Genomic DNA, 72,089 nt, shown 5'->3' with positions numbered 1-72,089 from the left:
CTCTAATGGGTGGAATGTAACAGGATTGGCTCAAATTAAAATGTATAAGAAAGTATCTATCCAACAGTGATGATGATAAGAACTGTATCTTGTTACATTTGCATAAGGATTTTCAACTTACAAACCATGTGGTTTGCATCTTTGTAAGTAGAAGAGGCATTATTAATCTTGTTTTTAATAGAGTATTGTGCAAATGAAAGAAAGGAATGTCCGTGTTCACAAAGTTAATAAATGCAACATTTTAAGATACCTATAGAGCATTTTTGTGTGTTACTTGTAAATATAATCTTGACATCATAGCAAAGGGATTCTGCTACTTGAAAGATAAATTTAGAAAATCTATTTTAATATTTCATATTTTAATGACTTATAAATATATACTTCAAATTGTACATTAATATGGAGCAATACAATAAAATGAATTTCATTTGTATTGTATTAAAACATTCTAAATTAATGTTTATTTGTTTTCACAGGAATTATTTGTTTTCACCTCCTTCATATCTGTAACAGTTTATTGATTTTGAGTGATGTGCATAGAATCATAACATTTTAGTGCTGAATAAGAGCTTCAAGCCCAAATCCTCATTTAATAAATGAGGAAACTTAAGCAGAAAGAAATTATGTGAACTGCATAAGTGCTCTTACCTTGTAACAGAGGCAGGATTGTTTTGGAATCTGTTCCAGTATTACAATGTTTCCCAAACTGTGTTTCTGAACATAATCGCAGGTATCTCAAGATATAGGTATATAGATACAGATATGATTCATTTTGAACATTTAACTTGATGGTAAATTACAAAAATTCGTGTTGGTAGAAGCTGGATCTCCTGAATCATCACTGCTATAACCCAATGCCACCATAAGATACAGTGCCTATATTTATATATGTGCTTATCATCAGTCATATCACACAAGGTCAAAAGGGTATCACTTTCTTCTGTATGAACCAAAGCTTCAAAAGGATTCTATTAAAGAAAAGTAGTGGCAAAATTGAGTCAACACATTGCAAGTCAGGTATGCCACTAACAGTATGCCAAACCCAAGAGAAACTGTTCCATAAGTATTTCTAAGAGTATATCTTTCAATGTGCTTATCTGAAAGAGTACAGTAATAGTAAGTATTCTGTAGTAAGTATACGCAAAGAAATCAATTTATGTTCTATTTTCTTTTTTTTTTTTAATTTAAGTTTTACTTTATTTATTTTGAGAGGGAGAGAGAGAGTGCATGTGAGAGAGCGGGACAGGGGCAGAGAGAGGGAGAGAGACAATCCCAAGCAGGCTCTGAGCTGTCAGTGCACAGCCCAACCCAGGGCTCGAACTCACAAATTGTGAGATCATGATCTGAGCCAAAGTCAGACATCCAGCCGACTGAGCCATTCAGGTGCCCCTCAATTACCGTTCTAGATTCCAATTTAGTTGTATTAGATTAGATTTTAAATGAACATCTGAGTAATACAGAAAGGTAACTTTACTTTCAAAATTACAAAAAGACAAGTATTGAATTATTAATTATATCTCATAATAATTATGAGATTATTATATTTCATTATATATATCATTAATTATGAATTTAATTCTTAATCTAAACTAGCTTAATCTAAACCAGCAAGCAAGTTCTGAAAGAATTAATACCATTCATTATATGAACAGGCAGTCTCCATTAGTAATACTGGAGTTAAAAAAAGAAAGTTATCAGGTAATGTAAAACAAAAGTTCGTGCTTTCTACTCTAACTCAAAATTAGGAAAACCACATAATATTAATTATTTTATTTTTATTTTATTGGTTTTCCTCTTTTGTTTATATTTAACTTGTAAACCTCTTTGGGTTTTATATTTCCATTAAGAGCTATAAAAATAAGGAATTTAAATCTAGCTGTATATACTTACATGCTTTTAAGTAACTTCATAATAAAATAATTAAGTCAACTCTGCACATCTAGGAGATTTTTTTTCCTTTAAAAGAGAGCTAGATTTTTGAAGTTTAAGAAAATCTGAATCATAACAAGGTGGCATTTAGTGGCAGGAACACACACTGGACACAAAGAGTAGAGTGCGGCACAGAAGCAGAGAAAACAACCAAAGTAGGACTGCATTGCAATAGGATTTAAAATTGCATTTTAAAAATACTGGGTTGCCTATCTCAATAGCCTGAGAAAACTGAAAGAGGCATATTAGGAAAAACCAAAGTCACGAATGCTTTTTAGCTGATCACATCTTTTGTTTTGAGTCCCTCATTGGATTTATAGTATTCTCATTAATATTATCAATATGTGATTATAAGTATGCACTTCAGCATGGAATGGAAGAAAATTAATTAGATAAGCATAGTCTCTACCCTCCAGGATCCTCCTGTGTAATACACTCGCAAATGGGAGGGCATACAACCGCATGAACACTGTAATCACAGACCAAATATGTGTCCACAATAAGACAAACTCATAGGGACTTGGAATTTAAGTTTTAGTTGTATTAAAATATTTACTCTTCATGGAGAGAGCCAAGCAGGCTCCACACTGTCAGTATAGAACCGGATGTGGGGCTCGATCCCATGAACCATAAGATCATGACCTGAGCCAAAATCGAGAGTCAGACACTTAACCAACTGAGCCACAAGGTGCCCCTTGTGTTTCCTTTTTGTAGCCAAATTTTGGGACAGTCAGCTTGACATGAAATGTTTAAATTTGAAAGCAATGTATTTTAAGAGTTAAGTAAAAATAACTTAATGAGTATATTAAAAATATATTAGCTTTATATAAACAGGCATATATGTATGTACACATTGATGGTTAAAATTTAAAACATTAGTGAATATAATGTACATTGTCATCTGTAAATGTTAAAGTGATTTCTCATGGCTAATACTTATGAAATTTGCATATAACTCTAAATGGTTACAAATACAAAAAATGATCTATTATAGGTAAACGGCTTTCATCAGATTAAATGTCCAAGTTCTAAATTTTTCCAAAAGATCATAGGTCATCATTTAAACAGATGGTGGTATGATCATTGCAAAAGCATTCAACCATGCTGTCATTTAATGTGTTTGACAGCCTTGAAATTAGAGAAGCTGTCTATGACTGTCGGGTTTGGTAGCAGGGGACAGTCATGGTCATTATAATTTAGGGATCTCTTCAAAACTCTTTGCCTAGAGGCCATGCAGATTATAATTCTGAAAATCAGTCAATACATTCTTGGGAAAATTTTCTTATTCTGTACAAAGATTTACACAACTGATTATTTTAGTGGGTATAGTGATTTCTCAGAAGAATATTATCATAACCATTATTATAGCTTTTCAGTATTTCACATTATTAAGTTTCTCTATTTTATTTTACATTTTGGCTTTGCCAAATTAAGAGTAATGTACACACACACACACACACACACACACAAACACACCAAGAGTAAGTTTATATCTGTACAAATTGATAGGTCAGTCATTCATCAGTCTATTGGAAGGAATCCAGAAAGGCTATGTGAATCACGGTATTTTATAACTCAGCTTATTCAGATTTAATTCAAGAATTAGTTTTTGTCCTATCATTTCACACTAAACATGCATGTATTCTACTAGAGTAAGAATGTTAAGTTCTTAAGTAGACCACTTAAAGTCTACATTCCATTTTCTTTATTTTCTCTCCACTTTTACTAATATATTTTAAATGAAATTAGATGAATGCATTTCACTATACCACATCAGAACCAAATGAGGCCATGGGGAGGCTGTTATATGCAACTGAGTTCACCTAACTTTAATGTCTTTATGAGCAACTAGTAACTGGATACCCCTCAGCACCTTGTGAAATTAACAGACTGCCATTTACATGCAGGTCTAGGATAACATATCAGTAGTATACTTGTGTAATTACTGAAGTTTTCAGTTCCCTCATGAACAAAGAAGAAGTAATGAATCATTTTAAATAATGTAACAGTAATGTTATAATATCCCAGTGCTTCACAAAGAGCCACTTTCTCCAAGTAGGAAATATGGACTTAGCACGTATGAAGAACATGAGAAATCACAGATGTTTGTCACACTTCGTAGATATGTTGGATGACATTTTACAATGCTGAGAAGTGTCCTAAACTATTTAAAGAAAAAAGTTAAACACAAGAATGCAGGCACAGTTTTAAAGTAATACAACCATGACTGTTTCAATACCTTGCTGGGACCTCCAGTAGACCTAAAGAGGAAAGAATGAAAAATAATAGTTAAATATTCATTATATGGTCTTCTGCTTAGCTAATCAATTCAACAAATGACTGAGTAAAGCTACATAAATACTGTTCATGGTTATATTGACATTTGTTTTCATATATATCAAACACTGAGACTCACATACATACATCATCTTGATCTTTCAACAAGCTGTTAACATGCCTTTATAATCTGAAATCTGGACTAACGGCATAGTTGTGTTGCTAAAGTATGACACATGTTTTGGATTGTGTTACATACCTTTGCTGAGTTGTTTGTTCTTGTATTTTTGTAAAAACTTATTATTTTTTTTGTTTAAGTAGGCCCCATGCCCAGTGTGGGGCTTGAACTCTCGACCCCGAGATGGAGTCGCACGCTCCACCAACTGAGCCAGACAGGCACCCCTGTAAAGATTTATTCTTGTTCACAGAAGTCCAGTTGAGAAGTAGGAGAAAAAAACTAAGACCGTGAGAAAAATTTTTAAAAATTTATCAGAAAAAAAGTTTTTAAATCATTGTTATTTATACTTATAGGCATGAATAGAAGGAAATAAGCATAGTTTAAGAAATAGACCATGGTCATACACCCTGGCATGAACTAAAACAAACAAATTTGAAATATAAAATGGAAGACAATAAATGGATCATATTAATCTGAGAGGGTCTCTTAATAATGTACACTCTTGGGGGCTCTAGTTAAATTAATTCTTAAATTTAAGTTATTTCCTATTGTTATGCACCAACTTATTGCCTAAAACTATAAAGATGGGCCTATCTCTTAAGCAACATGATGAAAAATTCACCAGCCCTTTTTATATCCCTAAACTCTTCTACTGAAAATCTTTAACTTACATTCATCTTTCCTTTTCTTCTTTCCAAACTGTAAAATACTTTACTTTCTTCTGAAACTTCTCTAAATTTAATCATAAAGTGCTAAAAGCAATGCATGCCTTCTGATAACTATCTCACCTGTTCTGAGTTTAGCAGTAAAATTTTGTCTATTTCAATGAGATATATTTCAACTTATTCAAATCAATTCCTTGTTCATTTTTTTTAAAATGGAGCTACCCTCCTTGTTCATGTTCACCTTATTAGAAAGTAGCTGTCATTTCATGTGTTAGAAAATGCATATTAATATCCTGGTGAAATTAATTGAGGAGGAAAATGGCAGTGGCCAAAGAAGTTTGAAAAAAAATAGCCTCAAAAGAATTTAAAAATAAGAGAGAAAAAAATTATTACTGCTATAAGAGTCTCAGGGTTTGTTTATACATAAATGCTGAATCAGGAAATTGCCACATGGGTGAACTGCTATTAGTAGAAATCATTGCCAAAGGGAACAGAGATTTATTTAATCATTCTACTTTTAAGTGATCATCATTTTATGATGGGTTCCCAGTGGATCCATAAATAAGTTTATCTGTACTGTGTTTACCACACACAGTGAGCATTGCCGTGGACTTCTGCTTTGATCTTATGTCGCTAATTCTAAAATGCAGGATACTCAGAGGCTTTTGCCATTTTTTTCCCCTCAAAATTCAATTCACTATTTAATTACAGGAACTTCTGACTTATCTAATAACTTAGTTCTATGATTTTTACATCCTAATTGAATTAAAAGATATGGAAAACTCATGGTAAACCTTTGAATCTGTAATAATTACCAATAACAATAATATCAAACTTAGTAGTAGTACAATTTTAAAACTGTTTTCTGTCATTATCTCTGAAAAAGTTAGTTTCTTAAATGTATATAATATGAAGCTTTACTGACTTAATAATACTTAGAAATTCTTAGAAAATCCCACTTTATATTTCTTCAAGTCAATTTCTACCTAAAAACTGTAGAACTGTTCCAAACATAACACTTAGTTAACAGATATCTCCCACTTGGTGTCAGTGATCCATTCCAAAAAACCAGACATTTGATGCCAAAATGTCAACCACCAACCTACATCCCATTATTTAAAACAGCATGCCATCAGGTGCCTGGGTGGCTCAGTTGGTTAAGCGTCCGACTTCAGATCATGATCTTACAGTTTGTGAGTTCAAGCCCCGCGTCGGGCTCTGTGCTGACAGCCCAAAGCCTGGAGCCTCTTCAGATTCTGTGTCTTTCTCTCTCTCTCTACCCCTCCCCCACTCACACTCTGTCTCTCTCAAATAAATAAACATTAAAAAGATTTTTTTAAATAAAATAAAATGGCATGCCATGTCATCACAAAACCCTTGACCAAATTTTATTTATGAATATCAAACTCATGTTAGGATGCAAAGAAAACATTTTAAACATATTTTTTTCTATAATGTTTGGGTCTTAAAAACCAAAAGGCATTCTAGTGGGCAAACACTGACTAGGAAGACATTTCTACAAGGTTTGCTTGTTAGGCTGTAAAACATTGAAAGGTAATGACCTCATGTATTAGTGTAATTGTGGTATAGATATGTTAAAAAAAACGTTATTATGTAAGATTAAACTACTTTTGTTTTAAACTAGCTAGTTTTACCCTCTAAGAACTGTGGCATAAATCATGTCAGTGAGATTCTAAATCTTTATGCTCCAATTACAGTGATTAAAAAAGGAGAACAGACGAGAATAAAATTTTGATTTCCTTGCTCATTCTTCATAAAAATATAGAATTAATTCTTTTTTCTGTTGAGAAAGAAAAAAATTATGTGCCCTTCAAGATTCTTCTGGCTGGTCAAAGAATTAAATTGACATGAGACAAATTAACAGGACAAAATCAAATTTAATTACATACATATAGGGAATCTAAGTATACATGACAGATTCCAAATACAGGAAAAATTAGGTATATATGTCATTCTGGACTAAGGAAAAGTGCATAGGGGTCTGTCTAGGGCTTCAAAAAGCAGGGAGGCAATTCACAAAAAGAATGCAAGGAATAAATATTTGGTAAATGAATGTTTACTGGGCCATCCAGAAATATGGGACATAGAGAGGACTTTGATAAAACAGGGCTTGCAAGGTTCCTCTCTGTCTCCCATACGTCATTTATATTGTAGGATAGTTCTCTATGGTGATAGCTCTCTTTCTGGAACAGGTGCTTTATCTAAATTCTTTTAGACAGTTGGAGAGATGGGAGGCTTTGGTCAAATTTCTTCATGAGTGTTTTGCTTCTAAGAATAATCAATCTAAACTAATCCACAGGCCAAAGAGATATATTTTGGGGTGCAAATTTTGTTCTCCTGCATATCTTATATAATAAGACTCTGGAATAGATGAAGCATTATTTGGCTTGTCACATCAATGGGTTTTCAGTGTGCAAAAACAACCAAAATAACAATAGGGAATGAAAATCCAAAATAATATGTATACCCAAGTTTAATAGGACTATTAAAAAAAAAGATCTAACAAACTACCAAAATACTAGTTCAGCCCCAAGGTTTTTATGTTTGTTTGTTTATGTATTTTTAATCCTTAGCTAGTAGCTTTACTGACCTGAACTTGAGGCAACTTTGTTTATCATTCTAAGCAGGTGAAAATGGCCTTTATATGGCAAGAAATAATAATTGCATAGTTTTTTCTCTTTGTTAATTAATAGGTACATATTTTATAACAATTTTAAGTACTTATCACATTAGAAAGGAAATGCTTTTACATTATTGATAGTATTATAATCCATATAGTAGTTAATGCAAGCACTATACTCTCTTCAGTCACTAATTTTCAACTAATTGTCAGTATCATTGAAAAAAGGCATCAAAAGATAATTTTCAGAAAAATAAAAAATATGACTTATTCAGATATAAAAATAAACACATGTTAAAGAATTTACTTTATGCATATGTTATGAGGAAACCAAGGACATGTTATTACTGATTGAAAGGAAAAGTCAAAATAGTGCAAATTTTTATGGAGTAAGAGAATGTTGAGACAAATTGCAAACCGTGTTTACCACATTGGAAAGAAGTTAATTAAAATCATTAACTGACAGAACAGAATTTACATATCATTGGTTATCTGCAACTTACAGAGTTGCAAAGTAGCCCAAAGATAATAAACAGGGCTAGAATAAATCTGGAAGAGCATGTTATAAAGGATGAATAGTGCTTTGCTGAAACAATTTTTTGTCTATAATCTCCCTTCCCTTGATCAAAAATAATCTGAAAGAAATCTTTAAGTCTCATAAATCTAATGAGGCCTGATTATTTACATAGGGGCAGTGAGAGTATTAATTTGCTATATGTGCCTTCTTCAGGGTTTTTCTCTTCCTTTTTCTTTCCTTTTTCTTTTTCCCCGTAAAAGTTTTCATAAGAAATCTCAGATTGGACCTTTTAAAGCCCCTTGAGGCGGAAAGCGAAGCCAAAAACTATTTGAGTGCATCTCTCTTTTCTCAAGTTCTCAAAAGTATCCAGTTTCCTGGGCCTGCCAGGAAGTAATCGTCTTAATCATCTGTAAAAGTGGAAAACAACCTGTAAGCCTGATGCCTATTTTCCCAAAAGGGGTCTGTAAACACTGGTTCCATAAAGTCAATCTTAGTTCTTCAGTAGTGTCTACTTATACCTAAATAAATGAGCACCAATCTTAAATATGACAATCCAGGCAAGGCCTTGGTTGCATAAGCAATGTTTCCAATAATGTCCCCCTAAAAAGGACAGATTGTCATTGGACCTATTCCAAAAGCTATAGTGCTATGGAAATAAGAATATTATATAAGAGGTCCCAAATTTTGGAGGGCTCAGGTAGGAGGAGTAAGATCATTCACAAACATTTCATTTCACCTTACAAAAGTAGAGTCTACTAAGTTATTATGATATATAGGGCAGTTTAAGAGGAAAGAGAAAGGGCTTTCTTATATACCCAGAAAATAGAACATTAAAACATCGACAATATTCCAAATAAAAGAATCAGAACCATCTCTCATTAGTGAATTCAGTCTTCTATCATTCTTTTTCATTGGACTTTTTGTTTAGAATCTCATGAACCAAAGTGCTTCATGACTAAAATTCTAGAAATCCTGACTCAGTTCCACTGGCTTTGTATCAAAATTTGTTTAAGTGATGCCATCAGAAACCTGTATCCAAAATTACCTGACAATGTCCTTTTTAAAGAAGGGCTTTCAGTCCTTTGTGGAAGACAAAGCCTCTTGACCTGTTGCTTGGAGAGCTTTCAGGGAAACATCATAGTAAAACAATACAACAACAACAACAACAACAGCAACAACAACAAAAACCTGTGCATTAATGACAAAAGACTTAAAACAGCTGTGGCTAACTTATAACTGATCATTTTCAAAAGTGAAAGATCTAATGAGAGTTCATAATGAGGATGATGCAACTGACAAGGAAATTTGGTTGTTTTTGTGGCAGGCAAAACAAAATAATAAAGTCGATCTTCAAAAGGAGTATTGGACCAAATAATAATTAATATAATCCTATTTTCAAAGAAGGCAGTAAATCCTCTACCAATTTATAAACATGGATGTAAGTAATCTTTACAGGAAAATATCTTGATATAAAAATAATAATCTTGACATATTATATCACAATTATCCTGAGCATATAGTAAGAATAGACCAAGGGCATCAAGCAGAGAGAGGCTGGAGTAGGTCTTACATAGCTGTATATTAGCAAAACTCCATGAGTAAATATTATGAATTCCCACTTGAAAGCTACTAACCTAGAAGATGCTGTATTCAAATTAGAGAAGTGCTGATGCAATGACATTAATATTTTAAAATGTAACTGAATTTGTGACTGATAACAGATTTCAGTCACATTTCAAAGTGTGACTCCTTTCAAAGTGACAAGAAAACATTTGAAAATTAAAGATGAAAATGAACATGATTATAAGGCAACTTAATTCTTTCCTAAGTGTGATGACTTTGTTTTCTTAAATAATTAAGGATATTAGAAAATCAATAAAAACCATGAAAGGTTATTCCAGTGAGGCAAAAAACTTTATTATCTGGGCATATTAGACAGAAAAAAATAAGAATAATCCTTCATATCACAAGTGATAGCAATAAAAAGTAACCAAGTAAACAAGTCCTCCCAAACTGGGCACAATTTGCTAAGAGTTTAAAATATATCAGAAAATATATTTTCAAATTCAAGTATTAATGCAAGATAAATAAAATTCATTTCCAAATTTTGTCTATTATTATGCTCTTTCATATTCTGGAACAAACTGACACTTAACTTTCAGATCAATCCTAGGGGCTCCACAAGGTCAGAATTAATTTTCTAATGTTACTAAGATGTTATTAATATGCAATGTATTCATTGTTGTTATCTTCAAATTAATTGATAAGTAAGTATGCATTTTAAAGTTTTTGTTTTAACTTCCAATACACTAAATATTAGTGATTATAATCCACAAAAGCTCTTTGGAACCTCAGTAAGCCTAGGGAGTGCAATGGGATTCAGAGACCAAAGAAACCACTCCATTAGGAGAAAACTCTTTTCCTTGAAAAATAGAAGTATGTACATAGACGTATTTCTCTGCAACTATTCTTACATAGAGTCTAGAAATTCCAGATTCCAAAAGAGCCATTACAACTTTTAACCAAGGAACTTCTATTTTAGAGAAAACTGAGGGATGGACCTCTGTAAATGTTACACTCCTGCATCCTCATAGTCCAATATAGCCTGCAATCATCCCCACACTTTAGACTCGACTATTCAGAGTGGCAAAAATTAGCATATTCATTAGCAGACCCAAAGATATAGTTTTCTGATAGCATATTAAAAAAAGCATATAAACTTAAAATTAAGCTTAGCAATCAATGTTTCAGTGTTCTATCTTAATTAGAAATGATCTACTTATCTAATGAACACACATGAAATACCTTGGCTTAACATCAGTCCAAAGTTTTAAATTACCTTAAGATCTTAGAAATGTCTTCAAGTTGATATACTAAGAAGCATAATGAGTTGAAAAAAAATTGTTCAGGATAAAGAACTTGATTAAACACAGATTTATAATTTCATAGCCTTAAATAGTATGTGGAAGAAATGCTAATTTTTTTATCAGTAAGCCTGTATAAGTTTAGGAAGGACATACCCAGGTGAATAAATATCTGCCCTTATTTTTAACACTGATAGAATAGACAAAGCTGTTTTTATTAAACTGAAATTATTAATAAAATTGTTAAGAATTTTTATTTTTTATAAATTATAAATTTGTAATTTATTTTTAGGAATTTTATTATAGGAATATTCTATTTTTAAAAGTGCATTTATTTCTATAAACTGACCAGAGTAGAGATTCTTTAAGAGATTTTATAATCTGAAGCGCCTGGGTGGCTCAGTCGGTTGAGCGTCAGACTCTTGATATTGGCTCAGGTCATGATCTCAAGGTCGTGAGATGGAGCCCTGCATCAGGTTCTGCACTGAATATGGAACCTGCTTAAGATTCTCTCTCCCACTCTCTAAATGCTCCTCCCAAGCTCACATGTGCATGCACATGCATGTGTGCTCTCTCTAATAAATAAATATATTTAAAAGAGATTTTATAATCTGATTTATTGACACCACTAGATTCAGGAAAATAGTACAGCCTCATACAATGAAACATAAAGGCTTTTCTGAATTACAGAGCTATAGCCAGAAATATAAACACAGAATTTATCATTTCAATTTTCAAATGTTAGCCATGTGTGAAGAGTAACCATAGAATTACAAAACTCAGTGGTTCATATCAAAGAACTATCCTTTTCCAATTGGTACAAATTCTTTTTATTTTTCCCATTGGTTACAGATTCTTGATTTAAGCTCAAAATAGACAAATACACAAACAGAAAATACTAACAGGTCAGATTCTTTGTCATCTATTTTAAATTTTAAAGAGTTAGAAAATAGCCCAAAGACAATGATCGGGGCTAGAATCTGACAAATCAAGAAGGATAAACTATAGATGATACATAGTTTTCCATTCAAAGAAATTTTTTCAACAAAAGTAATCCTATATTTATACCTATATCGTTATTACCAAAATGGTACAATCAATATGACTTGCAGAAGCATGTAAGGTGACCATGTAAAATATAGGACTGCATTGTTCTCATTGCTTTAGATTCCCTCAAATATTGAGAAGGTACCTCAGGAAGTCGAGATTCACAGTTACACATACCACCTTAAGGACAGGCATTCATTATTAATAGACAAAAGTAAAAAAAAATGTTTTTTTGTGCATATTTTGCAACCACCTACAGGAGAGGGCAGAAAAGATTCTTGTATACAAAATATTTATCACATTATCCCTCCTCCAAGATAATGAAAACCTGGACAGATTTTTAAGCTGTGAAGCTCTAGTTCAGTGCCTACATGGTATAGATTTCCTTTCATTGTGCCTCATTCTTTTGTTGAATATAAAAGGACCAGAAATTATCTCCTAACTTCCAGAATTCCCCACTTGATCCAAACTGGCAGACCTTGCCCCTATAATGAGTGTACTCTCACCAAAATTGGCCTATTCTAGCCCATAACTTAAAGGGTCCTCTCTTCTACTGATCTACTTCTGCCTTGTTAAGGTCACTGTTGCATAGAATGAGTTCCTACAATGTACCTCCTAGTTAACATATCTGTACTTCTCTAGGTTTTGTGGAGATCACAAACACAATGAGTGGGTTTTCCAGAGTGGTCAGCAGAACAGGGAGCCATATGGGGACAATCATACTAAAATCATACTATGGAGGTGCTAACTAAAAACCTAGGAAAACAGCATCATGATGAGTGGATTACTTTGGTGAAGTAGATCTCTACCTACTTCCAAAGCTGAGTTCTAACCCTCAATGGCTGAGGTTGTGCTATTAAGTTCTGGGGTTAGCAGCACTGTTGTTGACTCTTTTTAAAAAGTCTCCCTGACAATTTAAGCTCCCAATTTCCATTTTTTTTTTTGGCGAGAATAATGAAGGAACACATATATTTTATTATTGATGCAGAAGAAAATAAAAAAAAAAAAACAAAGATAAGCACCAGGTTGAGCTCTGTCTGTCTCTTGTTTTCATGACAACTTATCAGGGAAGCAGCCAGTTACCCAGGTCTCACTCAGCTCCTCATTCCGACCACAGGTTTTATTATATGTGCAGAACCACCAGATGCACATACCCTGCAAATTAGGGATACAGCACCATCTGCCCATGTACAGGCTTCTGTTTTCTGTAAAGGAAGCAGTGACTTTGCTATCTTTTGCCCCTTTTTTTCATTCATATGCATGACCCAGTAACAAACTTACTACCCAGGCTAATTCCAGGACCACAGGTAAAGTTGGTAAACAAAGGCATTTGAAAACAATGGACCCAGACATTGCTTTTTCATCTTAGGAAGGTTTTCGTCTTTTCTCCATTATATTTGTTAAAATGGCTCACAAAATCACGATGACCATTTATTTCTTTAGTTAAATTATTTTTTTATTTCTTAGAAAATTAATATATGCTGGTTGTAATACAGAAAATTAGATAAAAGGAGCAAGTAAAAAGACTAACAGGTATTTCTATTACTAAAAAGAAAATAAAATAGGTGATATCACTTATTGGTGTACCCTTTAAAAATATGACATATTATATACATATATATATATATATATATATATATATATATGGCCTATATTGTGTGGAGGCAATTCTCTAGGTATCTAATACATGATAGTTCACATAACTATTGAAGTCATATCACTATTATCTCTGTTTACAGGAGACAGTTGAGGCACAGGTTCACACTGCCAGTTAGTGACAGAGCTGTGATTTGACCAAAATTTAAGGACTTCACTAGGCCATGTCTGTGCTCTCAAATTCGTCTACAAGAATAATTTTAATAGTGTTCCCTGGTATGGATATTTGAATCACTGCCCCATTATAAGACACATTAAACACTAACTTATAAAATAAGGTAAAATCAGCAGTTAACAAAATGACGTAAATTTATGTGACTTGCAAAGATTTAAAAATTGTGATAGAGATTTTATTTAACCCATTAAAGGAGGAAACTGCTGAGGTAATACGACCACTTCAAAAGAGAATCTATAGGTAAGTGACTGAGAGAGAGAGAGAGATTTATAGAGCAATGATAATGATGAAATGAATGTGCAAATGGGGACAAGACTAGACTTTTTCATGATGGAGGTGGGGGAGAGTCAATGAACCTCCAGAGGGTAGACTTTACATGTCTATAGACAAAAAATATTTTGCAACACTATGAGTCATTTGCAATTACAAAGTTGAAAATACCTCTCCTGGAATAAGATAATGCAGAAGGTGTACTATAGACAATATATAATTCTCTATTGAGGCAGTAACTTTTCCTTACAGACAGACCCTTAAATTGTTTCCAGTTATTTTTATAAATAATTCTTCAGTAAATACTTTTACATACACTTTGCACACATATTTATTAATTCCTTAGAATAAATTATTATATGTGAAATCCCTTTTCTTAAGTTATGGATGCATATGGTCAAAAGGCCTCCAACAAATGAAGCTATGAGTGCCTGTTTCCCCACATGTAGAAAGACACTGGATATTAAATTCTTTCACTTTTTGATCTTCAACTTTCCGTTCCATTTCAATAGTGACTAAAGGTGCATTTTATATATCAAAGCAGAATAAAAATTGTGGCATTTTGCAAACTGAAAACTTGAAAACATTGCCTTGAGTAAAGTGATCTCTGTTGAAGGCACTGAACAAATTTATCATAGAACCATGTCTTAAGGAGACAATAAAAAGACATTTAGTCCATTACATTATCTCTTTAACAAGAAAAATTGCATATAAATTTTCCATATATAGATATAGAGAAATGATAGATATGTACAAATACACATGGAAATTCAAGAAGTAATCAAGAAGAAAGGAAAGGAGAGTTATATGAATGAATCTACATGAACACTGATTGTATAAATAAGAATGTCTTATGAAGTTTAAAATATACATAAAGGATTAAAATACACAGCAAAAATAGCATATAATTTGAGGAGCAAAAATTAAAATGTTCTAACGTGTTTGCATAACCAAAAATCTCTGAAAGAATATTCCAAGTCTTCTTGAAATACTATCTGTAATGGGTAAAATTGTGTCCTTAAAAAAGATATGTTTAAACCCTACCACCTGGTACCTTTGAATGTGACCTTATTTGGAAATAGGGTGTTTGCAAATGTAATCAAGTTGAGATGAGGTCATACTATATTAGGGCAGTACCTAATCCAGTGACTTGTATCTTTATTAAAAGAGGGGAATTTGGACATAGAGACACACAGGAAGAATGACATGTGATGATGGAGGCAGAGTTTGGAGTAATGCACCTGAGCTAAGGAGTGCCAAGTACTGCTGGTAACCGTCAGGGGGTAAGAGAAAGGCATGGGACAGATTTCCCCATCAGAGCACCCAGAAGGAGCCAAGCTTGCGAATACTTTGGTATTGGACTTCTAACCTACAGAACAGTTGGACAATAAATTTCTATTGTCAATCTGTTGCACTTTATTATGGCAGCCCCAGTAATAATACGCTATCTGGCCAAAACCATCTGATATTCAACCTAAATACCTCATTCTTAATTCTCAGTAAAATTGCAATAACCAATTTTTGTACACTTTACAACTGAGTGCATTTATACTTTTCTGTAAGGAAATATCCATTTTAACTCTTTCATAGATTTTCTTACAGAATTTCGTTTTATTTTAGCTCTGCTCTTTCCATCTTTCTCATTCATATATAGACAGTGTCCAGATTTCAAAGTGTGTGTGTGTGTGTGTGTGTGTGTGTTATGTATTTTTAAGTCTATTCTAACCAGTAGTACTAAAGCCAACCACAGCCTAAATTCCCCTAACTTGTTTTCTTTAATATTGTTACCCCACTACTTTCTTTCAAATGTCCTTAATATGTTTTCTAAGAAGTTGACTTTGTAGTATACAGAGGAAAGTAACAGTCATAATCAAATCAGGAAAAATCTATATAGCTCAGGTTTCATTTATGTCAATATTACCTCCACTCTTGATCCCAAATAATTTCTCACCAGTCAAACTGCTCAGAGTTAGGGCAAAAGCATTAGGTTCACAGCACTGGTGATACACAGTCTTCCACAATAAATCATACACGTGAACAAATGTCCTAATCTGATCTGGCTGAATATATTGCTGACCTTCAGATCTATTATAGGAGAACCATTTGTTTAAGTAGGATTCTGTTAGACAAGATTAGGGAATTAGCTGGAAATCAAGAACCTGACATCTTAATAAGATTACTATTTTAGTCAACTTGGGTGCTAAAACAAAATGTTCTGGACTGGGTGGCTTATAAACAACAGAACTTTATTTCTTAAAGTTGCAGAGATTGCTAATTACAAGATCCAAGTGCCAGCATATCTGTCTGGTGAAGGTCAGCTTCTTGGGTCAGAGACAGCTGGTTTCTCATTTGTTTCTCATGTCCTACCCATGGCAGAAGGAGTGATGAAGCTGTCTTGAATCTCTTTTATAAGGGTGCTAATCCCATTCATAACGGCTTCACCCTCTATTTCCCAAAGGCCCCACCTCCTAATTCATCACCTTGGGTGTCAGAACATCAGCATGAATTTTGGGGGGACACATTCAGTCAATAGCAATTACCAACAAATATATAGGAACTCAAGCCCAGCCAATCAACACATTATTGGTAGATTAAGATAATCTACCAATGGCTGAGCAGCAGGAAGACCCTCAGCTTGTCTAGTCCCTGAAACACAGCTAGATCAGCACCAAACCATTTTGCACACCTAGGAAATTGATCTGAGGATTAACACAACAATATGCATAACTAGAGCCATAGAACTCGGCATGTACGTGGTGTGGAGAGGTGACCTGGGGGAATAAAAGCCACAGAGGGTAGGGAGCTGTTTTTTTCTGAGAGAAGACAGAGAAAGGGGGAGAGTGCGGTGTGTCAGAAGAGTGCAGAAAAACAATCCCCAGAAAGCAGTTGGAGAGAAAGAGAGAGAAAGAGTGAAAACACTTGCAGGGGACTGACTGCACAAGAAATCTGTCCGCCAAAACCACTAATGGGAAGAAAGGAGAGGGTTTCAATACCACCAGGATTCTACAGAGTAGAGCAAAACGTCTGAAGTTCCGGAGCTCAGGATGCCCAGGAGCAGACAGTGGGGTTGAGGGGTCCATGTGCCACACAGGAAGAAGCAGTTCCCCTGCTTGGAGAGCATTTGGTAGAGGCCATATGGCCTCCCCCTAGGCAAAGGTCCTAGCAGACCCTGGAGAGCAGCCACGTTTTCTGGTATGGGACAAAAACACTAGGGTATGGTGAAACCTGATGCCGGTTCTGTGTTGTGATTTGCCAGAATCTCAGAATCTCTGCTGCTGCACAATGGCACGGATGTTTTCTAGGCAAGCCTGCACCTGGCTGTTGCTCAGCGTGACCCTCCCCCAGAAAGTTGGCTCAGGTCCAAGCCATGGGGGTCTCTGAAGTGTAGGGTTTTGAAACATATCCCCATTTGAGATAAAACTCTGGAGGGAGGTGTGTCCTGGCAAGAGGATGGCTTGGACACTGACAGGGTGAAGGTGGGACTGGACAAAGGCCTAAGACAAAGGAGGGGTGCTTGATCGTGGGTCGGTAAGAGTGCAAAGTTCCTGTGCCAGAGACTAAGGAGCTGGGTGAAGCCATTGACACCTCTCCCATGCATGCATGTCATGCTGATCCACTCTAGTAAGCTAAGCAGTGCACACCTAGTGGAGAACGGAGCCATTACACCAAGCCCCTCCCAACAGCGCCCTCCAAGCACATCCCCTAGAAGACTAGCACAAGTCCCTCCACCTGCTTAGCCTCTGGACTGTAGAGTGCTTCATAGTTTGAGTTCTAGGGGGAAACTGGATGTACCTCATTACAGGTTTTCATTCTGTTGCTGGTCCATTTATTAGTTCATTTTTTTCTTCTGTTTTTGTTTAAATTGTTTTTCCTTTCTTTTCTTTTTCTTGGATACAGAAAGAGAAAAACTAATTTTTCTTTTCTTTTTTTAATTTTTTAATTTTTTACTTTATTTTTTATATTTTTAAATATTTTATTCTATTTAATTTTATTCTGTTTCTTATATATATTTTTAAATTTTTAAATATTTTCTTATCTTTTCTTGATTTTTTTCCATTTTTTCTCTATTCCATCAAGCTTACTTCAACAAGCAGACCAAAACATACCTAGGATCTCACTTCTTTCGTTTTATTTTTTAATGTTTATTTATTTTTGAGAGACAGAGAGACAAAGTGTGAGCAGGAGAGGGAGACACAGAATCCGAAGCAGGCTCCAGGCTCTGAGCTGTCAGCACAGAGCCTGACGTGGGGCTTGAACTCACAAACCGCGAGATCATGACCTGAGTCAAAGTCAAACACTTAACCGACTAAGCCACCCAGATGCCCCGGATCTCACTTCTATTATTTGATTTGTTTTGTTTTGTTTTTAATTTCTTAATTTTTATTTTTTAATGTTATTAATTTTTTTCATATTCCAAAATAACAAAGGAATTCACCCCAAAATAAAAAATGGAAGAAATAACAGCCAGGGGCTTAATCAACACAGATATAAGAAAGATGTCTGAAGTAGAATTTAGAACTATGATAATATGAATACTAGCTAGGGTCAAAAAAAGTATGGAATCCCTTTCTACAGAGATAAAAACACATCACTGATAAGATTTTGCTACAATATTTGTAGAAAAACAAGAAAGAATGTAGAATATGTGTAACAGTAGATTTTATTTGCTCTTTTATTTATGTGACATAATTTGTGCCACATCATGTTGAAGGTTTTCTATAAAAAACATTTTAATCTCTTTGTGGCAGAAATAAAGAATATCACAAAACTTATCATGACACTGTCTGAAAAAGTAAATTGACACTTAGCTTTGGCATGCTTAGTCAGTTTATACTTCAATGCTTAGAAAGAATGGTGTTAATCTCTTTTTTTCTTGCCACTGCATGCTATATCAGGAATAGCCAAATTGCTTGTATAAAGTTCAAACTAAATATAAAATCATTTTGTTCAGAACATGCCTTTACTCAGCAGATAGGTGGCATTTTCTAAATGAGCGCTCTAAACAGTACTCGGGAAATTTTCTCCAAAAGGTCATTTTCTACCACTTGAAAGGTCATTTTATCTTGAGAATTTTTCTGTCATAACCATGAAGGCATTATTTACCTGCCATAGGGCTTTTTGACCTCTACATATAAGAAATAGATTCTTTCTTTCTATCTCTGTTTAGGTCATACCCACATCTGCTCATTGCTTGGGAGTGACTACTAATATAGACTAATTTTACATTAAAGGCATTATAAGGAAAATAGTTAAAAAAATTAGAGTATTAAATTGTTGTAAGAACACTTTTGATGCCCTAGAGGGAGCCTACTTTCTGCCCAACAATCCTCCCTTATAAACAAGAATGATAAAGCAATGGTTAAGAGTATAAAGAACATAAGAAACCAAAATTACAGTGAGAATCTAAAGCAGTGCTTCTCAATCTTTGACTGCACACTGGAACCACCTGGAGCGCTTTTTTGAGAAAGAGAGAGAGAGAGAACGAGAGTGTCCCTGAGCAGGGGAGGGGCAGGGGCAGAGGAAGAGAGAGAAACTTAAGAAGGCTCTGCACTCAGCAAGGAGTGCTATGGTCCTTTCTTTCAAAATAATACATAAAAATCAGGGGGGAGGGATTATTAACACTCCCTCTTAAGTGTTGTTCTTATCCATTGATGCATTTGAAAGAATTTGACATATACCCAAGCCACCCATTAAGAATCTGTAGTTTAGGGGAAAAATAAAATTGTAAGAAATATTGTAGCATTGTACTGGACCAATTAGAGCTACAACTCTCAGTTATTTAATGGGGAAGCTTAATAGAAATAATTAGTAAATTGATAAAATAACTGTAGTATATAACAAAACTCTGTATGACATAATATATGAGAAAAAGTATTTAAGGAGGAACAAACATGGACATGAGCTGCAGAAGATTTAGTGGAACCCACTGGATGGCAGAGCAGTTATATCACACAAAAACTCAAATTAGATTAGGGTTTAGCATAAAACCTGAACTCTTAAAACTCCTAGCAGTGAACATACATACGCAAAAAGCTCTTTGACACTGGTTTTGACAAAGATATTTTGAGTGACACCAAAACATAGGGGCAATAAAAGTAAAAACAAAGAAACTAAAAACCTTCTGCAAAACAAATGAAAAAATCAACAAAATGAGAAAGCAACCTACAAAATGGGAGATATTTGCAAGTCATATATACCTGATAAGCGATTAATACCTAAAAAATATAAGGAACTCCTATAACTCAATAGCAAAAATAATAATGATAAATAAATAAATAAATAAATAACCCATTTTGAAGAATGGGCAAAGGACTAGAGAGATATTTCTCCAAAGAAGACAAATAAATGCTGTACATGTATATGTACACTAATCCTCAGAGAAATGCAAATCAAATACACTGATATATCACATCACACCTGTTGAGATGGCTAGTATTTAAAAAAAAAAAATTACAAGTGTTGCTGAATATGGGGAGAAAAGGGAATACGGATACACTGTTAGTGGGAATGCAAATTGGTACAGTTTATGGAAAACATATGGAGGTTCTTAAAAAAATTAAAACTGGAACTACCATATGATCCAGCAATCCTGCTGCTGAGTATTTATCAGAAGGAAATGAAATCACTATTTTGAACAGCTATGTGCACTCCCATGTTCATTGAAGCACTATTCACAATAGCCAACAAACCACCTAAATGCCCATCAACAGATGAATGGATAAAGAAAATGTGGTATATACATAAAATGAAATAATATTTAGCCTTAAAAAAGAAGGAAAGTCTGATTTGTGATACCATGGATAGGCCTGGAGACATTATTGTATGTATCATTTCACTTACATGTGGAATTTGAAAAAGTAAACTTAAGAAGCAGAGAGTAGAAAGATGGTTACCAGGGGCTGGGAGAAGGGAGAATAAGGAGATGCTGGTCAAAGAATACAAAGTATCAGTTATGCAAGATATATCAGTTCTGGAGATCTAATCTACAGCATGCCTATAGGTAACAATACTGTATTGTATAGTTAAACTTTGCATAGAAGATAGATTTTATGCTAAGTCCTTCTCTAATACACAAATAGTAGCAATACAGGGATCGGGAGGAAACTTTGGGCAGTGATGGTTATATCGCTATCCAAAATTGTTCCAGGTGAAGAGGCATGTGCGTCTCTTATTGCTAAGAAAATTCACTCATTCACATTCTAATATAGTCAGCAAATATAATTTCTATTATTTTTCTTTTCAATTTGCATTTATATCTGATATGAATCAGAAGTAATCTTAGAAGGTAATCCCCGCAATCAAGCCCCTAATCATACAGTGTAGTTCTAAATAAACTAACGAATGAATGTTGGATAGTATGGATACATAGAACTACCAGGGGCGCCCAGGTGGCTCCCTCGGTTAAGCGTGTGACTCTTGATTTCGGCTCAGGTGGTGATCTCAGGGTTCCTCAAATGGAGCACAGTCCATGTCAGGCTCTGCGCTGACAGTGGGAAGGCTGTTTGGGATTCTCATTCTCTGCCCCTACCCCCTCCTTCAAAATGAACATTAAAAAAAAAATAGAACTACCATATGATCCAGCAATTCTACTTCTGGGTATTTATCCAGAAAAATAAAACCAAAGTTTGATAAGATATATGCACCCCTAAGTTTACTGCACATTATTTACAATAGCCAAAATATGGAAATAACTGAAACATCTACTGATGAATGAACGGTGTACACACACACACACACACACACAATGGAATACTGAATCATAAAAAGAATGAAGTCTTGCCATTGTGCTAGGTGCAGTAAGTCAGACAGTGAACAACAATATTGTATGACTTCACTTATACATGAAATCTCAAATATAAAACAAATGAACAAACTAAACTAAACCTTAAAGGTACAGGTAACAGATTGGTGGGTGCCTTAGGGGAATGGGGTTTTAGGAGTGGGCAAAATGGGTAAATGGGGTCAAGAGGTATGAATTTCCAGTTATAAAATAATCATGTAAATATAATAATATAGGGCATATGGACTATATTCAATAATACTGTATATATTTGAATGCTGCTATGAGACTAAATCTTATATGTTCTCACTACAACAGTAAAAAGTCTTGTATCTTTGTGTGGTGACAGATGGTAACTAGATTTATTGTGACATTCATTTTGCAGTATATACAAGTGTTGAATCATTGTATTGCATACCTGACATTAATATAATGTATGTCAATTATACCTCAATTTAAAAAAGAGACAGGTATGTCTCCTCCATGATTCACATCTTTCTTTTATGATGGGCTTCAACCAACACATGGCATTGGCCAGTCTCAAACAAGAAAATTAGAATGATACCATAAGACACAAAACCAAGGAATAATTGAAGACCTTCTCCATGAATGTAAGGAGAACTACCAATTTTTAACAGCTGCTTTGCAATAGTAATATAAGAGGAAGAAACAAACTTCTACTTGCTTGTATCATTTGGTTTTGTGTCTTTATAAGAACTCTGTAGCTTTACCCTAAACCATCATTAGTGGATTTTATATGTCTAGAATATTGTATAATATAAAAAGAGAAATAGCATACCACTTCCATTATTCCTCAATTTCTTGTAATTTGATGTAGCTCGTCTTAAAAGTTCGAAATGTATAAAGGAATGTGTAGGAAAATACTCTGTTTGTAATAAGTGCATCATTTCCATATATAAAAATTCTGTAAGTGATTGAAATTATTAATTAGTTGCTAAGGTGAAAAAAGAGTATTAAACTCTGTTAGAGAGATGAAAGATTACAGTTCTTATTTGTCAGTTATGTGATGTTTCTCTGCCTTCATAATTGTTCCAGTGAATTGATAGGTATAATTCAGTGAATTAAACTGAATGTAACTACTCTTTTTGAAGATGAATGCGAACAGAATTTTGAAATCTCTGACTTCAATAAGTACCATGTCCCTTCATTGGACAATACAGTTTATTCCACTTTTTATAAAAGGCAAAACAATAAATGTGTGGTAGCATAGCTATTTTGTGTGGATCAAAATGCTATATATCTTGCCCTTCTAATATCATTTCTATTCCTATCTTCTAGAAACTTCCACTTTTCCATTCTTCGTGACTCTGTTGTCTGACAGTCAAAAGGTCCCATCATCCACTCTGTAAGGATAAAGAACTTCCTAAGGCTGAGCCTAAACACAGTGATTTTTTTGCAGGTATGGGCAAATAACATAATTAATACAATTGATGTTTATTTGAAGAAATTGATATGGATACTAAAAGAGGGTCATTTTCTTATTCTTTGAGAGAAACAGCTATAAGGATGTATTGTTCTTACTGTATCATTTATATTCTGATAGAAAGCAGATTATTTCCTAAGCACTTCAAGCAGCAAGGGCCCTGATGTGGGTTATCAGAGGCTTACACAGCCCTAGGAAGGGCTGGAAAATAAAGATCAGAAAGGCCATTGGTAGATTTCATGAAAATTAGAAATACAAAATTTACAAAAATGCTTTCCAGTCATTTCAGATGGTGGCAGCATCAATATGGGCGATTCTAACAGGATACCTGGAAGTTGATGGTAAAACTCATGTCTGTAGTCCCACTGCCCACACACCCGTCTACAGCTGGAGAATAACGGCTTCTCCTTCTCTTAGAATTTTCATGTCTCCTCAAAATGTGCCACTCATTGTTAAAAGTCAAACAGGAAACTCTGCCAACAAGGAGCTCAGGAAAATGTAGTTAGGGTATCTTTGTTATGATGTGGGGGAGATGTAGATGGCAACAGGGATGATACTGCTCAGCAGGAAATATGAAACTGTGACTTGCCCTGTACCCATCTTGCTTCTACATAGAGGAGTGTCTCCAAGCATAGGCCATTAGATTTATGCAGGGCTGAGATGGAATTCTAATAATATTTTTAACCTCATGATTCAGCCTTCCCTAAGACTTCCCAGTTACAGAAGCCAGTTGGTTCTTTTGTTGCTTTACGTGTGTGTGTGTGTGTGTGTGTGTGTGTGTATTGAGTTTCTATCTATGAAAATCAAGAGGGTCCTGACTACTGCAGTAGAAACAGAACAGGGTAGGGGAGTGGACTATGAGCTTAATCATTAGGTCAATCCTCTGATTATGGGAAGATAATGCCTCACAAACGGATGGTATCTTAGTTCAGGCTGTCAAAACAAAATACCAATCACTGGATGGCTTAAACAACAGAAATTTAGTTTCTCATAGTTCTAGAGGCTGGAGGTCTAAGATTAGGGTGCCAGTGTATTTGGGTTCTGGTGTGGATTCCTCTCCTGACTTGTAGACAAGTGCCATCTCACTGTTTGCTCACGTGGCTACTCCTCAGTGTACACTCACAGAGGGAGAGAGATACAACAAGGGCATAAATCCCATATTGAAAGACCTGCTTTCATGACCTAATCTAACCCTAATTACCTCCCAAAAACCTGTCTCCAAATACTATCACACATTGGAAGATAGGGCTTCAACATATGTATTTTGAGGGACACAATTCAATCCAAATCATTCCACCCCTTGGCCCCCCAAAATTCCTGTTTTTCTCAAATGCAAAATACATTCATTCTATCCCAATAGCCTTTCAAGTCTTAACTCATTTCAGTATCAATTCATATACAGTCTCATTTAAATATAATCTAAATCAGTTATAAGTGACATTCAAACTACAATTCATCCCAAAGTAAATTTCTCCAGCTATGAACTTGTGAAACCAGACAAATTAAACAATTTTTTTTAATGAATCCAGACACAGACCAACACCCTTCATTAAAATTAACTCAAAATGGATCACAGGCCTAAACAGAAAACATGACACTATAAAACTCCTAGATATTACCTAAGAAAAATTTAAGTGACCTTGAGTACAACAATGACTTTTTAGATACAACAACAAAGTCACAGTTCATGAAAGAAAAAACCTTACTCTGCAAGTGATGTTATCAAAAGAATGAGATGTGTCTCATATTTGCAAAAGAAATGTCTGATTAAAGACTGTTATCCAAAATATGCAAAGACCTCAAAGCTCAACAATAAGAAAATTAAAAACCTGATTTAAAAGTGGGCAAGAGACCTGATCAGACATCTCACAAAAGAAGATATACAGATGACATGTAAGCATCTGAAAAGATTCTCCACATCATATGTTAGTAGGGAATTGATAATTAAAACAATAATAAGTTACTATTAAACACCTATTAGAATGGCCAAAATCTGTAAATTTCACTAAAAACTGACAGACATGTGGAGCAACAGGAATTCTCATTCATTGCTGATGATGGTACAGACACTTTGGATGAAAGTTTGGTGGTTTCTTACAAAATTAAATTACCCTCTTACCATACATCCAGTGTCACATTTCTGGTATTTACCCAAATGAGTTGAAAACTTGAAAACTTGTGTCCACACAAAACATGGACACAAGCTGTTTTATAGTAGCTTTTTCCTAAGTGCCAAAACTTGGAACAATAAAGATGCCCTTCAGTAGATGAATGGATAAACAAACTGGTACATCCAGACAGTACAATATTATTCAGTGATAAAAGCAAATGAACTATCAAACCATGAAACGATATAGAAGAAGCTTACATGCATATTACTAAGTGAAAGAAACCAATCTGAAAAGACTACATACTGCATGATTCTGACTATAGGACATCCTGATAAGGAGAATCCATGGTGAAAGTAAAAAGATAAGTGGTTGCCAGGGATTAGGAGAGAGACAGCAATGAATAGGCCGAGCACAGAGGATACTTAGGGCAGTGAAAATACTTCATATGATACTATACTGGTGGATATATGTCACTGTACATTTCTCAAAACCCAAAAAACTTACAACATCAAAAAGGAACCCAATATAAACTACAGACTTTGGGTGACAATAATGGATCAATGTAGGTTCATCAATTATAACAAATGTTCCCTGTAGTGAAGGATGCTGATAGTGGGGGAGGTTGTGCATCTGTGGGCATAGGGAATTTATAGGAATTCCTCTATATTTTGTGCTCAATTTTGCTCTGAACCTAAAAATGCTCTGAAAAGTGAAACCTTTCTTTCATTTTTATAAAAAAACTTTTCTAAAAGTTAAGGTAGCCAATGACCTAACAATTACATTCCTAGAAATTTACCCAAGAGAGTGAAACTGTATGTCCACCGTGAAGACTTGCATGCAAGTATTCATATAGTATCTTTAAACGATGCTAAAAATTGGAAACAACCCAAATGTCCACTTACAGATTAATGGATAAACTATATCTGGTTATCCTTACAATGTAACACTATTCAACAATAAAAATGAATGACATACTGATAAAGTAAAAGAAGTTAGATGAAACATAACATATTGTATGATTCCATTCATATAAAGTGTCCAGAAAAGGCACATCTAGAGAAACATAAAACAAAACAAAACAAACAAAACAAAAAAAAAATAGTGGCTGCTTACAGCTGGTGGTGGGAAAGGAAATTAAATGCAAACAGATAAGAATATTTTGGGGGTACTGAACATATTTTAAAACTTAATTTTGATGGTTACCCAACTCTATAAATGTATTTAAACTTTTTCATTTACACACATAAAATGTGTGAATTTTATGTTATGTAAATTATAACTCAATAAAACAAAAAAAAATGACAACTTTTTAAAGCAATTTACAATCTGACTAAAATTTTTTTTTTTAACGTTTTTTTTTTTTTATTTATTTTTGAGACAGAGACAGAGCATGAATGGGGGAGGGGCAGAGAGAGAGGGAGACACAGAATCGGAAACAGGCTCCAGGCTCTGAGCCATCAGCCCAGAGCCCGACGCGGGGCTCGAACTCACGGACCGTGAGATCGTGACCTGAGCCGAAGTCGGACGCTTAACCGACTGAGCCACCCAGGCGCCCCTGACTAAAATTTTTAATGAAATTCAAAAGACTTAGAATAGGCAAAACAGGGGTGCCTGGGTGGCTCAGTTGGTTAAGCTTATGACTCTTGGTTTTGGCTCAGGTCATGATCTCGCGGTTTTGTGAATTCAAGCCTCACATTAGGCTCTGCGCTGGCAGCCCAGAGCCTGCTTGGGATTCTCTCTCTCTTCTCTCTCTGCCCCTCCCTCACTTGTGCTGTTCCTCTCTCAAAATAAACAAGCAAAGAATGTGCAAAACAACTTAGCCAAACAAGAACAAAGCCCGAGGGCTGGCTAGTACTACCTGATTTTAAGACAAAATAAAACTACAGTAATCAATATAGCATAGTATTTGCATCAAGATAGATAAATAAATCAATGGAACTGAATATAGAGTCCAGAACTATATTCACAGGTGTAAGAGAAATGATTTTTGACAAAATCCAATGGCAATTCAGTAGAGAAAGGATAGTCTTTCAACAAATTATACTGAAATGATTGAACATCCATATGCAAAAAGTAGATTTTGATCAATACCTTGCACCGGATATATAAATTAACTCAAAATTGATCCTAGACCTAAGTATAAAACCTAAAACTATAAAACCATAGAAGAAAATATTTGCGACTTTGGGATAGGGAAAGATTTCTTAAGTATGATATAAAAAACAAAATCTATAGGGCGCCTGGGTGGCCCAGTTGGTTGAGTGTCCAACTCTTGATTTTGGCTCAGATCATGATCCCAAGGTTGTGGGATGGAGTTCCATGTTGGGCCCATGATGAGTGTGGAGCCTGCTTAAGATTCTCTCTCTCTCTCTCTCTCTCTCTCTGTCTGTCTCTCTCTCTCTCTTTCTCTCAAAACAAACAAAAAAATCGATAAAAGAAAAATAATAAACTGGACTTCTATTAAAATTGAAAGTTTCTGTTCTTTCAAAGATACTGGTAGAAGAATGACAAGGTAAGCTACAAACTGGTAAAAACTATTTGCAAAGCACAGATCTGATAAAGGACTTGTATCCAGAATATTTAGAGAGCACTTAAAACCAAGCAAAAACCATAGAAAACAAATGAAAAAAACTAAACTAAAAAAAATGGATAAAACTTTAAACAGACATCTCATCAAAAATATATATTGGATTTCAAATAAGTATTTAAAAAGATGCTCATCATCATTAGTAATTAAAGAAAAATATTAAAACTATAATAAGATACCACTACAAACTTGTAACAATGTTAAATTTAAAACACCGACTATATCAGGTGTTGGTGAAATGTGAGAAGAAGTAAAACTCTCGTGCACAATTGTTAGACATACAAAATGATATAACCACCCTGGCAGGTTAAATGGCTAAGCAGGCACTTATCATATTTATCCTAACATTTTACTCCCAAGTATGCTCCCAAAAAGGAAGGTATGTCTATACAAAGACTTATGCACAAATATTTATATCAATTTATTTGAAACAGTCAAAAGCTAAAAACAACAAAAGTCCATCAACAGGTAAGCAAATAAATATGGCATTTCCATACAATGGAATCCAATTTAGCAATCATAAGAAGTGAACTACTGGTAATAATTAACATGGATGGCTCTCAAAATAATTAAGCTAAAGAAGTCAGATAAAAAAGAATACACATTGTATTATTCCATTTATATAAAACTCTGAAATGTAAACATTATTCATGACAGAAAGCTGATCACTGGTTTCCCAGGGAGGGAAAAGAGTTAGGTTGGGAGGAAGGGATTATAAAACAACATTAAGAAACTTCAGAAAGTGCTATATAAGTTTATTATCTTGATGATGATGATATAGTTTCATTGATCTAAGCATGTCCAAACATTGAATTGTAAGCTTCAACTATGTGCATTTATTGGATGTCAATTATATCTCAGTAAAGTGATGAGGGAATGAGAGTAAAAGACAAATTTAGAGAGGAGGTCAGGAGCCAAATCAGGCAGGCCTGGCAAGGCTTGTGAGGATTTTAAAATTTTAAGAAGGGGAAAACATTGAAATGTTTTTAGGCCTAATAGTAAACTTTTCAAATAGCATATACGGTATTTGTTGATGAATTAAGAGGGAACAGAATTTTACCCAGGGCAGATAATTTGCGTTTGCAAGTAGAATAGTCATGCTGATGGATGAAAAGCACAGTCCACTAAGAGCTGCTACCACTAAAACATGATGTTTCACCAAACATCTCTCAGACGCACAGACTGACATTAGGAGACTAATAATGACTAATGCAGGAAGAATATTGACTATCTGCATGATGGTTTCACCAATAGTATATGTGTATGAGGGTCTGGCGGAATAAAGAATAGGTAAAGAGCGATTAGGGATGGAGTGTGCAAAGCAGCAGCTGCCTAAGTCCAAAATTTTGTTAATACCCATCTTAGAAGTAACTCACAATTCCAAAATAATATTTTTTAATTAGTTTGGTCCTATCATATTTCAGTAAATTTTCCTTGGATAATTTTTTTTTATCTAAAGAAAGACACAGTATTACATCACTCTTACGCAAATTAACACTATTTCTTATTGTCCTTTATTCTTTACTGTGAGATATTGCCATGGGAGTGCATGAAAAAGTGTTTCTTTTCCATCAAGAATATATGAAAAATTAAAATTAGCAGTATGCCAGAAGGAAGAAGATGCTGGAGTATAGTGATTATGAACTATCACAAACATAGCTGAGCTAAAGTAGAATGTCAGTAATTAATGAAAACATAAGCAGATTATTAAGGTTCTTGTACAGTTTTCAAGTACTAATGTAAATCAACTACATAAAGCCAAGGCCTTGACTCATCCTCCAATACAACAGTTTTCCATGTTCTCCTTCCTGCCAATTTACTCAGAAGAAAAGTGTTTTTCCCAAGAACAGGAGGTAAAAAGGATATGTCTCTTAATGAAAGCCATTTGTAACAAGAAACAATCTTTACTTAAGAAGGAAGTTAAAGGTTCAATAAAGTAATTAGGAAACTAAAAATGCTCCTTAAATTACACCTTTTGAAGCCTTCACTTGATGTTCTTTGCATCCAAAGTTGGTTGTTTATATCCTAGGCATGTGGAATTGATTTCTGTCTTCCAGATATACATGCAAGGTCCTACTTGTTCATCAGACCTAGGAATTTGCAAGATCTGCCTGACAAAATAAAAGTTAAATGTTAATTCTATTGCTACCCCATCCACTGCTACAAAAATTTGCCTTTCCCAATAATGAAGCTAGAAATGTTGATGTTAGAAGCTAGAAATGATTTGCATGTAAAAAGAGTCACATTTGCTAATTAGCAAACAGGACCCCACCAGGTACAGATAAGATCTGGGTCTCAACTTAAAACAGAAAAAAAATCTCCATTAGATTTTTAATGAAATCTAAGAACTGCTCTTTGGAGTGGGGGAGAGAGGTGAAGGGGAGTTAATTACATCAACTGTGTTTAAAATAAATAACAGCTTTAAAATTTTGAGTTGAAATGACTTTGGTTTATTTTTAATCACTTTTTCCCCACCTTATTATAAATCCTTTCAAACTTAATGCTTTGTTACTGGAGTAAATTGTTGATGAGAAAAAGCTCAGTTTATTGCTTACTAAAGCAATTTTTAGGGAGGATGTTACCTTAACCGAATTGAATAGCATCTCAGTGGGGAAAAGTCAAGGTAAGGATGTTTACTGAAGATGTGCATTCTGATTTACTGTAGTAGGAATAGGACTGATCATAATTCTATTTTTTGCACTTTTTAAATACTGTAGCAACATCAACTTTTAATGTACACTTCAGTGTTTTAAATTTCCCCTTCTTGGGGACAAGAATTTATTGCCATGAAATTTTGAAAACCCTACTATACTTAGCACAATGGCCTTCCTCAGAGTATGTGGTCAACAAAAACATGTTTTAAATCAGGTATGGATTAAAAGTAAGAGATTTTTGAATTCTCTGATCATTAACTTGAATATCACTATCTAAAAAACTATTAGCCCGAATAATGCCTAAAATAATTTTGATGCTTGTTGAACTTCTCTTCTTAAGACTTTACCAGTTAGTGAAACATTTATCTTCACTTGATAATGATGCTTATAACCTCCACCAAATCCTAGGCAGGACAAATTAATAATGGCCTATATAACAAAAAATAAAAGACTTCCACCAGAAGCCTTTGGGAACCAATATAATGAGATGTTCCCTGTATTATTAGATGAAACTGTCCAAATGCATGAGAGCATGAAAAATTAAATAAATAAATAAAATCCTATTTTCTACTACAAGGAGATAAATACGATGAGGTTAACTTTATGTGTCAACTTGGTTAGGCTATGGTGCCCAGTTTTGTTAAACACAACTGTAAATGTTGCTATGAAGGCATTTTGTTTTTCAAAACAGTAATTTAAATTTAAATTTAATTTAACATATTTAAATACATTAAATTTAAATACATTTAAAAAATGTAATTAAGAACATTACCCTCCATGATGTAGGTGTATCTCATGCAATCAGTTGAAAGCCATAAGAGTAAAAACTGAGGTTTCCTACAGAAAAAGGAATTCTGTCTCAAGACTGTAATACAGAAATCCTGTTTGAACTTCCAGACTGCTGGTATGACCTATGGATTTCAGACTCAAGACTGACTTTGCATTTTGCCTAAGTTTCTAGCTGGCTGTCTGTCCTGGATTTTGGACTGCTAGAGAACACAATACCAGGGAACGACGTAATTAGGAAGATATCGACGTACGTCCTTACTTAAGGAAGTGAAGGAAGGAAGGCGGAAGGAAGGACGGAAGGAGGAAGGAAAGAAGGAAGGGAGGAAGGAAGGAAGGAACGAAGGAGGGGGAGGAGGAGGAGGATTCTTCTTCTTTTTCTTTTCTTTCTTTCTTTCTTTCTTTCTTTTCTTTCTTTTCTTCTTTCTTTTTTTTTCTTTCTTTCTCTCTCTCTCTCTCTCTATATTATATCTTCTCTCTCTCTCACCATATATCTATATCTATATCTATATCAATATCTGTATCTATATCTATAGTCCATATACAACATGGACTCCTGAGCACCCTGCAATGCATCTCTCTCTCTCTCTCTCTCTCGGGTGAGAGAGAGAGAGAGAGATGCATTGCAGGGTGCTCAGGAGTCCATGTTACCTATAGCCACTATGCTAGAGACTGTCCCTCAGCCTACATTTAGAGTGGCATGAGGATTCCCTATGACTAGTTGAAAGAGGAAGGAAAAGGTCTAGTTTGGTTTATAGATAGGTTGGTCCAAAATATGGGTCAACCCAAAGATGCATTACAGCTATCCACTTAAGAAAGTCAATTGAAAGGGAGTGGTGAGGAGATATCTATCAAATGAACAGAGCTTTGGGCACTGCCCCTGGTTATCTACTTTGTATGGAAAGAAAACTGTCCCAAGATAAGAATAAATATAGATTCATTAGCATTTGCAAACAGCTTTGTTAATGGGTCGGATATCTAGAGGAAAAAAATTATGGAAAGGAAATCTGTGAACATGCATATATGGGTGAGAACTGAGTATGAAGATCTTTGTATCATGTATTAATACCCACCAGAGACATTAATACAGAGGAGAGACATTAAACAAACAAGTAGACAACAGCCTGAACTCGTCTTTGCGATCAACCATCCCTATAACTGTCCTAATGTACTCATGTAACTATGATGGCAGTGATAAAGGCTATGTTAGGGGTCAATAACATGGGGTCCCATCCATAAGGCCAAGATAACTCCTATAACTGCTCGGCATCTAATGTGCTAACTGTAAGGACAAAAGTTGAAACTCAAATATAGCATTATCGCTTGAGGCAAGTACCAGACTATTGGTGGTAGGTGGATTTATACAGGACTCCTTCAATCCTGGAAAGAACAAGGATCCATTTTTTTCCATGTATTGTATGCCTTTCCTGCCTCCAGGGCCTCAGATAGCCCCAATATCCAAAAGTTTATAGTATTAGGCCCCCCTACTCAGCATTTCACAAAATATCACCTCAGACCAAAAGACCCGTCACAGCAAAAATTGCCAAACTGAGTTAATCATTGAACCTAGTTAAATAGTCAAAGAAGACTTGCTTCAAGGCTGCAATAGAATAGAGAAGCCAAAGCTCAGTCTGAACTCAATTCTGTTGAAACAAAAGACAGGAGGTTTTCTAAGTGCTGGGATAAGCTAGTGGAAAAGTACCAGAGGATGGTATCTGGGAGGGTGATCAATGGGATGTGTGGAACACAGTGAGTTATTGAGTTTGCAAATGTTTTTCTCTGTGATTAGCCATCTGTGTTTGCTAATTGGTGTTCACGGAACTTAGTCTCCTACTCTCCCACAGAATCTGGGAGATACAGGTCCTACCTTTCCTGATGACTACATTTCAAAGAGTGACTCCAGGAGAAAGATTTTCCTGGATTGTAAAACTGATAAGAGGCTTTTTAAAACATTTACATGTCAAAGGCATATAGGAAGAATATATAACTTTTCTAATGGGAATGCTATCAAGAAAAGGGAGGTCAAGGCCTAGAGGCTTTCTAAGGTTTAATCAAGATGAAAGGAATATTAAGCCTTTCTTGGTCAAACTGAATGGCAAAAGAGATACAATAGTGGGCACACGATGAGGGGATCCACTGGTTCTCTCAAATACACTGACAGCATTTTAGATCAATTGGATGACCTTCTGACAACACCCTTAAAATACGAACCTGGAGATAAGATACTGCAAGCATAGGGAACCATCTTCTAAGTTTCAGTATGTACCCCAAATCAATAAACATTATATGGTGCTGCATCCCCAATAGGTGGAGTATGTAGGTCCAGGAACTATGGGATAGAAGAAGGAACCCAGCTTATCATCATTCTCTGTGACTCACTTGGGAAATTGTCCCTGCAAATTTTATTATGTGAGCCCAGAGATCATGATTATCAGAAATAAAACTCATCTACAATAGGGCACAGCAATATTCCTATTCAATGTTAAGCTATAGCTGCTGCTGTATCACTTCAAACTTCTCACGCCAGGAGACCAGCAGGCTCGTACTGGCTGCCAGAACCAATTATGTGCATCCCTTCTCAACATGTAACTCAGCATTAGTAGCTTGAAATTAGCCAAAAGGGGAGTAGTTACACCATAGAAACTGCAAATGCTACAAATCAAGGCTCCCCACCCCTACCCCTAGAATTGGCTGTTAAACATTTACCAGCAGACCACTGACAGCAGTCAAGGAAAGGAGTCTCCATCCTAGCAGGAGTAATTGATCTTAATAATCAGAAAGAGGAAGGTATTTCACTCACAATAGCAGGGGTAACTCTTTGAACTCAAAGGACCTTGAGCCAGACTGAGGGCCACTGCTATCTCCTGATCACTTCCATGTGTCAGATAACTAGTTATTACTCCCACACATTGCTAAGGAAACTCTCTGGACCCATTTACCACAAAGACTCTCAACCTTTTGGCCTTAGACAGTGGAAAGAGTTTTTTCTCTCCCTGTTTTCCAAAAAACACCCATTCTCTCCATAGCAGGAAGGACAGTGGGAAGGGCCATTTCCTTCAGGGGAAACCCCCACCCTCACTCACAGGATGTGCTCTGACTTTTTTTCCCCCTCCTTTGGCACAGACAAAGCAAGCCTCATAGTTTTCAATATGTTTCCTGAAATCTTGTGTTGTTCTGTCTAAAATAAAACCATGTGGGAAAAAGCAATTCAATAGCTAAATATTTAGGAGTATATTTTCCTCTAATTCTTTAAGGACACAGTTTGGCTAGATATAAACCCAATTTGCATTATACTTTATATCTCAATCCACAGTATCTACATTTGAAATTATTGTTCCTATATTAGGTGGGTGATTATCTTACTTTTTTGTAGATATTTTCATATTTTTTCTAAAACTAAAGTGTCTGTGTTAAAAAAATGATTGATCTTCCTACTCAATTTGACCACGATTACTAGTTATTTGCTTAACAACAACAACAACAACAGTTCCTCTTTATGACATTCTACTACAAACACAAATTTTTACCTCTCTAAAAATGCATATTTTTTAACGTGTAGATACCTTAGGGCATATTACAACATTTACTTTTAACATACTATTCCTTTTATTTCCCCCAAAAGCTATTATTATATTGAGAATTTCAAATAATGATATTCCAGAATGAGATATATGAGATATATAACAATTTGCTTATCAAAATGTATTCCTACATATATTTTATGTATCCAATTGCAAGTTATATATAGGAAAGTAGAAAAACAGCAAATCTTTGGGCATGTCCATTAGGTGTTTTTGGAAATAGATTCCTGGAAATGTAATTACTATTTGACTCAAAAAGTAAAAAATTGTGGAAATTTGATGCATTTGCCAAGTTGATCTTCAGGAAAATATTTAGATTTTATATTCTTCATAACTGTATATGGAGCATGTTTTCCCTTTCCCATGAAAAATCCTATCTTAAAAAACCCCCAACCCTATAGTGGTGGTCATTTTGGCTGCTTTTTGTTTTTTATGATTGAAGAAGTACTTAGCAACAATTAAGAAGACTTGCATCTTCTACATCCCAGAAATTATCCACTGGAGAAGAGAGGAGAGCTCTTGGCACCCATTATGGGTTAAATTGTGTCCCTGCAAAATTCGTATGCTCTAGCCCTAATTCCCATTGTAACTGTATTTGGAGGTGGGTCCTTTAGAAAATAAATAAAGTTAAATTAGGTTGTAAGGACGGAGCTCTAATCCAACATGACCAATGCCCTTACAGGAAGAGGAAAGGATATCAGTGTTGCATGTACAAAGAGGAAAAGCCATGTGAACACACAGCAAAAAGGTGGCTGTCTGCAAATCAAGGAGAGAAGCCTCAGGAGAAACCAAACCTGCCAGAACCTTAATTTTGGACTTCTAGCCTCCAGAACTGTGAGTAAATAAATTTCTGTTGTTTCAGTCACCCAGTCTGTGGTATTTTGTAATGGCAACCCTGTGAGACTAATGTAGTACCTGATCAATCACACATGATTCCAACAATAGCAAGAAGGGGTGGGGGTGGGGGGGTGGCACTGACATGGTTTTTGGTGTAAATGCTGAAGAAGCACCTTCTAAGCAGAATGTTTTTGTATATAGAAAGGCACAGGTCAATGCTCCAAGGCAGATAAAGTCGAACCGGAAGGTTCGCTCCAGCAATGTGTGGCCTTCTCTTGAAAGGTATTTTCCAACTGTGTGTTCAGAGGGCAGTCATAATGTATTGGATATGTGGGAGATGTTTCTGATTTAGTGTAAACCTTCATCACACTAGAAACTACCCAGTGGAGAGAAACCCTTCAGAAGTTCAGAATCTCAAATTGGAAGAACTATAGAGTCTACATGTTTCATAGAAGTCCTTCATATATGGGGACGGTGAGAAGCATTCCCTAATTCAGGTCTTCTCAAACATCAGGTGAGGGATGGAAAGCCACACAGGAGCACCAAATGGGAGGAGACCTTTCACACTGAACATAGGCATTACAAATGCACTTAGTATGGCAGTGACTTTAATCACAGTGCTTATTCAGCACTAGAGAATATACACTACATAAAACCCTTACAAATGTGGTGAATGCAAGAATTATTTAACCATAAATCCATACACCATAAATCATACATTGGTATTTCACACTGGAGAAACACCTTACAAGTGCAGCAGTTGTGGGAATTTCTTTGGCCAGTGCTTCAATCTTATTCAATATCAAAGTGTTCACACTGGAGGAAAGACTTCTGACTGTAGCAAATGGGGAAAATCCTTTATCTACAACTCCAGACTTATTGAACACTGGAGGATTCTCCCTGGAGAAAGGCATTTTTAATGCAGCAACTTTTTTGTTAATACAAAATCTCCAGCCTCATTAAACATGAAAGCATTCACAATGGAAAAAGGCCTAATGAATGGGGTGAGGTGTGGGAAGTTCTTCAGCCACATCCCTAACCCAATTCAACACTGGAGAGTTCATCCTGCAACAAGGTCCTTTGAATGAAGTGAATATTGGATATGATTTAGCAAAAGGTCCAACCTCATTTGACACCAAAATATTTACAATAGAGAAAGATCCTATGCGCAGACTTTAGCCAAATGTGTGTTCCTGATTCAACACCAGAAAATTCACAGCCCAGACAGGCCTTATAAGTGCACTGAATGTGGGGAACACCTTCAGCCAAAGGCCTAACTTTTTTCAGTATCAGAAAACTCACATTGAAGAAAGGCCTTAGGAATGTAGGGAATGACTCACATCAGAAAGAAGCTATGAAAGTAGTCTTTATAAGGGAGAGAACCATCAGTTGAACCTCATTCATCCATATATGTACACTGAGATTCCTGTGAGCATTAAGTATGTTGGACACCTTCTGGAGCTCCGTGGTGTGGTCTTACATTCCCAAGCCTTTACTAGAGCTATGCAGCTACCCGTATGTGTGGCAAAAGCCATCTAAACTCTACTAGTTGGCAGGTGCCCACATTGTGCATTAGTAATCTCAGGATGTTTAGAGCAGGCAGACCTCTGTCCCCTCTCTCCAAATCCTAGAGGGAATTTTGAGTATCTGGAGTCCCATTAGGGGTCCCAGTCTCTCCCCACTGTTTTACTTAAGTACAAGACCCACCTGTTTTAATCTCTTCCCATTCATCCTATTGATGAGGGAGGGATTCCCATCTAGGGTTGGGAAATGGTGGAACATGAATCCCAATGCTGAACAGCTGAGATTCATAACAGTTAATTAATTACATATATGCACAGACCAAGGGAGGAAGACACTACATATCACACAGAACCACACAGGTTGCACTTAAGAACAGAGTGAACAATCAGGCACTATAGGAAACAGACTTCATAGTATCAAGAAGGTAAGGTGACTCCTGCTTCCCGTGGGAGGGACTAGGTTGTTGGAACAATTCTATAGGCCAGCAGGGAACTGAAACCTGTTACTCAAGGATAAGCAGGCACTATGCCACATCTCCTTGATTAGGAGGCTTGTTTGGCTAGAGTCCTTACCTGTGAGGGCAGAATAAGGAGGGGAATTTGCACTTAGGACATTTAAGGCCCTCCTGATGTCACCATATATCCAAACAGCACATAATTTGGGACCTTAATTTTAGGTCTTACACCATACTATCTTTAGCCAAGAAGACTTGACCTTTGTTCTGCTTGCAGCTTGCAAAGGCTAACCTTCTTCATGGACATTGTTGGTCTCAGATGATGCTCATGATAGATTTTTTACAGATTAGATATCACTCAACTGGAGAATAATCTACACATTGCTTTGGTTTTTATGATCATAAAGGACTTCTTTTTAAAAAAAAATTATTAGTAGGCTTTACTTTTTAGAGCACTTTCAGGTTTACGTGAAATTGGACAGATTTATAGTACAGAAAGTTCCCGTATCCCACTTCTCTCTTCTGTTCTCAGTTTCTCTGTTAACATCTTGCCTTAGTGTAATACATTTGTTATAATTGTTAAACCAATGTCAATTATTATTAACTAAACCCTGCAATATACACTAGGGTTATTTTTTGTGCAATACATTTCAATGAGTTTTGATAAATGCATAATGTGATGAATCTATCATTACAGTTATCATACAGAATATTTTCACTACTCTAAAATTCCCCTGGATTTCACCTACTAATCTTTTCCTCCCCCTACCTTTGAACTCCTAGAAACCACTGATCTTTTTACTATCTCTACATTTTTGTCTTTTCCGGAAAGAATATCATATAGTTGGAATGGTTTGCTGATGCAGACTTTTAAGTTTCTTAAAGAAGCAATACCCACTAAACTTCCTCTGTATTTTTGTGGCTTGATAGCTCATTTCTTTTTATCACTAAAATAATATTTCATTGTATTAACATATGTACTATAGTTTGTTTATCCATTTACTTTCCTTTTAAAAATTTTTTTAATGTTTATTTCTTTATTTTGAGAGAGAGAGAGAGCAAGCTTGCACGCATGCAAGCTGGAGAGGGGCAGAGAGAGAATCCCAACCAGGCTCCACAGTCAGCACAGTGCCCAACACAGGACTTGATCTCCCAAACCATGACTGTGTGATAATGACGTGAGCTGAAATCAAGAGTCAGCTGCTTAATGAGCCACCCAGCTGCCCATATTCATTGACTTTCTGAAGGAATTCTTGGTTGCAACCATTTTTGGTAATTATGAATAAAACTGCTATAAACAAACAGAAATTTACTAATGTGAAGAATGAAAATGATACACCATTATTGCTTTATTTGCATTTTTGCATTTACTTTATTTGCAAGTGTTAGTGAATAGTCTTTCAAGTTTTTTTGGCCATTATTTTTTCTTTTGTCAATTGCCTATACCTGCTTTTGTGTTTTTTACATATATATCTATAGCTAGTTTTAATTTAATATTTACAATGTAAAAGAGGCAAAGTATGTCTCCTTTACCCCATCCCTACCTTAACCCTGTATCTACTTGTTAGATTCTGTTAGCTGACACTTTGCAGGTAAAGAAATGAAAGCAAGGAAAACTTACACAGTTTTCTCATATGATACAGTGAGTGAGTATGGGAGACAGATTGAATTAAGACTCTAATTCAAAAACCTATGTTCCTATCTACTCTCCCATTATCTTCTCTATTGATCTATTCATCTATCAGTATATATTTATAGCATAATTAACCTCATCTCTGCAATATATGTTATATATCTATCCTATGATTTTCCATTCTATGTGTTGAAGTCACCAAATTTCTACAATGTGTGTCACCAGCCCCTGACATCACCTCTGATCTCTAGTTGGAGGTTTAACATAATTTTACGAACCTAAAATTCATACTACTCCCTTCCCCTAAAACTTTTTTCAGTCCTCCCCATTTTCATAATGATGCCACTACTCATCATTTGTAAACTAAAAAGAAAAAAAAAAGAAACAAAAGTGCCATCACCTTTATTGCTCTTTAATTTTCTAGATTACATCCATCAGTAAGTCTTATTGATAGTACTTTCAAATATTTTTCAATATAATCACTTCTGATCATTTCTACTTCTCACACACAGGTCCAAGCCATCATTATCTCCTGTCTAGCCAACTTCTATACTATTCCAAATGTTTTCATATTTTTTCTTACTTGAAGTATAATATATATGCAGTAAACCATAAAAATGGGACATGTATAAAGAAAATTTTTAGCATTTCTGAAGGCTTTCTCATTTCACTTTCCAAACAATATGCTCCTCACAGAGGTACCCGTATTCTAGCTCCATCACCATAGATGAGTCTTCATTGCTCTTGAACTTTAGAATGAAATCATTTGGTTTATACTGTTTTTTACCTAGCTACTTTCAGCCAATACATTGAGATTCATTAATCTGTATTTTCGCATGTCACAAGTACTCTTTATTTTTTATTATTACATGATATTCAATAGTCTTATTACAGCACAATTTATCAATTTTAACAGTGACAATTCAGACAATTTCCAGTTTGTGCTTATTAAGAAAAAGTAGCAACTAACATTATTTTACATATTTCATGATGGCCATCATACACTTTTCATTTTTTTTAACCAAGATGTGGAATTAGAGGGTTATTAAATAAGCATATGTTAGTTTCAGTGGATACTAACAAACACCAATTATACTTCCACCAGAAATGTGTATATATTCTCACCAATTCTTGTTTTTGTTAATCATTTTACATTGTAGAAATTGAGATAGAAGTAGTTAGTAGGTCATGTGGTTTTTATTTGCATTTCCCAGAGGACTATGGGACAAGCACTGTTTCATATGTTCATTGGCCAACTGGACATACTCTTCTCTGACATTCCTGTTCAAGCATTTTACACGTCTTTTAAAAATGGGGTTGTTTGTCTTATTCTTTTTGATTAATAGAAAATCTTTATACATTTGAATACAAGCCTTTAGCACATATGCATATTGAAAATATCTTCTACAAGGCTGTAGTTGGCCTCTCCATTCTTTTAATCATAGCATTTCATTCTTTTAATCATAACTTCGATAAACAGAAGTTTTTAATTTTATTGAAGTTTAACCCATTGTTAGTGTCCTTTTAAAGAAATATTTGCCTCACATGATGTCCTGAAGATATCTGCATGTTTTCTTCTACAAACCCTATTATTATATTGATGACACTAAGGCTACTCTCCATTATAAATTAATTGTGTATAGTGACACAGAAAGTCAAAATTCATTTTCCCATCTAGCTATCCAATTGCTCTTGCACCATTAAAAGACCATATTTTTCCTCACTAAATAGTGGTGGTATCCTTGTTTAAAATATGGTAATCTTACATGTATGGATCCATCTTTTCATTTGCTGTTTCTTTCAGTGGTCTATTCGCTTGTCCTTATGTCAATACCACATAATGTAGTTTATACTATGTGTGATACCTGGAAGTTTAATCCCTACAACTCTTTTCTTCTTGCTGAAGATTGCTTGGCTATTCTAGCTAATTTTGATTCTCTTATAAGTATTAGAAATAGTTTGCCAATATCCACCCACCCACCCACTCCCGAAAAAAAATCCCATGCTGTAATTTAGATTCCAGTGATCATTGAATTCAGAAGCTAATGTAGGGAAAATTGACATCTTACAAATATTGGCTTCCAATCCATGAAAATGGCATAAAACTCCATTTATTTGTCTCCTTTAGTTTTTTTCTCAGAAACGTTTTCTAGGTTTAGAGTAGAGATTTTGAGAATCTTTTGTTAGATTTACCACTAGATAATTGAGGCATTTTTTTGGTAAGCTTTTATTTTTAAGTAACCTCTATGCTTCATGTGGGGCTTGAATTTGTACCCCCAAGATCAAGAGTCACATGCTTCACTGACTGAGCCAACCAGGTGCCCCAATATTGAAGTATTTTTATACTATGTTAATGATACTGCTTATTTTTCATTTTTTTTTCAAATTATTTGTTGCCATTATATATGAAAAAGAATATTTGCCTTTTGACTTTACACTCGGCAACAGTGGTAAATTTTCTTAATTCCAAAATTTGCTTGATTATTCTAGGTACTTTCACATATACAATCATGTTATTTGTAAAAGGGGATAGGTTTATTTCTCCCTTTCATATATTTATGTATTTTATTCTCTTGCATTGCCTCCTGAACCTTCATTACAGTGTTGAATAGAAATGGTGATAGTGGTCATATTTTTTATGTTCCAGAATTCAGAGAAAAAATACAGATCTTCCTTAACTTAACAGTGGAGTTACATTCTGATAAACCCATTATAAGTTCAAATTATCATAAGTTGGGGCACCTGAGTGGCTCAGCTGGTTGAATGTCTGACTCTTGATTTTGGCTCAAGTCATGATTCCAAAGTCATGGGATCAAGTTCTGTGTCAGGCTCTGTGCTAAGCACAGAGCCTACTTAAGATAATCTCTCGAAACCTCTCTCTATCTCTCTCTTTCTCTCTCTCTCTCTCTCTTTCCCTTTCCCCCTCTCCCCCACTTGCACACTCGTCTCTTTCTAAAATAAAGAAAAGAAAATATTGTAACTTGAAAATGCATTTAATATACCTAACTTCCTGAACATATAGCTTAGCCTAGCCTACCTTAATCATACTCAGAACACTTACATTAGCTTACAGTTGGGCAAAATCATCACACAAAGCCTATTTTATAATAAAGTGTTGACTATCTCATGTAATTTATTGAACACTGTACTGAAAGTGAAAAACAGAATGGTTGTAAGGGTACAGAATGATCCTATCTGTGTTAGTTGTTTCCCCTCATGACAGTATAGCTGACTGGGAGCTGCAGCCCACTGCTGCTGCCCCACATCACGAAAAAGTACTGATCATACCACATATCACGAACCCGGGAAAATATCAAAAACCAAAATTCGAATTACACTTTCTACTGAACGCTTGCTTATTGCTTTTGCACCACTGCATACTAAAAAATTAAAATTGTGAGTCAAACCATTGTAAGTCAGGGACTGTCTGTATATAATTTTCCATCACTATAAATGATGTTATCTGTAGGTTTTTTATAGAAAACTTTATTAAATTAAGGAAGTTCTGTCTGGAACTACTTCGCTGAAAGCTAAATCATAAATGGGTGTCAAATTTTACCAAAACCTTTTTCTGTATCCTTTGAAAAGATCCTATTAACTCCTTTCTATTAATGTGATGATATCCACTGGTTGATTTTCAAATGCTAAACCAAACTTGCATATCTGGAATTAATTCCACCAGATTAGTGGAAAGTAGTAAACGTTCCCATTTAGCCCCTGACTCACCCCTTCCTCACGACACGCATGACCTTCCCCACCACCAAGATTCTGCACCACAGTGATGCATTTGTTACAAACAATGAACCTACATTGACACATTATCATCACCCAAAGTCTGTAGTTTATATTAAGGTTCATTTTTGGTATTGTATATTTTATGGATTTTGAGAAATATATAACGAGAAGAATCCACTATTATAGTATCATATGCAATAGTTTCACTGTGCTACAAGTCCACTAAGTTTTCTGTGAACCTAAAAATGCTCTAAAAAAATAAGCTCTTAAAAAACTGATAGAACTGATGGAAGAGGATTGTTTTCCTATCTTGGTATAAAGTACAAATATAAAATATTAAAGGAATATGAGAAGACTAACAATTTTTCCTGAAGACATGGACAGCAGAGCCATTAATATTTGAAAATAACATTAATGAATATCAGAATCCCTTGATAAAATTTGTCCACCTAATATTAGAACTAAAAAGAGCATAGATCTTTAAAACCCTTGATATTTACCTATGATATTTATTTTTTTATTATAATGTTCTTGTTATTAGAGGTGGTTTAATTGTCATCCTAATAAAAAATGAAGAGAGATACCACCTGGAACGTCAGCTAATATCTGCTAAAAAACTGTCTTCAATTTTATAAGCTAATGATTTAGGTGGAGGGATGTTAATCCTCATATCAAACAACACAGTTGGTTGAGTAGCAGGCCACTCATTGTCCTTGGCAAGACAAGGCAGATTTCATAATCTTAAAAAGTCATGCGAATGTACTCAATGAGCATCAAATTGCTTTAAATGGGCTGTCCTGTTATAATATAGATATATTAGCTTTCAGCTATGTCCTCTATTCCAAGATATAGCTGGAACTATCTTTGAAGAAATGTCCTTTTCTAATAAAACTAAGTCCACACTAATGTTTATGCTCTCTTTTTCATATATTGTACTTCCTTTTGATAAAATTCTAGATGATAACTAGCATCATCTATTATTTTAATATCTATGAGTGTTTGTGTAAATGCATACATAAACACATTTATGTAGCTTACATCTAAAGTTCAAAAGATTTTTGGATTTTAGTCAAAATGTGAATCTTTGTGATATAGAAGAAACTGGATTAGGACCTGATTTTGAATTGGATCACTATCATTTACTATTGGTGTGATTCTGGGCAAATTAATTTCTATCTACCTCAGTTTTCTCATCTTGAAAATGGGGATTATAATACCTTACTAAATTGTTAAGTGAAAATATTAACATAAATGTAGACAAAGTACTTAATATCAGTCCCAACACTTTGCAAGTAGCATAATCAATAATATTATCATAGCTAACATTAATATGATCCCTAAAATGAGTTATATTTTTAAAACATGGTTATGTTTTTGTATGAAGCTGTTACAGTTTCTGTTCTAAAACATATATTTTTTGAGGCAAATAAAAATGAGTCCCTTTTTTACAATAATTAATTTAAGGAACAAGTAATTCATTGGCATTTCATAATGGTTTGGTACAGTTTCGCCTATTAAACTTCATGTGTTTTTGATGTAATACTTCATCCACTGACTTCCCATATTAGCCGAATAGCTGACTGTAAATGAAAAGGTCATCTCTCATGAGAATTTATATTCCATGTGGGAAATTGGAAGTGCCCCAAGTCTAATTTTGCCAAGATAAGCTCTTTAGTAAAATCTTACATCCCATTTCCTTAAGTATGTTGTAAAACAACATGCTTTCTTTGGTGGAAAGGGGAATGAAAAGGCTCTATTTTTAAAACTAGAAATATTAAGCTAAATTAAAACCTTATAACATGTTTTATTAAATCCTGGTTCTGTCTCATACCCACCCACGTGCACATGTGTGTGCATGCACCCACACACACACACACACACACATACACATCAAGCCTGCAGAAGTTAATAAGCTTCATTAAGAAGTTAATAAATTATGCTTCATAACAATTGAGAAAAAGATGTTTCCTTTTACAGGAGTCTTCCCCCCATGTCTCTGACAAAGCATCAGATATTTTAAAGTCTTTGTAATTTAATCAAGACATAAGGATAAGGAGCACCTGGATGGCTCAGTTGGTTGTCTGACTCTTGATCTCAGCTTAGGTCATGATCTTGTAGGTAGTGGGATCAAGCCCCAGCGTTGGGCTCTACACTGAGCGTGGAGCCTGCTTGGGATTCTCTCTCCCTCTCTGTGCGCGCCCCCCCCCCCCACTCACTCTCTCAGAAGAAATACACTAAAAAATATATATATAAGAATAAGATATTGTGTTTTTATTACAGTATCAACTCAGTGGCTGTGATCTTAAACGTTAGACTGTTTTGTGTGTAACCAAAGTTTAAGAATATTGTTTTAGAGAAAATCTCTTTCTCTTGAAAATATTATTTCTTGGTTTCTTAAGCTTTGATAGTGAATTTCAGAACACACCAATCCTAATTAACATATAAACTCTAAATAAAATATAGACTTCCAGGAAAAAAAAAAGTCTTCACTTTTTCCACCAATCAAAACTTAAGAGTCTTTAGTTGGGTATCCTTTAGTACTTATTTGTCACATTAATCCTAAGACACAGAGTTGGCTCCTATCGGTGATTCCACAAACTCAAAATGTGGCTAGCATCTCACAGCCTCAGATGGATGCTTGAACTGCTGCCATGTTCCAGAAAACAGGAATGTGAGAAAAGAAAAGACACAGCTGACTCTTCGCCTTAGAGGTGCAACCTAGAAGATGTGCTATCACTTCCACCACTAACATTGGTTGGAATGTGGTCACATGACCTTATTTAGCTTCAAAGGATGCTTATTTAGCTTCAAAGGAACCAAGTCTTTAGTTGGTTTCAGTACACCCAACTTAATATTGAGAAAGGAGGCAGAGACAGGAAGAGCAGAGTAATCTAATTACTAAAGAAAAAAGTGATAATAGATATTTGGTGAAAGTCTCTGTCGCATGGATTGAAGTCTTTGCCTTTTACCATATTCATTATACCCAAGATGTCAACAATTGTAAAATGTACAGGTAATTTATATAGACTATGAAGAGAAGAAAGTTACACAATACATTTCTTATCCCTGAGTATTTTATTTTATATATTTTGAAAATATTTTTTAGGGGAACCTGTGTGGCTTGGTCAGTTAAGCGTCTGACTCTTGATTTTGGCTCAGGTCAGGATCTCACAGTTTATGGGATGGAGCCCTGCAATAGACTCCATGCTAATAGCACCGGAGCCTGTCTGGAATTTTCTCTCCCTCTGTCTCTGCCCCTTCCCCACTTGTTCTCTCTCTCTCTCTGTCTCTTTCTCTTTCTCTCTCTCTCTCTATCTGAAAATACAGAAACATTTTTAAAAAAATATCCTTTTAGATTTATTTAGAGATACATATGATTAGGCTTTGAATACCAGTGGCCATGTTTTGCACATAGCATTGGCCTTTGTGCCTACAAAAGCATTGGTGATGCAGCATTCTCACCTCCATGATTTCTTCCAAGAAGCTGACGCCATTTGTAAATTCTGATGCTGACACTTTTTGATTTTATTAGAAGGTCTCAAAAAAAAAAGTTTTTCAGAAAACCACCAAGGCTCATATTCCTTCCTCAAATGATTTACTGGCTGAAATGCTGACAGTTGCATTTTTGCTCTTCATGAAACTGGAAATAACATCTAAGTTTAAGATATATATATTTTTTAAATGTGCCAGGCCAACAGGTAGTGAATGATGTTCTCAATGTTAGACATATCCTTATTTTGGAGATGTTAAACTGTGAAAAAACATATTTTAGAATCAAGTTAAGGCATTTCAATTTAGAGAGACAGTATTATAGAGTATTTAAGAAGATGAGTCTGATATAACCTCATGCAATAAAACCATTATTCTGCATCACATTGGGTGTGTGACGGTGGGCAACTTACTAATTCGTGACTCTAGTTTCCTATCTGTAAAATGGGAACAATTACAACATCTAATGCTTAGAATTGTTGTGAAGAAATATACTGATATATGTAAAGGTTTTAGAACTGTGCTTGGCACTTGTAAATGTTATACAAATGTTGGCTATTATTATTACTATTTCTAGAATGCTATGGGATTGTGAAATCCATAGTTTCTGATTTATTCAGGCTTTCTTTTCTTTCTTTCTTTCTTTCTTTCTTTCTTTCTTTCTTTCTTTCAATTTTAGAGAGAGAAAGCAAGTGGGGAGAGTGACAGAGGGAGAGAGAGATAGAATCTTAAGCAGGTTCCATGCTCAGCACAAAGCCTGATGTGAGGCTAAATCCCATAACCCTGGGATCAGGACCTGGGCCGAAATCAAGAGTCAGATGCTCAACCGACTGAGCCACCCAGACACGCCTCTTTTTATTCTTACTCCAACATTGATATTGTATATTTTCCCAGAAAGTTATCCATTTCATCTAGGTTTCCAATGTATTATACTACTTAGCAGTTATTCATAATATTCTTATAATTGTGTTTTGACTTCCCTCTCTGAAGTGATATCTGTTGTTTCATTCTGCTTTTTCTTTTTTCTTTTATTCTTTTCTTGTATCAGCTTTGCCAAAGATTCAATCTTAACATTTTTAAAGAACTATGTTCCAGTTCTGTTGCTCATTTTTGTGTTTGTGTATGGCTATTGCTCTTCAGTTCACTGGTTTTTTCCTACGTATTTATTTCAACATGTTGTCCTTTTTTGTTTTTTTTAATTCTAAGTGTTTGTTAATTTCCCTTATGCTATCCCTTTATATAATGGTATATACTTTTAGTTTTTAAACAGAAAGAATTTTTTAGTTTTTCCCCCCTCAGTTTAGTATTTTACTACATTGTAATTAAAAAATGTAATCTATATGATATTTCTTTTTTTTAGATATAATTAAGGATTCCCTTATGGCTCCCTTTGACTTCATGATTGTTCATGTTTGCCTCCAAAGGAGTGGTTTTGTATTCACTGGGAAGTAAAGCTCTACATATCTATTTCACCCTATCAATTGTAGCTAAAGGTTTTATCTCAGTGAACATTGTATCAACAAATGTCACTGGTAGGCTCAGGCTGATAAAAGCATTAGACACAAGCAATGCTTGAATATGGCAACAGTATTTATTTACCTAAGGATTTTAAAATGAGTTGAGTATATTCAGAATATATGACAGAGTAATCTTCAACATTACCTTATACATAGAGGGTTGAATATCCACTGGGGAGGTACATAGTCACTGAAGATCATATCTGAGACAAGGAGGACCACATCAGCCCTTGTAGAAACTTAACTCTCCCCTTAGGTCTTTTCTTGTATATATAACTCTGGGCAATTTTGCAACTAACTCATCTAGATCTGATTCATGTCATCAATCACAGAGTTATTCCATATAAAAGATAGTTATGTGTATATCCTCAAAAATCTCCTTATATTTCCTGTGTGTTCATGTTTACCAACCTGATACTTGACAGGAGGAGAGAACATTTAGTTGTCAGTGACTGCTCTTCTTGTGAGTTTGGGACGGGTTGGAATGCTCCTAGAGTAGAGAGGCTCTGGTCTTACTGTCAGGTAATCTATCTCCTTTTGCCCAATAAACCTAACCCTAACACTTTTATGGACTAATTGTGTTCCCCTCTAAATTCATATGTTGAAGCCCTACCGCCCCCCCCCCATTTGATAATATTTGCAGATGAGGCCCTTAAGAGATAATTGGGTTTAGATGAGGTCATGAGAAATCAAGTTCTCATGATGGGATAAGTGCCTTTTTAAAAAGGACCAAAGAGTTTGTGAGAGTGCTCTCTCTCTCTGTCTCTCTCTGTCTCTCTGTCTCCACACACACTGAGGAAGGATCATATGATGATATTGCAACCCAAACAAAGACCCCTCAGAGGATACTAATCCTGCTGGCACCTTGATCTTGAACTTCCAGTCTCCAGAAGTGTGGGCATTAAGTTCCTGTTGCCTAAACCACTCTAACATTTGTATTTTGTAGTAGTAGCCAGAGCAGATTAAGATAAACATATTTCTCTTTTCAAGACTTACTCTCCTTGGGGTAAAGCAATGGGAGGGGGTGGGAAGGAACAAAATGATTAGGATGCAACAGCTACATAAAGTTCGTTTGTTGCCTCCTGTTAGTAAAGGGTTTATTCTGCTGTTTTCCTCCTTCAAGTGGCCATGGAGCAGCCAATATATGCCCAAGGTATGATGAGAAGAGGAACAAACAAGATGAATCAAAGTTATCTCTTTGACACCTAATGCTCTTTTTATTTTTAGTAAAATTCTAATTTTGGGATAAATTTAGATTTACAGAAAAGTTGCCTAAGTTGTACACAAAATTCCTTCTCTTCTATATCCATCCTTCATTCCTAATGTTAACATTTTTTGAAACTATGGTATATTTGTCAAAACTAGAGTACATTACTATGATCTAAACTCCAGACTTTCTTTGGGTTTCACCAGTTTTTCACTCATGCCTTTTTTCAGTTCCAAGATCCAATTCAGGATGACACATTGCATTTAGACATGACTCTCTTTTAGTTCAAAGAGACCACCTGTTTGGGGTCTATGGTCTGAAAGTCCACAGCCTTACAGTGGACCTTTCTACATTTTCCATTTCAAATTTTTCTATACCTTACCACTCCCCCAAACTGTGGCCCTGTGTGCCTGATTGTACTAATTCCTCTGCCTCAAATACTCTTTCTATTTTTAACACTATTATCCCTTCCAGAACTAGTAAAAAATAATTTCTTTTTTTGAAGCCTTCCTGAATCTACCCACATCCACCCCAACAGAACTAAATGCTCACTTCACTGAGCTACATTATACTTCTTTTACACCCTATCATATAATTCAGAGTCTGAATTATACTTTAGATGACTGTAATGTGTCATTCCCTTTTGTTAGACCAGTTTTTCTCAACTGATTTGGTGCTATAGTGATTCTCAAAAGAAAACTTACATGAATCTTTCTCCAACAATGTGTTTTCATACCCCCAAACATACCTAAACTGTGCAATAAAACTAATGTATATATACATTGTAGATAGGTGTGTGTGTGTGTGTGTGTGTGTGAGAATGTGTGTGTACAGGCAGATGCTATAACAATCAATATTTTAGTTTCTGTGCCCTGCACTGAGATATTTTTTTTTTCCAAAGAAATTAAAGCTTTGTAGGAGTAAAACTAGTCATGTGGAAACAAGGTGGATGCTGTTAGCGTAATGTCCTAAAGTTTGAGTGACTGAGTCCAAGATCCGTCTTTTACGACTTTTATTACTGGATATTTACTTAATTAAATATTCCAAGCCTCAATTTCCTTATTTACACAATATAGATAATGATAATGATACCTATTTTATAGAGTTGCTTTTTAATTATTTTTGAATTTTTCTGTAGGGTTCTTTTAAAGACTGAATAACACAATGTATGTAGGGCTCTTGGCATGTGGTAAGTGCTGTATGCTATGATGATGAGCATAAGGAGGAGGAGAAAGATGGAATGGGAAGAGAGATTTGAAAAGGAACACATTTTGGCCAAAACTCGTCTACAGTTACAGAATTCAGGATACAAGTTACCCCTGGAAACCTGGGAGTAGATGTCGTGATCAAGTAGTGCAAAAGTTGGAACATTGGGGGCTGCAAATATTCTGGTTCTTGAACCAAGTGCTGGTTATGTGGGTTTCTCCCACTTCAAAAATTCATCAAGCTGTATAATTATGATTTGGGTACTTTTCTATACGTATGCTGTACTTCAATAAAAATACAATTTTTTAAAAAAGTTCTTGACACTCCCACCATCAACTGCTCTGTGCCTTACACATAATATTTACTGTAGTCAATTAACACTTTTTCATGGCACTGCTCATCAATCTTTAGGCTTTTTAAATTATCTTATACTTAAAAACAGATTGTTTCCATGATTCATTTTGTCAGACTCTGCCTCTTGAAATTTCTTTCTTTCAATTTCTCCAAATACTAACTTAACAGCATCTTTCATTTTCAAATATGCACGGAAGAGTTATAAAATATATTGGTGTCCATCAAAATACTTTAAAAAGTTAAGTCATGGATTTTGGTGAATAGATCATAACACGATTTAAGATGTAGCTGTAAATGAGAGAATTAATAATCTAAGTAATGATCACCTCATGTATTTTTTAAATTAAACTGTATTGTTTGTTGCTTTGACATTAAAAGATTTGAAACATAAAATATACAAATTGTTTTAAGTTTTATTCAGTTGTTGAATTCACGCTGAAATAAATCTCAAATCTCCATTCTGTACACTTTTAGTTCAAATTTCAAACCTAAACTATCTAAAACTCTATTGATGTTATAGTAATTAAGCTTCTGCACAACTGAACATTATTTGCTTTTCATTAGCCTTGTATTTCACTAAGGGAAGGACCAATGCATATAAATGTCCAACTTTTCACTATTGGAGTCAACAAGTAGATGATTTGAGTGAACGAGGGCTCCTGCCTTCTCTTTACTTCCTTTCTCACCCACAGTAGTCCTTAACACACATAGGCACACCCAAAAGAGCAAGCACAAAAGGACAATTATCACATTTCAATTCCACATTCCTCCTCATTTTTGCATATAGATCTACACATATAAAAGGGTCTGCATGCCCACATGCCATATGTTAAGCAATCCTGGCTTGCAGAAATTGTGGAGTGCTTGGTGGAATTTGTAGATGTGCATTTATTTAAAGCTCCACAGGGTTGCATGGCTCTACAAAGTTCCTTGGGATTGCCCTTACATTACCATCACAAGTGAGAATGTAACTACCTCTCTTTGACCTAGCCTACAACTCAATTCCATCCTCAACCTTTTCTGATATTTTAAGATCCATTATTTAGATATTAAGCAGATATATCTGTGTTTCCAACCCTGATATGTTGGCTTCTTATCTATTTCTCTGAGCAGTTCCATCCTCAGGCTCAAGCAGGAATTTATTCTGGTTTAGTGATATTATCCTGCCATCATCCAGCCGGCTCACATCCTCTGCACCATCTGTTTGTGATATATCTTCACTACAGCTTTTGTTACAAGAAGGAAAGTATTTAGCTGGAGTTATTTTTTTTCTTTGATAAGCACATTGTTATAACTTCAAAAACCTTGGAGTTACTGTTTATTTGTTACACATTCAAAGATATTAATTTAAAAAAATCTTCAGTGTCAATGTGGTAAAAGGAATCATCTACCCTTTCTGTTCTAGGTATGTATTTTTCAACAGTAAGCGTTACTACTAAGTTTTAATTAATATTTGTTTTCTTGTCCTTTCCAACAGTTTAATAACTGTATATAGTCTTTCAAGTCATTGTTACTATAACAGACCTCTTTCTAACTATTAAATGAAGCTGGATTTGATTCAGTAAAAGCTGATGAACTAGTAAGGATGAGAAGAATACCATATTTTATCTCCCCTGGTGTAATGATTAAGTAGAGTTCCTTTTCTTTAACATTCTCTCAATTTCCCCAATTCTTCATCTGAGTTAATACACTACCAAATAACAAGCAGTTATTTCATTTGTTTGGGACTTCTCCCATTTCATTGAGCCTCATCTTAAATTCCATCCAATCAAATTTTTTTTTTCTACCCTGAAAAGAGTGGTGGGGATTCTCATCAACAGGTAATTCCCTCAATTTCCTTTCAATTTTACAAACACACACACACACACACACTTAAAATACTGATCCTCAGCTTAAACTTTTTGATAATTTATGTAATTAATAGCCTTGGGTTTATACATAACGTAGAGCCTTATGGTGGTAAATGTTTAAGAACTGGCTCTTAAGAATAGAAGAAGGAAAAAAAATCTTCTGAATTATAGCATGTTTGGGCTTCCATCGGGTAAATATTCCCACCATGACTGAATATGCTATTGGGATGTCATTCACAGAGGACAACTTTCTAGGGCAGACAGAATGGAAAGAAGAGTGAAGTGTGCATCTGGAGGGGCAAACAAAACACCTAGCTCACCACATAAAACAATTAATTTTATGAGGTGAAGATAAGAGATTTGGTAGATGAGGCTTTTATTATACTTTGGATGTGTGTTTTTGTTTAAAGTATTCACATTCAATCACTATGCTGCAAACGTACGTGCCTTCCCTCAGTCTTGTGTGCATAGCGAGATATTTCCAACAGTTATATATAATTTCTGAGCATAACAAGGAATTTAAAAATTAATTTTATAATTTTATAGCAAATTTGAAAATGTGATTTAAAGTTAAAATATTTCAATTAGTATTTTATTAAAACTTTATTTTAAAATTAATTTGTAATATCTGTAGTATAGTGCAAATTTTAATATATCTCATTTTACAAGTGGTGAACACTATTTTATTTACTTTGAATTAATTATGGAAGACTAAGCATGATTTATTGACACTTTCTAAAAAAATAATGAGTTAGATTTGGTGTATGGGCAAAGTAAAGGTATAGTAACGTACGTATTGAAATTAAAATTCATGGTATTGAAAATAGAAAAAAAAACTTTTCACTAGCTAATATTTAAAATTAATATATTTTGTAATTCTAAAAATATAAACTAGTTTCATTTTATAATTTTTGTGATTTGATTCTAAATGACACGATGCTCTAAGCTGCCTTCTACAAAAACTTTTCATACAGCAATTACATGGAAGTGCTCTTTTTTTCCCAATATGAAAATCAAAACTGCATAAAATTGTTAATACACTTCTCTTCTTAACATTGGCATTTAAAGTACCAGACACTTTGAGATTCCAATCAACAATTTTGATCAGAAGTATATAAATTTTATTCCTGATTAAGAAAATTTAACTTATTAAATAAGTCATATATTTTTATTCTATGTTTTATTTTTTCAACACCATATTTATACCCAAGATGGATGATGAGGTATGATTTAAAGAGTGACCTCATATGTCTTTATTTTAAGCAATCATATAGAAATACAGAATAAATTAACAATTTCATATTCTCTGTGTCATGGAATAATACTCTAGCTCACATCAGGAAGTTTGAGTTAAAAGTTAAAAAACATATATTTCTAATTATAAATAACACCTGCATAATTATTAAAAATAATATAAAAATCTTAGAAAAGCAGAAAAACTTAAAGCAAATAAATTTATTAACAGATAACCAGTAATCTCAATTTTCCATTTCAATCTCCATTAACATAAACATTTTACTATGTAATTTCTCAGTAATTCTACATAAATATACTCACATGCATACAAATATATGTATATATACATATACATATATACATTTAAAAAATTGTTTAGTGGTGTACATGGCTTTGTGGCCTCTAGCCATATACTGTAAATACTTTACAGTGCTGATGAGAATTTTTCTATAACATGGTTTTTATTTTATATATTGTAGTACATTATATGAGTAAACTAGAATTTGCTTAAGTCATCTTGTTTTTATTTATAAGTAATTCTTATTTTCTTGCTTTTACAGAAAACATTACTAATAAATATTCCTGTTTTTGTCCACATCAATATGGATTTGTTTGGAAAAATTTCCAGAGTATTTGTCACAAGTATTTTAAGACTTTTGATACATATGACAAATTTGCTTGTTAAAAAATGTGCCAAGTTGCATTGACATTAGCAGTGTAAGTACCTGTTTTTCTAAATTCTCACCAGCACTGGGCATTACTATTTCGCCTCGGCATTTTTTTTTATGCTTATTTATTTATTTTGAGAGTGAGTGAGAGAATGAGAGTGGGAGAGGGACAGAGAGGGAGAGAGAATCCCTAGCAGGCTCTGTGCTGTCAGCATAGAGACTGATGAGGGGCTCCATCTCACAAACTGTGAGATCACGATCTGAGCCGAAATCAAAGTAGAATGCTTAACCAACTGAGGCACCCAGCCATCCCTATCTATGCCAGTTTTATCAAAGCTTTAGATTAATGATACTTCTGCATTTCAATTATTTTTGGTTAAGATGAAAATAACATGCAAACATAAACTGGTGGATATAAATTCATGTGTCTACCTACACTCTTACTAACAGGATCATGTATGATACTATTGATTGGGCAATATAAGAAAATTCTCCTAATCTTGTGACACTTTTTGTTCTGGATTATCTTTTCAAGGATATTTGTTTGAGGAATAACCATTAGTTAGGGATAGGGGCTTCCTCTGGGGCAGAAGGAAGGTTTGTTTGCATTCCAAGATAATAAAGAGATGCTTTGGTTTGTGGCAAAGGTTAAACAGGTTTACTTGCAGCCACTTTAAAGGAATGAAGTTTTCTAAGCTCATGATTCCTCAGCTGTGATGCAAATCCCACTGCATGCACACATCCTTCTTGGGTACCCTTCACCCAGGCCTCTGGGACTTGAGTGACAATGCAAACATGAAGTTCACAGTGTGTGCTGTGTTACAACTAATAGTCTCCTTTGTCTCTGTGCCAAGAGTCTTGTATCTTCCATCAATACCTATGAAACTGACAGGATCACTTGTTAGCTTATATTTAGGGTAAAATCTTATGCCCTTCAGAGATTTTGACACAGATCTTGACCTGAGTCTTAGGGACAGATTTGTTGGAATGAATACATACTTCTAGAAACACTTTAGGCTACACTGCAATGTTAATCAAACAATTATGTCTTCCAGTGAGTCAGATAGCTTGGCATAGGTAGGGGGAGGAAGTGAAAAAGTAAGAGAGTTAGAGAGGAAAAAGAGAGATACTTATATGTTTTGTGGCCATAGTTTAATACTTAGTCCTAAATCAGAAAATTTGCAACTTTTAGCCAAGTACAAGAAAATTATTCTGCACTCGCCCCCCCCCCGCACCCCAGAAACAGATGAACCATCTTAATTCCTGTTTTAGAAAGAATACAGATAGAATTTAATCAACTGATCAGTAACTCAGATAGTGGACACAAGTGGAAATGGTCATTTTTGAATATGAACCATTGATTTTTATTAAAATGTATTACTTACAATGTATCACTTCTCTAAATTTTAGAGTCATGAATTTGTGTGAGACAAATCACCAGAACGGCTATAAACAGACGTTTAGAAAACCAAACATTAGACATATTGTTCTAAGAAATTGGATTTTTGATCTAAAGTTTGTTCTAGTATACTATAATACTGATAGGATAAAGTAACAGGTGTTTGTTTAGTATTTTAACTGATAAAATCTATTGAAAACTTACTATGGATTAAGCATCAACAGTAAATGTTTCCCCTTTTTTATCTAGATAGCAAGTAAAGTTCTTAATACTTGCCATACCTATTTTGGTTTACTTATTTATTTTTCTCTTTTCTTTCTTTTTTCTTTTCTTTCTTTTTTTTTAATCTTCACTGTTTGGTGTATTTAAAAAATGCATTGTCAGAAAGCATACTGGTAAAATAAATGCTGAATTTTGTTCATCAAACTTACAATCATTTATATTTTCCCTAAACAGAAAAATAATTCAAATGATTGCTTACTTCATCAGAGGTGGTTGGCCAGATTCTCATTTCCCTTTGTATTTCAGAGACTTGTCACAAGATGCAGAGTTTCTACTGGCTTCAAAGAAAACGTTTAACATGAAAAACACAAACAGAAATAGAGAAGACTAAGAATTTGCATGTTGTGACTACCTGTTTTGTACTACATTCTGTTTCCAGAATTAACTTAGGAATTAAAAAGAACAAATAAAAGTGAGTAGTAGTTTGATTCTTACTGCTATCATTTAATATATTGTATTCTTGTGTTTATCTTTAATATTATAAATTTTCAATATGGCATCAGTTGGCATAATATCCAGAGAAAGTATTGTACATGATATTGAAAGACATGGGTTCTGGTTTTAGGATGTCAAGGGTATGTATATAGTCTTTTAATCTCTCTGTAGGTGATTTGTAAATGTAAGGGGATAATTTCAGTGGTTATTGACATTTTAGGAAGTCACAGCACTATATGAGAATATGCAAAAAGCAATAGTGGAGTGATGGAACACACAAATACTAACCTTTTGCATGCAAATTGAGAGGGATCACGTGCATCTCTAAATCTATCAACCAATACTAAGAAGTCCTTAATTAGATGATCCTTAAGATTCTATGATCTAAAGTTTAGTTTGACCTAACAAATCCTTGAAATACTAAATCATCGCTATTAGTGATGATAAAAATGGTTTCTATAACTGGCAATTGTCACTATGGCCAAATGACTAAACATTGCCAAAGGCATATCTAGGATGACAAAAATAAATAATTTATCTTGTTTTGGAAGCATGGTGTAGAGAGCTAAAAGATATGTCATGTGTCCTTGATATAATCAGGAAAACTCTTCTTCATAATATTAATTTTTTTCAATATTTAGAATTTTTAGCTATTTTCCAGAAATTAATAAGAGGACTAAATTTATATTAATGATAAAACAGAAAATTATCTAATATTCATGCTGCATATTGTAGAGATCTCTCTAGAATATGTGCATTATATATCACGGTGGTACTCCTATATTAATCAGACCTTTGGCATTTCCAATATTTCTGAATACACAAAAAGCTAATTTATAAAATATTCTATCAACTAGAAAGCCAATTCAAAAATATTTATTGAGGGCCTACTATGTGCAAGATGTTACAATGGGTAGAGCAAAAGATACATATAAATAAAATGGAACTTTTCTCTAAAGGAACTTATACCTTATCAGAAGCAATGAAATAAACATATACACAACTGATTTCCTGAACAGAGGATTTCTGGTAATAGAGGTGTATTATTTTTTTCTCTTGAAGAGGGATAATTAATTCCATCTGAAGGAACTGAGGAACACTCATGGGCAGCTGGTAATTGATCTGGCCCGTAAAGGAAGGCTGGGATATTCATTGGCAGAGATGAGTAAAAGGAGAATTCCATATGGAGGGGGAGAGTAGCATGAACCAGGAACAGAGATAGGAAATCTCAGAATATTTTCAGGGAATGCTGGGTTGTCCAGCGTGTGGTGGAAGCATTAAGTCTAGAAGGTAGAAAGTAAAGAAAAACATGAATGAAATCCATTCATGGCAATGTCATCTGGGTATTTGTGTTTTATTCTTTGCATAATGGGATGCTGCCAAAGGTTCTGAGGAGAACAACAGCATGGGAGCCGTACTTTTAAGTAAGATCACTGCACCAGCCTTCATTCTCACATCTTTATGCACAGTATTTAATGCTTCTGAGACTGTTTTCTCAGTTGTAAAACTGAGCTATTAATCATAACTATTCTATCATAAAGATAAGATTAAAATGATTTAGCATATGTCAAATCCTAACATAAACACAGTATCAATAAATATTATTTCCTCACCTGGAAATTTGTGTGAAAAATTACTGAAGTAAACCACTAACTAGAATTTAACTCAACTATACATAATGAGGAGCCTTTGAATCAAAGAAAATAAATCATTATCACACTGATCTTTGTGTTCAATAATTTTTTGAAAAATTTGTAACACATAGGTGAAGTACATTTTTTTTCTCCATGATGTATGGTGACTTTTCTCAACAAAACTCTTTTTATAAAAGAGAACATTCTATACTCTGGCTATGCTACGTAGCATTTATGCACAATGTGTTCAACTAGCATGACCATCTGTCTAGATAAATGACTCCAACTTTAGGATATATATATATATATATATATATGTATATATATATTTGCTACAAAATCTGTAATCCAAAGTTTTACATAAAGTTCATTGAAGCAGGGAAATGACAAAATATGAATAATATAAAATAGGTTTTGGAGTTTCTAGGAAAGAAGAATAGTAGTGTACAATTCAGTGATGGTTGTACTGTTTGTACAATAAAAATGTTAGAGCCCATTCTCCATCAGACATGAATGTTCCTTTACATTATAGAATTTACAATAGTATAGCTTTTATACTGTAACAGCAATCCAGCCCAAGGTAGCCAAATAAAGCCTATGTTAGCTATCTACTTTTATAACTAATTACCTTTCAAAGTGTTCATCAGCTCAAGGGAAAACAGGTGCTATCATTTCCCCTCCACAAGTTCACAGAAAAAAGCATATTTGGTTCTTTTATCTTTTTGTTTTTATAAATGTTTTATACTCTTGCTACTTTTAATTTTGATGCTTTTAAAAATTGCTGTAGGGACTCCAATCCCTATAGCAAAATTGCTATAGGGAGATTTGGTGTTGCTTGATTATTGATGGTCTTTATGAACCCAAAAGTGAAAAGCAAACACATAACCACAACCAAGAATGCACTTAAGTTGTGCACATTTCAATTATCAAAGAACTAACAATAAAGAGAATATACCTTTCAGGAGGCCAGCAAATAAATCTTGTTTCTTCACTATAAAAAGAATAGCCTAAGGACTCTGCTAAAGTGAGTCTTCCCTCTGCTCCCCTTATCCCATCCCCTTGGTTTATTCCCACATGTAAAAGCGAGGCATTGCACCTACCCAAACGAACACCAGAAACCATCTCATATATGCAAGCTTACATTGTTGGATGGTACCTCACCTGCAATGCACTCGTTGACATGAGTTACCTGCTTTGGCCAATGTACTTCACGAATTAAGAAATGTCATTATCCAAATACCACTTCATTTCTCACTATATGGACAATCTTAAAGGAATAAAAGACAATACCTTTAAGCTACATAAGAGCAGATAAAATTTAAAATACTACACAAAATAAGGAGAGAATAATTTCCATTTTCGCATATGCTTCAAAAGTTTCAGGATTTAAATTGGGGTTCAATTTAAAGGGAAAACATTCTCAAAATTACATCATTTAATCTAACTCTCCAGTCTGGAAACCAGACTTAAAAAATTATATATATATATATATATATATATATGATTGTGTTTTGCTCATGAGATTTCTGGCATTTTGCCTGCCTCTAGAGTTAGTAATGCACAAGAGAATAATGAATCTTTTCAAAGTTGGCAGTGTAGAGTCCAATACCTGCCAGTGAACAAAAGTCCCTAGTGAAAAATTCCAACCTGGGGGTAAAAGTTCCCAAAAGACAACAGTTCGTTGGCTTTGTTAAACAAGGAAATGGTCATAGGTATAGTTCCTTCTTTTCTTCATCAGCAATTAGCAGGTACTATGAGGTGAGTTTGACATAATCACTGGTACCTTATTATTTATAATTGACAAATTTTACTTATGCTATTTTTGCAAAGAAATCCAGTACTAAAACCATAGCTATTTTTGAAAAACATGCCACTGGAATAACTTAAACAATTAACTGAACTGAAACTATTTCCTTTAGTTTCTTCTAAATTTATAAATTCTCACTTGGTAGGCTTAGGTCATTCCTTTTGTGATATGTAGCAGAGAAATGGATCAAGATGTGAATCATGAAAACAAGGTTGGAACATGGAATCAAGTTCAGATTTCAGAGTGTTACTGAAAGTATAAATCGGATATCTCTGCTTTCTTAATGTATAAAACCTTTATAGATTTCCATATACAAAATTGTCTTTGCGGTAGAATGTATGACTTTGTCAAAGAATGACGAGCAGTGTAACTGAAAAGACATTCTCAGTAGCTGTCCATTTTTTTACGTTTATTTATTTATTTATTTATTTATTTTGAGAGAGAGAAAACGAGAGGGAGGGACAGAGAGAGAGGAAAAGAAGGAATCCCAAGCAGGCTCTGCGCTGTCAGCACAGGGCCCGATCCCAGGAACTGTGAGATCATGACCTGAGCTGAAATCAAGAGTCAGAGGCTTAACCAACTGAGCCAGCCAGGTGCTGGATTAGTTGGCCATTTTTAAAGGAATTCAGACCACAGTTAATCTCTATGCGGGGGGGGGGGGGGGGGGGGGGAACATATCTATGTGGGAGTTAGGGAGCAGGGAAATTCCTTCTACCCTACAAAAGGGGAATCCCAAACTGAATCTTTCAATGTGCCTGAGAAGTCTTTAGTGACAGAAACAATCTGTAGCAGTCTGAGTGTTACTCTTCCTGAATCCAAATTTCTCTTTCGCAGGTTTTTGTGAATCATTTCCATTTTTAAGAAGATATGGCCAGGCAAATGTCCACATATTTCTCATCTATATTTTGACACTATGTGGATTTCCATCAAGATATACTTTAGCTTCAAAAATGTGGTTAAGAAATAGCTGGAGGCTGCTTCAATAAATCAGAAAGATCAATTTTAAGAGATATGTGCGTATAATCAAAGCTTGAAATTCACTTCTACAGGATATCAATAAGCTATTTTAGAAGCATTGAAAAGAGATTTTACACATATATAAATAAAACTGGCATTCATCATAATATTAAATAGACAAAAGTGACAAGAATTATGTATATTTGAGCTTTATGAAATAAATTTAATATATGCAAGATGGAGACATCTTTCTACATATTTTGAAAAACATTACTTGGTATGTTATGGGGTAAAATCCAGAGAATATATTCTTATGTGTGTATGTCTGTGTGTTTGTGAGGAGGGGAGTATATTGTGATCATTAAGAAAAAAAATTGGTGAGAGGGTATTGTGGTAAAAAAGAATCCCTTGATATTAAAAGACAACTTAAAATGTATCTTTTTGTGTCCCCTTCTTCATGTCTATTATCTTGCCATTGGGAGGTAGTCACCAATCCAAGAAACAAACGTCTATTAACCATCACTCCACAAAACTAACAGTGGATGAGATGGTGGTGACTGGAAGATTATAATTAGGAAAGATATTTCCCAGGGGAGACACAGGTAAAGAAAGGAAGAGGTAGCAATGATATTCGGCTGCTGAGCATTTGTACCAAGACACCCTTTGAATATATCTATTTTTAAAAAGAATGAAAATTAATACTATTTTCACTAAGTTAAGATGATAGTATTGATCCTAATTCTCCCTATGCCTCAGTCATGTTCTGCTAGACAGACACTATCAAACATCATCACTCTCAATATAGTGCTTTAATTATAGATTAACGTGTTACACCAGTGCCTTCAAATAACATCCTCCACAGGCATCCTAATGCTTAAATAACTGCCTTTGCAGTTAATTGTCTATGTGCCCCGTTATGTCTGTCCTTTAATATCTCCTCTGTGTGTGTGCGTGTTTATGCTACATTATCATTCAACTTGTCCATCTACTACTTTGGACAGCTTCATTTTGTATCATTTACATCAATGCATATCTTCTCTTTCCTTATATTCTCTGTTTAACATTCAAATATGTTATTAGAGATGAAAGACTGTTGAAATAAAGTATTTTGCTAACAGGAAGATTCCAGGTTAACTTAACACTAGTATCACATACTTCATACTTCCTAATGGCATTTTAAGAAGAAAATTAGTCGAAGATAGTTATGATCATGTCTATTTTATATAAAGGAAACTGAGTCATTGAGGGAAAAAATATGCTATAGCAATCTCAGTTGCAAAGACATGTATAGAAATGTGGGCTACTGGAGCGCCTGTGTGGCTCAGTCAGTTGAGTATCCCACTCTTGATTTCCGCTCAAGTCATGATGTCATGGTTCATGGGACTGAGCCCTGTATACGGCTTTGAGCTGACAGTGGGAGCCTGCTTGGGATTTTCCTTCTCTCTGCCCCTTCCCCACTCATTCATTCATTTTCTCTCTCTCTCTCTCTCTCTCTCTCTCTCAAAATAAATAAATAAATAAATAAACTTAAAAAGATAAATGTGGGCTACCAGCAAATGATTTTGGCATAATACTAGTTCAGTTTGTATATTACTGAGAATTGGGACTGGCTACACGTATTAGAGAATCTTGATAATGATGGGTTAACTAAATCAGAAGCAGTTTCTTTATCATGTGAGAAGGTGAGCAAGGTGAGCTGTGTACCTCATATTGTCAGACCCAGGTCCCTTTCTACTTATATAACCTTGTCCTCTTGATCTAAGAGAGGCTCTAAATCTATTATCCATCTTCCATCCATAGGAAAGAATGATGAAGAGGCAAGCAAACTCCACAAGCTTGCACAGGATATTCCTATTTATATCTCCCTGACCAGAAATTATAGCAGCTTGGCAGGTTGAGAAATGCAGTCTCCATCCTGGGCTGCTATCTGTCCAGTCAAAAATCACATACTCTATCACCGTGAAAGAAGAGGACAAATATTGGGGGGAAAAGTGTGGTCTCTACTACAAGCCAATGTATAGTAAGCACATATAGGAAGGCACATGAATTCTGTGACTACTTAATAAGAATAATTGAAATCCTTTTCTTTTGCATTTTATTTTAATAAGACAGTTATTGCATATTGTATTAATAAGACAGCTTAACCCTATAATTTCTGCAGAGCAATGCTATAGCTCAAATACCTTTTGGGAGCTACAAGTCATATGTTATTAAAAAATTAAGCTATCTTGCTGGAGAGGATGTGGAGAAACAGGAACCCTCTTGCACTGTTGGTGGGAATGCAAACTGGTGCAGCCACTCTGGAAAACAGTGTGGAGGTTCCTCAAAAAATTAAAAATAGATCTACCCTATGACCCAGCAATAGCACTGCCAGGAATTTACCCAAGGGATACAGGAGTACTGATGCATATGGGCACTTGTACCCCAATGTTTATAGCAGCACTCTCAACAATAGCCAAATTATGGAAAGAGCCTAAATGTCCATCAACTGATGAATGGAAAAAGAAATTGTGGTTTATATACACAATGGAATACTACTTGGCAATGAGAAAGAACGAAATATGGCCTTTTGTAGCAACGTGGATGGAACTGGAGAGTGTTATGCTAAGTGAAGTAAGTCATACAGAGAAAGACAGATACCATATGTTTTCACTCTTATGTGCATCCTGAGAAACTTAACAGAAGACCATGGGGGAGGGGAAGGGGGAAAAAAGTTACAGAGAGGGAAGGGAAGCTCTTAAAGACCATAAGAGACTCTTAAAAACTGAGAACAAGCTGAGGGTTGATGGGGGGTGGGAGGGAGGGGAGGGTGGGTGATGGGCATTGAGGAAACCACCTGTTGGGATGAGCACTGGGTGTTGTATGCAAACCAATTTGACAATGAATTTCATATTTAAAAAAATTAAGCTATCTTTATGTGCTAGAAGAAAGGAGCCTATTGTTTCAGTCATCTTTGTGTGTGGCAAGCAATTCCAGAATGTACTAGCTTAGAATAACAACTGTTTTATTATCTCTTACAATGTTATGAGCATCCAGTGCTCACCTGGGACTTTCTGCTCCCCATGATGTTAACAGAGGCTACAGTCGTTTGGGGATTCAACTGAACTGGTGTGTTGGGATGGTTCACTTAAACAGATGCTAATTAGCTCTGGCTGTCAGCTGGTTAGCTAGGCAGGAGCTGTCCATCAGAGACCCGTGCTACCCACTAAGCACGCTTCCCCAAGCTCTGGGCTCCTCCCAGCAGGAAGGCTAGGTTCCAAGAGTAAAGAAAGTAAAAATGATAGTCTTCTTAATGTCTTGGTTCCAAACTCCTAGAATGTCACTTCTGCCACATTCTTTTGGTTAAAACCAGTCACAAGGTGATCACAGAATTAAGACGGGAGGAGATTTGGGGGAAGTGGAGAAGGTTAAGTTCAACTCTCTGATGTAAGTAGAGGTATATGCATAAAAGGAGGGGAGAGATTGTTAGAGGCCATCTTTGGAGACTAGGTACTATCTGTAAGAGCAAAAATAATAGAAATAGCCCAGAAAATCAACAAGTTATTGATAAAACTAAAACCTAGAATTCTACCAGAAAGTGTTGGTAGACAGATAATAAAACTATTGGAAATGCCCTTAGGATGTTCCATTTAGGGTCATCCACACGGCAAAGACGATCCAGGTCTCGTGTTTAATTAAATAGATCGATTTCTGTAAAGATAATGAGGCTGCAGGTTAGCTTTCAAAAATCAATTTTTCTCATCTTCATTCAATAAGCATTTACTGAGTGCCTTTCATGTTCCAGATAAATGTTACATGTTGAGTGTACATAACTTGATCCTTGATCTCAAGGCCACACCTGGCTGGGTGCCTGGGGTGAGGCACTGTTGCACTGTGATTCCGAGGGGAGGGTGGTGGTGGGCAAGGTATCCATGAGGACGGGGTTTGTGTGATAAGCGATGTGAGCCAGATGCCTCATGGTCAAGTGTGGGAAGAACATAGGTGTTTCTCTTCCTGGGACACTCCTCCCACCCCCAAAGAACTCCTGAGATTCCATGAGATCAGGCTTCCTCTGGGAAGAATGCTGGTGGCAGCAGCTTCTTGGGCCTGATTCTGCCATCCTCTGACCTGATGCTGATGCGCAGCACATCCCAGCCCATCCTCTCTCTGCCCTCCATCCGGACCTGCACTCACTCACCTACACACATCTATAGCACCAAACACACCCTACAGGTTCCAACTGTGACCCATTTGCCTTCCCGGGGGGAAAAATCCTTGATCTCAAGGATGTTCTTAATATACTTATAGTAGACTTTGAGTACATGTTAAAGCAGAAGTATTACCACTAGCTATGTGAGCAAAGAGGGACACTGATTGTAAAGATGTGGGAGAGGGAAGAGGACTGATTCAGTTCACAATATCTTCCTAGAGATCAGGCAAATAAAATATGTGACTGACGTTCTTTTTCATTTAACCTTTAGGTTAAGATAATTCCCTTAGAAGAGTAATTTACGAAGGCACCTGGGTCGCTCGGTTGGTTCTGACTTGAGCTCAGGTCACAATCTCGAAGTTCACAGGTTCAAGCCCCACGTTGGGCTCTGTGCTTTCAGCTCAGAGCCTGGAGCCTACTGCGGATTCCGTGTCTCCTTCTCTCTCTGCTCCTCCCCGCCCCCCACTTGCACTCTTTCTGTCTCTCTCAAAATTAAATAAAACTTAAAAAAAAAAAAAAGAAGACTGATTTACATATAGGTAAAGATGTGTTGGTTCCATAAATTTTAGGCTAATTCTAAGATCTGTGTTCTATTACGGAATTTAGGAACTCAAGGTACTAAGATTACTTCTCCTTTCCTGTGTCAAATCTCCCACCTTTTATGTACTTTCCTTACCACACACACACACACACACACACGCGCGCGCGCACACACACACACCCCCCCCCCCCCCCTTCAAAGAGGAGATAAATTAAGAGGTGTCAATTTGTCTTACAACTTTTCAAAGACTGATGTTTAAAAGAAAAAAAAAACAAGTTCTTAAAAATAATTTAAAGGAAAAGTCCAGATAATTTGTAGTCACTTGCAAATTAGTTTTACATTTTGCCCCAAACCACTGTTTTAAAGAAGTAAATCTTTCCCCCGTTCTATAGTTCTAACAACTGAGTAATTCAGTTTTAGTTACACCATGTTTTAAAATATGTGAATTGGGGCACCTGGGTGGCTCAGTCAGTTAAGTGTCTGACTTCGGCTCAGGTCATGATGTCGCAATTTGTGAGTTCAAGCCCCGCATGGGGCTGTATGCTGACAGGTCAGAGCCTGGAGCCTGCTTCAGATTCTGTCTCCCTTTCTCTCTGCCCCCTCCCCCACTCGCACTCTGTCTCTCTCTCAAAAATAAATAAACATTAAAAAAAATTTAAATATGTCAGTAGTTCTCCAAGTGAAAATAATCTGCCAACCAAAATATTGAGCCACCTACTGTGGATACCAATGGGAAAATTTATTATTTGATGTAAGAACAAAACCACCAAATCTTGTAAACACAGTCACTATAATATTTGGGCTGCAACTGAATTGACAGAAAACATTACTCTTGCCTGATACTTAACATGTGTCAGTTTTTCAAACAAAGAGGAAGGAAAAGCCTCATAGTGGAGATTTTAACCTACACGAAAGGAAGAAACTGAAATGGAAAAATCATTTGCTTAACTCCAAATCCAGGAAGATGCCAATTTCCAGTGTCAATAAAGTTTGTCTATGTTTCATGTAGCCTATAAATGTTACAGGATGGAAGTAATTTTAATTGATTTTGTTAAAGGATTGTTCCTTATTCCTTATTTACAGCTACATTTTCAGGTATAAGCACATCAAATTACAGGGTCAATATTAAGCATTGAAGATAAAAATATACACCTTTGACCTCAAGCTGCTTTCAGGATAAAGATTTAGCGTAAGCCAAAGTTTTTACCCCATATATTAATGCAACTTTATCAATCTTCAAGTTTCAACTTAGGATATGTGATATAATTACTCTTTTGACCTATTGCGTATGGATAACAAGTGTCTATTTATGCTAATAATCAGTTTTCTATAGCTTTTCCCTCTTCCCATTTTCTCGGAAGTCTTGAGTTCTTTCAATCACACTGTATTTTTCCGCAAACAGCACCAGACACTGAAGCATCCCAGATCTTTTCCCCACTACCTTTCTACTTCAAGGGAATCAGGCACTTTTACTACTTACCTTCTTCACTTTCACCTGATTTTCTCCTCTGGACCAGGTGGTTCCTTTTCTAGCAATAAATCTCTGCCATTACACAACCACATCCCTACCATTTCTCAACCAAATCAATTTGCATCACATCTCAACCAAATTAACTATTGACAGCTTTGTGCTTTAAAATTTCTTCTTTTACCAGAGCTAGTATAAGTCATTGTCATTTGTACGTCTCAGATCCCAGCTTTTCCTTTGAAACCACACAGAATAGATGGGTTCCCTCCCGCAGAATAGCATAGTAGTTGGAATAAAAGGTTTTGGAATCAGACTGTGTCTGTTCAAATCTCATCACCCCCTTAGTAGCCGTAACACCTTGGGACAAGTTATATAACTTCTCTGCATTTCAATTTACTTTAAAAAAATTAATGTTTATTTTTGAGAGAGAGAGAGAGTGTGTGAGTGGGGAAGGGTGGAAAGAGAGGGAGACACAGAATCCCATGCAGGCTCCAGGCTCCAAGCTGTCAGCACAGAGCCCAACGCGGGGCTCAAACCCACGAATTGCAAGATCATGACCTGAGCCGAAGCTGGACACTTAACTGACTGAGACACCCAGGCGCCCCTCAATTTACTTTTTACGGAAAATAATAAGAGAATCTAGCTCATATGATTGTTTGGAAGATTAAATTAATATTAAGATCCTAAAGCAAAGCCTAGCATACAGTATTGAAAATATTAACAGCTAAATTATTTTTCATGTCTATAAAATATATAATAATTATTATTATAAACCAAACTCAGTTTACCATTTTCCTAATATTATTCCCAATTTCTTCAGCTATTCTTTTTTTTATTAATTTTTTTTAATATGAAATTTATTGTCAAATTGGTTTCCATACAACACCCAGTGCTCATCCCAACAGGTGCCCTCCTCAATACCCATCACCCACCCTCCCATCCCTCCCACCCCCCATCAACCCTCAGAATGTTCTCAGTTTTTAAGAGTCTCTTATGATTTGGCTCCCTCCCTCTCTAACTTTTTTTCCCCCCTTCCCCTCCCCCATGGTCTTCTGTTAAGTTTCTCAGGATCCACATAAGAGTGAAAACATATGGTATCTTGCTCTGTATGACTTATTTCTCTTCAGCTATTCTTAACATGACATACTTTCGAACTCTTAATCATTCTTATACTAACTTGTCACTATCTTATTTGAATCCTGAGTCTTTCATCATACTTATATTGGTTTCCTATTACTGCTGTAACACCTTATCACAAAACTAGTGGCTTGAAATGACACAAATGTATTTTTTTAAATAATTCTATAGGTTAAGTATTCAATGGGTCTCACTGATCTAAATCAAGTTGTAGGCATGGCTGCATTTCCTTTCTGGAACCTCTAAGAACCCATTTTCTTGCCTTTTCAGCTTCTAGAAGCTGCCAGTATTCCTTGACTCATAATTCTCTTCCATCTTCAAAGCCAGCAAAGGCTGTTCAAGTCTTTCTCACAATGCTATCTGTCTTATTCTGATTCTTCTGTCTTCCTCTTCTATCATGCAAGGACTGTTGTGACTACATTGGACCCAAAGAGATAAACCAGGATAATCTCCCTATCTTGATTAGCACCTTTAATTCTACCTACAATCTATATTTCCTTTTGTTGTATAACCTAACATATTCACAAGTTCCAAGAATTATAACATGGTCATATTGCTCTCTACCAAACCACTCAAACCTATATTCCATTTTCTTCTTTTCTCATGAGTTCATGTTGTCTTTGAACTCATTAGTATAATTCACTATATCTGTCTCTAAGTATTTAACTCATAGTGATGAGTTTAATGAATACTTGATTGATGCAAAAAATAGGGGTTCAATATGAATATTAAAGGATGAAAATAATTTAAATAGAATAGAGAAGGAAGGTCATTGGCGACAGTTGAAATTCATGAAAAAATAGTAATAAGAATGAACAAACTAAGCATAAAGTACAGTAAAATTCTTGGAGCAAGAGCTTCAATTTAGAAAGTGATAAATGATAAAGGAGGATGGGTAAAATGAATACCACAATGAAAAGATTATATATAGTGTTCCAGTCACAGCCAATCTTGAGATGGAATAAGAAATCATGTGTGTCTGTGTGTGTGTGTAAAATATTTTATTTGTGAGATGATATCAAGGCTTATTTGTCAAAATTGTCTTCTCTTAGACAAATTACAAATGCTTAAAATTCTCCTAACAATATATTTCTTTGGATTTAATGTTCTTTTCTTTTTAAATACAAATATTCCTGGGGAGTGAAGACATGGAGGGTAAACCATTAAGACAGTAACAAATGGCGCATCTGGGTGGCTCAGTTGGTTGAGCATCCAACTTCAATGCAGGTCATGATCTCACAGTTCATGGGTTCAAGCCCTGTGTCGGGCTCTGTGCTGACAGTTTGGAGCCTGGAACCTGCTTGGAAGTCTGTGTCTCCCTCTCTCTCTGCCCCTCCCCTGTTCGCTCGCATTCTCTCTCTCTCTCTCTCTCTCTCTCAAAAATAAATAAAAATATTAAAATAAAAAGACAGTAACAAATAATGAAAATTACTCTACAAATGCCCTCTTAGTTATATCATGAAAGTGCTGAGGCCAGGGTTGAGGGTGGGAGACTAGAAGACATAATCAGACTGGGATTATGGTTGGTGAGGGGACTGAACAGAGCAGTGAAGAATTTCAAAGACAAACTTTACCTACTTTATCATTTTGCCAATGGCTTTCCTATTCTTAACCAATAAGGAGCATCCTTTTATTCCCCAACTGAGCACTGATGTGTTAAGAATAACACTTTTAGGGGCGCCTGGGTGGCTCAGTCGGTTGGGCGTCCGACTTCAGCTCAGGTCATGATCTGGTGGTCCGTGAGTTCGAGCCCTGCGTCGGGCTCTGTGCTGACAGCTCAGAGCCTGGAGCCTGCTTCAGATTCTGTGTCTCCCTCTCTCTCTGCCCCTCCCCTGCTCATGCCCTGTCTCTCTCTGTCTCAAAAATAAATTTAAAAAAAATTTAAAAAAATCTTTAAAAAAAAAAGAATAACACTTTTAGTTCAGAGTTGAACATATTAAGTCTGAAAGAAAACAGACATGGACTCAACAGCATTTGTCTCATCATTCTTTCCTTTGCCATCACCAAAAGCTCACACACCACAGGCTTGTTACAAATGCCTGGTGTCTTCAGGAGGAAATATCTTCAAGTGAAAGAGGAAAAAAAAAAAATATATATATATATATATATATATACATATATATGTATAATTTCCTTCGACAATATCATTAAAGTGTTCAAATAAGAACAACAATTTTAAACTTTAATATCTAGGAGTATTAACAGTTAAAATAATTACTTGGGAGTAAACAAATATTAAGAAAAAAACTAAAGTAAGAACTACAAATATGATGGGAAATGTATCAAATGGGCACTGAAGACCACTCCCTCCCTCTACCTGTGCTTATGACAGATGTCATTATCCACAGTAGCATTCATTCCCACTCTAACTAGTGATGGTCCCATCATCTCTCTCAAATGGTTCTCTTGGCAGCCACTTTAAATTAATAAGCATTCACACAAGAGATAAAGACTGTTTGTTGTGCTAGGTTCTGCAAGAGGTACTTCACATATTTTATCAGATTATATTGTTTTTTAATTTACACAACAATCTCATGAATTAGAAAATGCCACTCACAAATTAAAACAACAAAAACAACACTGATTCCTAAATAATCTAAATTAATAACCTGCACTTGAGTCAATTATCTGGCAAATGTCAGCAACCTTGGGGCTGCTGCATGTATGGATTGGGAAGTTGCAATGGTGATACAAATTCTTCCAGAAATCTAAACTAGTGAATTTTCCAGACATTTTCTTAGCTACCAGGTATCAGTTAGCCTGCATGGTAAAATGTTGATATTTGTTTTCCTGGTATATCCTCAAATGAATGACAAGCACAAGAAAAATGTGATGACCTTTCATTATTTGTTTCTGTTATTACATAACGGCTTGTTCATTGTCAGGTTTGCAAATTACAGTTATTCCCTGCTAATTTCAAACTTTGGGAGTAGCTATGGTGAAGGACTCGTTGAACTCTTCTAGTGTTTTAGAACACTAGTGTTATAGTTAGTACTAGATGTTTTGTTTTGTTTTGTTTTAAAGCTAAGTCCTCTATTAGGGTGATCATATGACTTGTCATCCAAAAGAGGCTTTATTTGAGACTGAAAGAAGGAATAATTAATACCCTGGTGCCGGGCAAACTAGAACATACGCTTACCCTTACAACCAAGATGTACAATCTGTGTGGGTGGAAACCAAGTTATTCAGTTTATATGCACTTGTTTGGTAGAATCTGATTCTGTGGATTACCATAACTATGTAATTTTATACACAGTAAAACCTTGATTTGCAAGCATAATTTGTTCTAGAAACATGCTTGTAATCCAAAGCACTTGTATATCAAAGCAAATTTTCCCATAAGAAATAACAGAAACTCAGATGATTTG

Source organism: Lynx canadensis, chromosome F2 (assembly GCF_007474595.2).
Source record: "Lynx canadensis isolate LIC74 chromosome F2, mLynCan4.pri.v2, whole genome shotgun sequence".
NCBI lineage: Eukaryota > Metazoa > Chordata > Mammalia > Carnivora > Felidae > Lynx > Lynx canadensis.
Note: the sequence above shows the minus strand (reverse complement) of the source record.